The sequence below is a fragment of the Rattus rattus genome, chromosome 12, assembly GCF_011064425.1.
Source record: "Rattus rattus isolate New Zealand chromosome 12, Rrattus_CSIRO_v1, whole genome shotgun sequence".
Classification (NCBI taxonomy): Eukaryota; Metazoa; Chordata; class Mammalia; order Rodentia; family Muridae; genus Rattus; species Rattus rattus.
In genome coordinates, this window is record NC_046165.1 from 15,288,113 (window position 1) to 15,360,201 (window position 72,089).

A 72,089-nucleotide genomic window follows, 5' to 3' on the forward strand; every position below is an offset into this window, starting at 1 on the left:
GAAAGAGTCTCAAACACATTCGCACAGAGGAAATTTTTCAGCAAATATGTAGAAGAAGGCTGCCTTGTCTGTTCTCCATGGGAGAGGATGCACCTCTTCCTGTAGAGACTTGATAATTTTGGGTATTATTTATCTACTCAAACAATTACTTTTCTTTACAGCAGGAATATCTTTTTCCCTCTGTTCTGTTTTGAACGATCCTGTGATAAGTAGTCCCTGTGCAATGGATCTGCACCATGACTGATGTGTCCGTGTTAGAATAGTGCATATGTAACTATTTTTACCATCTTTTATTGAATTTAACTTTTTTTCTGGTTATTTCATATCTGTATGAATTCTGGCACAATAAAATCATGTTTCTCTACATAATTTTTACAAATTGCAGACTATTTCCTCTTAGAAAGTAAACTTAGTCACCAAAACACTTTTATTTGCATGATAAGTAGACAAACTTTATCAGAGTCCTTGATCTTTATTTTACCTCCTTCCATTGAAAGAGAATACATCTGCTCCCTCTGGTCTAAACGAAAAGTAAAGCATACAAACATCTTCTAGTTAAAACCTACAAGTGACTGCATTTCCTTTGTAAATCTTATCTATTTGACTATATACATATAGTGACTTCTTTACTGATCTTGTTTAAGTGATATCTTACCTGTTCGTTTACATGTCTAGTCTCTTTTAGAATCATGATTTTTTATTTCTAATAACCCTCAAATTCAAGAACTAAGTAACATAAGTTTTCTGTAATAAATGTTAACTTTACCCCAATAGAATAAACATATATTTTGGTAAAGAAATAAATGGATAAATTAATAAATAAATATTAGGTCCTGTCAAAAACACAACCCTAGTACATAAGACATACATTCAGAGAGGACATAGAGAATTCTTAACTACTATATCAAGAAGCTTTAATGGATAATAGAACCAAACTATATTAATCAATTACTTTTGTTGAGACAAAATTTCCTGCTGAATGAAAGACAATTTTTTATGAAAGTATAGGATAAGAAAATTGAAGAACAGAGATAAAAAATCTTAGAGTTCTGCATTTAATTAAAGTGGAATAAAAAATGTGAGATATTTTTCTATTAAAATCTTATGCTCTGTGAACAGTGTGAAAGACTGCCCAAGGCCACCTGTTTCTCTTACTTAGAGGAAAAATTGCAACTTACAATAAATATTCTTCATTCATGTGTGATATAAATTCATAGTCTATGATTTCTTTTTTCCATCACTTGACAAAGGCAAACTTTTTAATTTATTTTTGATATTCTTAAATCTAAAATAGTTGATAGAACAAGACATTATAGTAAATAAAGACTGATGGCTTCTCTCAGATTCTGAGTAAACTGGAGAATCTTACAAAAATATTTAGAGTTAAAGTTCAAATAAGAGGTAAAATGTAAACCATGATATTAGAGAGTACCTGAGTCTCAATTAATCTCACTAAGTGCAGGTTTAAATATAGACAGAAAAGGAGAGCTTAATTGCTCTGAAATTTTTGGGAAAGAATGTCTGGAATTTCTCCTCTAGTCTGCATTTTGTAAATATTGAGACTAGGATCTAAATGTCTGATAAAGACTTGAGTCCAGAATGAAGAGCCATCGTGAGTTCAGCACAGTCACTTCTACTTAGTGAGTCCCTGACTCAAACAAACAAAATCAAAAAGTGGAATGAACAGCTTGTGTTCAGGATTACCTACAAACACCAGCTTCCATTTTTTATACTGTAGAGGGCCTTTAGAATGCCAAGCACGTTAAAATAGCATTATGCATACAAAATCAGAAGTTTTCTTATGCATTACAGAGACTGTCAAGAAATTAAAGTTCTCAGTGAAAACTAATGATATCAGAGGAAAATATTAGCATGAGTTTGAGAAAATGATCAAAACAATATAAAATATTTCACCATGTAAATGCCAAGCTGACTTACCTTCCAAGGTCACCTAATATGGCTTTGAGAAATTAAAGAAGGCCAGTTGGAGAAGCCAGACCAGAACCAAGGCTGAAACAATTTTACTTAGAGCAACCAGATATTGCATAGCTTTATCAGAAACAGAATATAAAGGCAATTGCTGAGATCAATAATGTAATTTACATGATACAATGACACTTATGTCATATGAAGTACACAAGATCATTGTCTAACACCAGTTGTCCTGTCAAGTTTTCATGCTCCCTTGACTACTAAGAGATCACACAGAGGAACACAAGAGGCTGGAAGACTTCATTGCCTGAAGGAGTATAATAGTCTCAAGAGCTGTAAGACCCATTTTGTCACTGAAACCATAGCCTCTAACCTAAAAAAAAAAAAAAAGGCACATGCCTCCCAAGGCAGCTAGGAAAAGCTAACTGCATGGTTTCCTGTCCAACCTAACCTAGATGTACCTAACTGCATCAAAAATGAAAATGATATTTTAGGTACCAATGTATACTGTAAAGTTTGGAAACAATCAATAATTATTTTCAAGGGTTATTGAATGAATACTCATAGTCAACATGAATGACTTGATGCATTATACAAATAACAGAATGTGACAGTAAAAACCAAAAAATATGCCATCATACCATAGAGACACGTGCTCCACTATGTTCACAGCAGTCTCATTTGTAAAAGCCAGGAGCTGGAAAGAACCCAGATGCCCTTCAACAGAGGAATGGATACAGAAGATGTGATATATCTACACAATGGAATACTATTCAGCTATTAAAAACAAGGACATAATGAATTTTGCAGGCAAATGGATAGGACTAGAAAATATCATCCTGAATGAGGTAACCCAGAAAGAAAATGACATGCATGGTGTGTACTCACTAATAAATGGATATTAGCCAAAAAGTACAAAATAGCTAGGATAGCTACCACAGAACATAAGAAGAAAGAGGAAGGGGCAAGTGATGATGGTTTAATCCCACTTAAAAGGAGGAACAAAACAATAATTGGATGCAGAGGGAGGGAGAGACCTGGGTAGGAGAAAAGGAGGGGAAGAGGAAAATGGGAACAGAATCAACTATGGGGGTAGGGAGGAACAGGAGAGAAGTCCAGAGGTCCAGGAGAATGAATGGAAATATACAGCCTGAGGAGGTGGGATGTGGGAGGTGGGAGGTGGGGGGACCATCTTGAAAGTAACAGAGACTTGGGAGAGTAGAGACTCTCAGGGCTCAGTGGGAGTGACCTTAGTCAAAATGCCCAGCAGTGAGGAGAGGGAACTCAAAGAGTTCACCTCCATTAGATAGATATGATGTCAAGTGGAGGCAGGGTTACTAACCCACACTCAAAATTTCTGACCCAGAATTGTCCCTGTTTAAAAGAACGGCAGGGACCAAAATGGAGAAGAGATTAAAGGAAAGGCAGTCCAGTCACCAGCCTGACTGGCGATCTACCTCATGGGGGTGGGGTGGGGCACCAAGGCCTGACACTACTACTGTGCTATGATGTGCTAACAGAAGGAAGCCTGAAAGACTGTCCTCTGAGAGACCCAACAAGCAGTTGACTGAGACAGATGCAGATACTTACTCCCAACCATTGGACTGAAGTCAGGGAGCCCTATGACTGAACTAGCAGAAGGATTGAAGAAGCTGAAGGTGAGGGCAACCCCAAAAGAAGACGATCAGTCTCAAGCCACCTGGACCTATGTGAGCTCCTGGAAACTGAGTCACCAACCAGGCAGCTTACAGGGGCTGGTTGGAGGCTACACACACACACACACACACACACAGAGAGAGAGAGAGAGAGAGAGAGAGAGAGAGAGAGAGAGAGAGAGAGAGAGAGAGAGCAGAGCATTGCCTAATTTCTGTGAGACTTGATGCCCAGGGGAATTAGCATGCCTGGTAAGGGATAGAGAGCATCCTCTTAGAGGCAAGGGGAAGGAGGAATGGAATGAGGAACTGTGGAATGGGGACCAGGAGGGGGGACTGGCCAAGGGGGGGCAATCACTGGAATGTAAATAAATAAAATAATTTTTTTAAAACCTAATCTGCCCAAAAGTGTCATGAACTGTTATCAACTGGAGTGAATAAGTATATAACAGCTGCAATTGCTGCTGACTACACTTCACATAACTGGACAAGTAGAAACACCCGACACCTGAGATCAGCTGCCATAGAATGCCAATTATACTGATTCCTGTCATGTATACACATGCATGCACACACTTATATATACATAATATATAGTCAAAAATCAGTATGTAAATCGATAATTGGCTTTTAAACATATATTAGAATTCCTTCATTTTGACTGAATAAATAATTATGTTTCAGATGCAGTCTTATGACGACGTTAGAAAACAAAACTTGAAGTGTGAATAACAAAGATAAAAATCTCATTTTTGTCCTGTTCTGATGCCATGTCAGTTAGAAAGGGAGCCAACCATTTAGCCTAAGGACTGTTGGAGCCTCGGTTCACCTCTCCTTTACCTGCCTAGGTTATAAGATAATGGATGCATTGGTCCACAGTGAATGCATTCTCTGAGGCTATTGCAGGATGGTAAGCATTTTTGTCTCAGTGATTTCCTGTCATTGTGAGAGTAGGAGTCCATGACTTACAAAGTGGTGTAGGTAAAATGCTTGCTTGATGCATTATGCACTTTTGAAGGGCTGACGTTCAGGATTCTCACATGAGAATACCTACAGAAGCATTCTTTAAAAACTTATTTAATTTCATGAAGAAGAGTGGAACAGAATAATTTTTATCCTGAGTGCAGATGCCTGAGTTATACTCAGAAAAAAATATGTGGATCTTTCAGGAAGATTAAGTTTCAATTTTAATGAGAGCAACATAGAAAATTTTTAAAAATCCATGTTTCTTGAGTATAATTTCACTTTATCATTTTAGTTCTATAAATTAAGATTAAGTTATTTCTTAAATAGTTCATAAACTTATAAATTCACATTTGAGGGGTTTTGTTTTCAAAGTAGGCAATTCATACTGCTTCAGTCAACAGTATTATGGTCTTAAAATATAAATGTTAATTATAAAACATCTCTTTTCTCAATGGAACTATAAGCCTACACACAGATAATTGACCTACTAGATTTACTAAACTATGGATCCATATTGGCAGTTCTTATAGCAGTTATTCACTCCTGAAGATACTAAGACTTTAAAATTTATAATTTAATTCATTACTGTTTATGAACAGTGTTCATACTCAGGAGCCATAATAGGACAAGCAAATAACAAGCCAGTGATCTACCTGAGAAGGTAATACAATATCTGCAACAGAATCGCTCTTGTGAGGTAAGGCCATAAGAGGATTCATTTTAGGAAAGATTTCTATTATTAATATGCTTTTCCTATTATTATTAAGCTTATATAACAATCACTGGGTATTAGACCCCAATCTTTGAGCAGATCTCTCCAGATCTACAAAGATTTTATCAACAAATAGATAACTTTTTTCAATGCAGTTTTGTTTTTCTTAACCACTGTATTCCTTTACACTTCCTAGTTTCCTCTCCACAAGCCACCCATTCCATCCACCCTCTGCTTTGCCTCCATGAGGGTACTCTTCCACTAAACTATCCTGCCACAGACCACTCAGAAGGAGGACACCGAGGGAGAAGCAGGGCTCTGGTACTCAGGAAGGCACAGGTTCAGCGAAATGACAGACAGACACAACACACTCAGGGTGGTTTGAATCTGCTGCAATTTTACTGAAATCTGCTTGGTGGTTATATACAATGCTTGAACAGGAGCTAATTTTTTGGCCCCTTGCCTGGTTAGACTCAAACAAGAACCAAGAAAAAGTTTAACAGTTTACATGAAGTACAGAACAGAAAGCAAGACAGGAAATAAATTTTCCTGAGAATTGGACTGGTGCCAGACGGTGGTCATAAACCTCATTTACCTCAATCTCTAAATACCATCTCTCAGATAACAACAGGACAGCCAGCTGTAAGGAATCTTTTACTCTCTCTTAGCCAAAATTCATGTAATTGTCTTTTTAAAGATAGGATAGTTCCTTTTGAAAATAAGCAAGCATGGGGACGTGATCCGGCCAAGCGTTCTATAAAATTTATAGTAATCTCTTTCGATTAATATTAATTCATCTATCACCTTCATCACATGTCTCTGTGTAGGGCAATGGCTCTGCAGTGGTCCTGTATCCTCTCATGCTGTTTCTACCTAAAGGAAGGGCCCATCACCTTCCTCTAATTAAATAATGTTTTCTTCCATGTAACCACTTGATAGGAATTCCTAAATGTTTGGATTTTTTATAATTGTCAGGACTTTCCCTCTAATAGCTAGCGTCTTAATACTTTTCACTATATAGGAGGTCTGAATTTTCGACAGTTGATTCTTCCTCTTGTAAGTTATTGATCACATCTCTTAGAGCTTCATTCTGATTCTACTTAATTTTTGCTGGTGCTTTCAAAAGAGGCATGGTCCATAAAGGCCAAATCCGTCTCGATGTTCCTGTTAGTAGAGAAAGAAACAAAAGAGCAAATATGTAACTCCGATCGTATCTATTCGAATCAGCTAGGCAGAAAGCCGAGGAGGAAGTGGCCAAGTGTCTCCAGGAGACCAGTTTCCGAGGAGCACATATCTCTGGCCTGCTGACCACGACTGTTTCCTGTCAGACAGGCTCCACTGGAGTGGCACAGCACTACCCAATCCTGCCTCACTGCCCTACTATCCCCCAACACTGAAGCCTCCACAGGACCAAAGACCTCCTGTCCCTTTGAAGCAATGTAAGACTATCCTCTGCTACATATGAAGCTGGAGCCATAGATCCCTCCATGTATATTCTTTGGTGGGTGGATGAGTCTCTGGGAGCTCTGGGTGGTTCTGTTAGGTGACATTACTCTACCTATGGGGTTGCAACCCCTTCAGCTGTTTCACTCCTTCCCCTAGCTCTTCCATTGAGGTCTCTGGGCTCAGTCTGATGGCTGGCTGTGAGTATCTGCATCTTTGAAAAATGGACAAATTGATACTTTGGAAACCAGATGAAAGTTTAACTGAAATCCTTATCAGAGGACTACATAGATGAGAGGTTGGTTTATCTCGACTGTGGACAAGTCTGCCAAAATATGGCCATAGAAGTACAGAAAGACCAGGAAGTTGCAGAGAACATGCACAACCCTGGGGATACCTTTATAATTGGCCTTCAATTATAAATAATAGAGCCTTCGATCAGCTCTCCAGGTATAGCAGACATATATAAACCCAAATAATTTGATCCAAAATGTGCCTATCCATGATGTACTATAATAAAAAAAATGAAGAGCAAGACAATATTAAAGCCTAAAAAATGGAATTACAAGTTATATTTGAAGATTAATACAATTGTCCTAAGTAAATCTCTAAAACATAAAAGGGCATAAAATAGTGAATTTCATTTTCTTTTTTCCTTTCCTTTTTAAAATTTTATTTAATCTTTTATCACACTGCAGATTTTATTCCACTCCTCATCCAGCCTCTGACTGGTCCCCATCCCATATTTCCTCCCTGCCGCCCTGTCTGGCTTCCATCCCACCAGACCTCTAAACTGCCTGGGGCTTCCAATCTCTTGAGGGTTAGGTGCATCTTCTCTGAATGAACACAGACCCAGGAGTCCTCAGCTGTATATGTGTCTGGAGGCCCCATTATATCTGGTGTATGTTGTCTGGTTGGTGGTCCAGTATCTGAGAGACCTTGGGGGGGCAGTCCCTGTCATGCCTGATATTTGCTGTGCCTGGTTTATGTTTGATTAATCAAAATTAAATAAGTGAAATGTTTATGCATTTTAAAATTTTGCTATAAATCTATGGGACAATAATATTTCATTCAATAGAATTAGATATGAGCTTCATGATTTTTATGTTTCAAGGTCTTTTATGCTAAGCACATATAGTTTTGCAAGACTATATAAAATTCTGACTAGAAATTTCATCCTTCATACATATTCTGTGAATGTATCTCTCTAATAGGAACAGTTATAGAAGAGCTTTAGAAATATAAATTATAAAAGTAGACTTCCTATTCGTGGACCTCATAGTTTATATAAGAAATTTAAATATTTGAAAATTAACTATTATTTTGAGTAGTTTGGACTGACAAAATGTAACATAACTGGCTACATAAGTAAACACTACAGTAAACTTCTATTTTTATTTTATATTTATTATTAATTTTATTTAACCTTATTTTACTATGTAGTTTTCAAAAAGTAAAATGATGTTTTCAAATATTTTTATACTAAAATTGTCCCTTAATTTCTTGTGTTGGACCAACGTGGAAAAACCCAAAACATGAAGTTCCGTTATTGTGAACAGGTAGAATCAATATGTCAAGCTTGTATCTGTCCTTTGTATCTAATAGGATGAAGGATGGAAAGGGAAATGGGGGGTGGATGAGAGTTCAGATACGAGCACAAAAATGGACAGCACATTTATGTGGGGAAAGCATATTAGGGGTTTGCATCAAAGAGGCAGAACAGTCCTGTAAAACCTTATAGAATTCTGTCACAGCTAGGCACATTCGCAACCAACATTACAGAAGTAAGGAGTCCAGAGCTGGCAGCAATCCTCAAGCATAGGAGAGGCTATTGTTAAAGTACCACACTGTTTTGTCCTAATGCAATAATGTCTAGTTTTACAGTTTTCTGTAAATTCCAACTGTATCTTGTAAATAATCTATGACTGTGACTGTTACCTTTCTCATGGGCACTGTCATGTTGATTTTTTTCATATGTGAGGTCCAACTCACATGAGATACAAGAATCACAATCACTTTCAATTTTACAAGATACCTATTGATCCCTATAAAACAAAAATAAGAAGAATGTTTGTTCCTGTTTTTTTCTTGTTTAATGATATTCTTTAGAAGTCTGATTGCTTTCTAACAAGAGAGAGGAAAGTGTGAACATAGACGGGAGGATCTCAGAGGAATCATAAGAAGGAAATTGTAATCAGAATATATTCTATGAAATTTTTCTTTTTTCTTCTCTGTTATTCATTTTATTTGTTTACATTTTGAATGGTTTCCCCCTGTCTGGTAATCCCCCCTTAAACTTACCTCCCCTTTGCCTCTAGAAGGTGCTCCCACACCCACACACCCACTCCCACCTCACCCCTCTAGCATCATCCTTCTCTGGGACATCAAGCCTCCACAGGACCAAGTGCCTCCCCTCCCACTAATTCCAGATGAGGCAGTCCTATGCTACACATGAAGCAGGATCCAGGGACTCACCAAATAATTTGGTCTTAAGACTCAGCTATACCACTACTGGGCATACACCTAAAAGATGCTCCAACATATAAGAAGGACATGTGCTCCATTATGATCATTGCAACCTTAACTATAATAGGCAAAAGCTGGAAACAACACAGATGTCCTTCAACAAAAGAATGGATATAGAAAGTGTGGTACATTGACACAATGAAATACTACTCAGCTATTAAAACTGATGACTTCCTGAACTTTGTGGTCCAATGCACCGAACTAGTAAATGTCACGCTGAGTGAGGTAATCCAGACCCAAAAGAACGCACATGGTATGTACTCACTGATAAGTGGATATTAGCCTAATAGCTCAGAATACCCACGATACAACTCATAGACCATAAAATAAAACACAACAAAACAAAAACTATTTTTTCTTTTTGTAATAATCATTCCATTTGTTTACATCTCAAATGATATCCCACTTTCCAGTTACCCTTCCACCAACCCCACATCCCATATCTGCCCTCTCCCATTCTCTTTGCCTGTATAATGGTGCTCCCCTACCCACCCACACTCTCCCACCCCATGGCTCCAGCATCCTCCTATGCTGGAGCATCAACCCCGCCCTGGAACCAAAGGCCTCTCCTCCTACTGTTGTCAGGCAAGGTCACCCTCTGCTAAGTATGTATCTGGAACCATGGATCCCTCCCTGTACACTCCTTGGTTGGTGGTCTCTTCCCTGGGACACTGCGTGTTCTCGTTAGCAGATGTTGTTCTTCCCGTGGGGTTGCGATCCCCCTCTGCTCCTGCAGTCCTTCTGCCAGCTGCCCCACCAGGGTCCCTGAGCTCAGTCTGATGGTTGGCTCCAAGCGTCTACATCTGCATTGGTCCTCCCAAGGAACTGCCGCACTAGGTTCCTGTCAGCAAGCGCTTCTTGACCATGGCACAGTGTTGGTTTTGGTGTCTGCAGACATGATGGATTCCCCAGGTGGGGCGGTCCAAAGTTGGCCCCTCCTTCAGTCTCTGTTCCTTTTTCCCCCCTGTTCTACATTTTGACAGGAACATCTCTGGGTTAAAAAACTTTGAGATGAGATGGGTGGGAACCCCATCCCTGATCTAGGGCCGTGCTTATCTGCTGGAGGAGGTCTCCACAGGTTCTATCTCCCTGTTCTCTGCACGTTTCAATTAAAGTCATCCCTATTGGGTCCTGGTTTCTCTGTTGTCTGTGACTTCATTGGCTATCCCCAGTTCCTCATCTCCCACCGCTACATATTTTTGTTCAATGTGCTGACCTTCTGTAACTCTCTCACATCTCCTCCAGTTCCTGATACTGCCCTCCTCCACGCCATTTCGTCCCCCTCCTCTCTTTCTCTTAGACCCCCCTGGGGAGGGAGAAAGAAGGGGGAAGAAACTATTTTCAATAATGAAAAAAGATGAAACTAAAACAAAACAAAATGCCCACATCCCAAATAGTACTCATTTTCTTTAAAAAAAAAAAAATCTTGATTTTAGGCAAATTTTATGTTATTTTTAAAAATTTTCTAATTCTGGATAATTCATATGTAATTCAAATTTTAAAATGTTGAAAGACTAAAGTCTAAATGCAGTGAAGACACCATGATAATAAATGATATTAATATTGTGAATAACAGGAAATTCACAGGCAATAAGAGCATGCAGCCCAGGAGAGGGGCAAAGTGGAGTTGTTGTAATGCATCACATATGTAGCAAGAAAACACCCGAAATCCTTTGAGCTCATATCATGTACTCTATAGTCTCTTCGTTGAACTACAGGATGCCTTTGGGAATTTAGGTGTTGTTGTTGATGATGACAATGACATTGATGACAGTCACTTCCTATATTTACTCCCTTTAAAGATAGGTTGAGAGTATATATCAAGATTGCTTCAGACCTCAGAAGAATTTTCAAGTTTTGACTTTTGATCAAAGCAAAAGTTTTACATCTACACGGTCTTGGAGTAGTGAATTCCTTTTATTGGAAGATAGATGGACATGAACTTTTGGAAGTGATGGATGTGATTTTACTGTTTGAACATGAAATGTACCATGCTTCGTATGCTTGATCCCGTGTGAATAGTGATACTTGGGAGAAGAAGTACCCTTTCAGAGTTGAGTCTCCAGTACCCTGGTTATTGCTCTTCTTCTGGTCTATTAAGAGGTAAACAGCCATATCACAAATTCTAGCTACCACGGTGTTTTACTTTACCTTGAGAACAAATAAATAATCAAAAGGAACATGGACTGAATCCTATGAAAATGGAATCAAAATAAATATTTGATCTTTTAAGTGAGTCAAGCAAGATATTATGTTCACAAAACCAACAAAAGGAATTAATATTGTATATATACACTCTGTTCTCTTCAATTGTTTGATGTGTTAGTATTAGAACTGCTCTTTATATGTCTACAGGTGTAACAGTTAAGGAAAGTTTCTCAGTAGGCACATGTCTTACAAAAGCATAGCACGCCAATGCTTTTGTGAGCACTGCTTCCGTGGAGTAGCAATACTGGCTGACTGTATTCACTTATGTGTTCCATTCTTTCCCCAGTCTTGAATATATCACGTCAGCATTTTCACGTCTTCATATTTTGATGATAATTCAGTGCTGAGTCTGACTTTTCCCTGTATGACAAGTCATTCTTTCCTGTGCATCACTAAATGTGTTCTATTTCTCTTTGCCTTTGTACATATTAATGTTTAATGAGGTCAAAATGTGAGTTCTGTGACAGCTTGTGATCCATCATTCATTATATTTACAGATTTTTATTGTTTTTTTCACACTGATTACATGCAAGAGATTATCATCAATAAGTAATTTTTCTGTTTTCTGTGGTTCTCTCCTCTAGGTTCTCTTATAAGGCACCAACTGGATGCTTGATCTGGTTTATTTTTCTCATTCTTCTGCCTGTACTACTTGGATCTAATGTTGATCTGAGGGTTCACTGTCTCTTCTCATTACAATCTATTTCAACTACTATTATTCAAATACACAATTCTCACTGTTCAAAATTAAACTATTCTCTTTAATATTTAGTTTTTTTCTAAAATTTTACTGTACAAGTTCTATATGTATTCATGTCTGTGTTTATTCAGTACAGTGATTAAATTTTCAATAGTTTCTTTAAATGGTGTCTTTCAAGTATGTTCCCCAGAGTAAGCAATTTTCTAAGTACAGTAGCTTCTCTTTGCATGAACTATGTTTTTTTTTCTTTTTCTGTTGTAGAAAGCCATGGTTACGCAAACATTAGAAATTGATCTCACATTTAATTATGGTTGATTGCTTTTTCATCCTTTATTTCTTGTCTTTGACTATCCTAGATTATTTTTTGGTAATCCAATCTCTACCTTCTGATTCCTATATTTACCTGGTGTTACTTTTTGAAACATGAAGCCTAAAGTTTTGAGGGATGAGTACAGTTTTCTTAGTGGGAGTCCTTGACCCTTGAGTTGAAGGACTCAAACTTGCTTATCCACAGGCAACCTCGAAAGAACTTCAGTCTTGCTGGTATTGTTACAAGGGATAGTCTAGGGCCCCAAACCACAGACTTTTTCACTGATCTCAGGAATACATCTTATATTTGATCATAATATGTATTTCCATATTTGCTGCATATCTTTAGTAAAAGTTCCAGAGACCTTAGAAGCTAGTTCAATAGTTTATTGATTCTTTGTGATATTGGTTGATTTTATTAGAAGAGAATCTTTAGAACTTTTCATGGGCTTAATCTAAGGTAGAGAATTTCCGTGCCTGCCCTTGGGCACTTTTCCTCCTGTTGGTTTATTTTGTACAACTTCAATGGGGTAGTATTCGATTAATTTTTACTATATTTTAATCTGTTATGTTTTATCTATATCTCTTTGAAATCTGTCCTTTTCTAATGTTTCAGAAAGGGAGTGGATCCAGATGACGGGGGCGATGGGGAAGAACTTGGTGTAATAGAGGGAGGGGAAGCATAATCAGGATGCATTTAGTAAGAAATGAATCTATTTTCAATAAAAATAAAATTAAAATGAATATGTTATGCACCTTTTTCTGAGATTATTTACAACTATTTATTCAATAAAGTGAAGTTTTTCATTAATAATTGTACCTTGAGTGAGAGATCACAGAGGGTATATAGAGGGTATATAGAGTGAGAGATCACAGAGGGATGGCCTATAGCGACAAAATCAAAAGGGGAAATTTGTAATTATTTTATCATCTCAAAATAAGACAGAAATAATTTTTTTAATATATGGCAAAAAATGAAGTATAAAATGATGATTCCATGTTTCATTTATTTTTATAATGAGGCAACTAAAAATAAATCACCTTTTCAGGTAAGCATCCTACACAGCCAGGAAATAATGAAAGATAAATGTCATCAAGGGCAGAGAGGTAAAAATGTAATTCTGACCAAAGCAATTAGTTGCACATTGTGACGGATTTGCCCGACACTTTGAGACACTTTCATCTTTATGGCGTTTGAGAGTCTGCCTTTCATCTTCACTGCAGTGCGTGATCACTGCCACTTGAATCTGCAGTCATTTTCATTAAACACAATTGCTTTGAAGTAAAATCTCTTGCCATTGAAATCCAATTTCATGCTAATATAGAATACGACACTCGTTAGTTGTCAAGGAAGAAAAAACGTCGTTTGCTAGATATTATTTTGAATGTGATTCACATAATCATTGGGCAAAAAACGACTCCTGGATAAAGATTTAATTGGAATAATTTTTAAAATGGCAAAATGATGGTTGAGTTTTCTTTAGAAAAATGAAAAACTGTATATATTTACATATGCACACACACACACACACACACACACACACACCATAAATTTCTATTTATTAGGTGAATTCTCTTTTTTGCAGGCTTAGAGCTCCCCTGTGTGGTCATTTTGCTGAAACACACAAAGGCTTCAGAACTAATATATTGGTATTAGACATATAATACCTGCCTAGGTAGACCTTCTTATAAATATTCAGAAGTAACCACCTGCAAGTAATATTAAGATTTAATAAAAATATTCTCCACTGTATAAATTACACTGGCAGAGCATTTTAATACAAGTGAATTAAAGGTAGAAAATAAAATGAAATTTTAAACCGCATCAATGAAGCAAACAAATAAATGGCCGGTCAGTTATGCAGATATATCCTTACACTTGCTAAGCCATAAAATCTACTATATCTTATTCACAAATAGTGATGATAATTCAATTTTCCATTCTTGCATATTATTAGACTAGTAAAGAAGGAGAAAAGAATTTTTTCTTACTGAATACTGATGATACTAGTGATTTCATTGCAGAATCTTATATATATCGAATAGATTAGCTGAGTACATATTGTTATTTCATGTTCTAACTTTAATGAGCTTTTGAATATTTCCCTTACCCCAGTTGAGAAATTCGTTGATGTGTTCAGACCTCTCTCTCTCTCTCTCTCTCTCTCTCTCTCTCTCTCTCTCTCTCTCTCTCTCCCTCTCCCCTCCCTCTCCTCTCCCTCTCCTCTCCCTCTCCTCCCTCTCCCTCTCCCTCTCCCTCTCCTCTCCCTCCTCCCTTCCTCTTCCTCTCCCTCTCCCCTCTCTCTCCCTCTCCTTCTCCCTCTCTCTCCTTCTCTGCATATGCATGCATAAGCATGCCGGGTTGTATATATGAACAGTACAGTTCAATGTTAGATGTGTTCCTAAATTGCTGTTATTGAACAAAAGATTCAAGAAATCACTTTAGCAGATGCAAAATAAAGGAGTCACAACTATGGGAGCAGAAAAGTAAATTCAAGGTAATTTGAATTATTCCATGCCAAAACAAAAACAAAAACAAAACAAAACAGAACCTCATGCAATCCGATAATGTTGTAATATGAACAAATTTGGTTTTATGTGTTTATTGAAATGAATAATTCATTCAAATTGAGTTTTCACAAGGATTATACTAAGTTTAGTGAGTGTCTTCTGCCTTTGTTGTACATATTGGGATCAGGTTCCTTCCTTCTTCCCTTCCAAAATGTCTGATCACCATGGCTTGTCCTATGCCGGAACTCTGCTAGGTTGACAGAACCAAAGTATCTCACGTAACTATTGCTTTACTTGTAAAAGTTTCCAGTCTGTTAGCTTGCACACTGCATCTTTCGGAGGAATCTCTCGTTTCACCTGCCTGTGATGTCTGACAGCACAGCTACATCCTGCTCAGTGTTTCCTCTCCATTCTACTCCATGTCATACTCCTTTGCTTGTTGAGTGCCTTATCCTATTTGGTCTCTAATTTAAAATAAATTACTCAAAAGTTATCCATGAGTCTTGTAGGTAAGTGCATGTGTTATAGAAACATTGTTTTGGGAATAAGCTTTGAGTTATGAAATTTGCCTCAATTTTACATTCTGCAGTCTTAAAGTTTGCATAACACCCTCAGGATTAACATGAGTTCACCCATGTTCAAGCCACTCACTACCCTGAGGTATATCTTATCAGCTATAAGGAAGAATGAATATGCGTGGAATTTTTTTTAATTCCATAAGCGACCTATGGAACAGCACTGTGTTTTTTCTATTAAGAGAGAGCCATAATGTGAAATTGGTAGGTTATGCATACAAATAAAGAACATGGGGATATCTTAAAAAAATAAGTAAATGAATGCCAAGGACTTCAGTTGCTATGTTTACTCTTTGTGAGCATCTTGTCAACCTCACAGTCTTTCAGGGAACAGGAAAGGTCTTCATAGGAAAGGATGTGAATACCATTTTAAAAAAGTGAATAGCTTGCAAAAAAAAAACCCTGAATATAATAAACACAAACAATGAATGAAAAGAGAGGAGAGAGAAGAAAGGACAGGAGAGACAGAGTAGATAGAGATGGCTGGATAAAATGAGAGAGAGAAAGAGGCAGAATTAAGAGTGGACATTACTGAATCTGAAATATACACATCGACAGGTTGTTGAAGGACTGACCCTTGATTCTTGCTTATCCTTCTATAAAGTGCAAAAGGATTGAGATAGCAGAATTGGTTTGAAAATAATTTTTATAAAACAGTATCACCATGGGGATTCCACGCCTAAAAATTCTCAGGAATGGAGAAGGAAGCAAGCCCTTGCTCCTACTTTTGATTCAATGTCAAGCTGGTCTAGGGTTTAATTTGCAGCTAAGCATGGTCTTGTATCTCAGATCCTTTTGTTTCTAACTTCTTATATGTTGTGCTTAAAGCATATGTCACCCATCATTTCTGAATTATGCAGGGTAGGAGATCCACATTTATTGGTGCTAATAGAATAGTCTATCAGCATAATTGTATCAATGGCTTCCAGGAGAAGCAAGTTTTAGTTATTTTAAATTCTATGATTGCCAGGGTATTTTGTGATCTTGGTCAGGCATCCAAGGTCTAGGCCCTCTCTGAGGATCTACTAGTTTGCCAGGAGCCTTTATTCTGTGTCACTTGCTATGCCAGTGGACATGGGCATTTGCACAATCAAAATGGTTTGGAAGCCTTCTTCACCATCCACACAGGGACCATACAAAGACCACAACACCCACATCTCCCACTTTTTTTATTTTGTAAAGAGGAGCTGTCATCATAGGTACCTTTGATGTACTTTAGGGCCATATATTGTGCCATAATCCTGCCCATTGTTACATCAACTATGGTGGAAACCTGTCACTGTACAAAATGGAAAAGGCAGGAAACAAACGTAAGGATATAGCACAGGGCAAGCACCGGGGTAAACATAGGAGGTAATAAGCAGGTAAGGAGAGGGCTTTGGAACCAGGACATTGGCTCCAATTTTTGGTAGCAGGCAAGCCATTTTGTGTACAAGGTTTTTCAGGGCATTTGCATTGGATTCAACAATATTTGACTTGTTAGCATAAAAACAATCATCATCCCCCTAACACAACATAAGTCCCTGCATGTTCAGTAGTTACAAGAGCTAGGACTCTCCTATTCTGTAACACTGTTCAGGCCAGAGAGTTCATCTAGCGCTGGAGAGACTCAAGGCTTTCTGTTGTTGATGTCATTGCCTTTGTGGCATTGCCTCTGAAGTCTTCAGCCAGGTAACAGGTCTGAACAGAGGCCACTGCAGACCCCATGGCTAAGACAAGTCTGATCCTCACCAGAGAGAGAACAAAGGTCTCTCTCTCTTTGTGCAAAATGCAATCTCCTCAGGTGCAAATAGAAAGACCTGAGGAATGACAAGTGAGACATGGGGAGAGAGAAGAAGCACTCACACAGGAAACCGCGAGGTCCCCACACCAGAAGAGGAAAGGGGGGGTGTACGTGTTAATTTTAACAGGCAGCGGTTACTCCTGCCGTATCAAATTGGAGGATGTTGTGTAAATCTGAGCAAATACCATTTGCAGCTAGGTTGTAGGTTACTGAGACGTGTATGACTGCCAACAGCAGGAGATCATTGTAAGCACAAGTGAATCCCTGGGAGGCATTGTAAAAGGAAAATATCAGCCACATATTGGATATATTGGCTCCAGGATGCCATAGCCTGAATTTGTTTTCACATCTATTTTTTTTCTCAGAACTGTTTTTCGCATTTATCAGTCTGTCTGGGACCAAGGACCTGGTTGAAGTACTGGGCAGGTTCCAGCATCTGCCTGGAAGTGGCAGAAGAGTATGGGCCTCTGAAGAGTACGCAGCCTTCATGATAGCATTACAAGTCTTGGGGGTGTTCAGGGTAGTGGCAATAGACTCTAAGGTCTCTGTAGCAAAGGGAGCATGGAGACCATTTTCTAGGATGGCCTTTCTGTCCTTTGGTAAAGCTTCCATGTTATGAGGAACCCAAGACCTGTTAGGGGAGATTCCCAGGCCTACTGGTGTGAACAACACTGGAAAAAACTCTGGGATAACTGGAGAATCCCTACCATCCTTGGCAGCCCCAGGACTCAGCATTTTCTGATACAAAAGAAGCATCGATGATCACCCAGGAAGAGGGGTCAAGTCAAGTTTGGCTAAGCAGCAGCCATAAGAAGGGGAGGCCAGCCAATAGGCTTTTGGGGCTCCTTTTCCTGAGATAGACCAGGACTGTGTTGGAAGTGAATCTATTCTACTTAGAGAATACCATAAACCAAGCGGTTCTCCAGTGTAGGTTAAATCTTTGTTGCTTTTACTTTGCAAGAGGAGAATCTCAGCTCTCGGGAGGTTTTCAGAGGGGACTTGTCCTTGGGCTTAACATCTCCTCTCTCTATAGGAAGATCCACCTCAGGGGGCTGCTGAGAAGATGCTGTTGAAGTCTTCCTTGTTTTCTGGCCCTCACACTTGCTCAGGAGGACCTCAGGTAGGCCTGTAGCACTGAGGCTCTGAGCTGCTGAGTACAATAGTGGGGACTGGGGGGAGTCCCCACTAGCAGTAACGCAAAGTCAGATGTAGCTTGACAATAGCTAGATCTGAAGGAATTTGTATTATTTGATTCAATAGCATTCCCATAGCACAGTTCTAAATTTCATCTCCAGTAAAATTACTGACAGTGTGGTTTGCAAACAACCTATAAAGTAAAGATAAACTACAGTGGCAAATTTCCTTATGTATGAAATTTATCGCATCAACTTTTGATTGTTTTATAAATATATCCTGAGATTTTCACAAACTTTCAACTGTTGAAATTTATTTATGGTCTCACAATCACCCAGGCTTTCAAATAAGTGTCTATTCATTTTGGGTCTCTACTGTTATTTCTGGAAAGGGTTTCAACAAGGCAACTTTGAAAGTTCCCCACCCCTCACCTTTCATAAGTGGTCACCTTCTGCATAGCACCAAACTCCACTTGCTATTATCTTAACACTGACATCAAATGACCCAGGCAGCCTTCAGTAGATTCAAGTTGTGTTAGCACTGGTTACGCTTGACTTTTCTTTGGGTAGCTTTTATCCTACTCCTTGCCTACATAAACTTGCTTGTCTACGCTGTATTCAGGAATACACTAGATGTATTCCCCTATATTTAAATATTTTCTGGATACTAATTTGATTAAATAATTTATTTTTACTAATTCACATTGCAGATATAGTTATCTTGGAAGATGTTAGGACCATTTTCATTGTTTTTTTTTTCTAAGATGATTGAATATTTCTATTAAAATGGCTCTGTTTCTGATGTATAATAATCATCTATTTACCAAAAAACAAATGTTGGCATGATGCATTTTGATTGACACATTGAATTAAGTTGGATTAAAAATTTACCTTTAGATTTGAGGCTTACTGTCTTAGTTAGGATGTCTATTGCTATGAACAGCACCGAGAGCAGAACAACTCATATAGAGGAAAACGTTAATTGGGGCCGAGTCACAGGTTCAGAGACATCAGCCATTATCATCATGGCAGGAAACATGATAGCTCGGAGGCAGACACGGTGCTGGAGACACCTGAACGTTCTATATCTGGAATGGCAGGCAGCAGGAACTGAGAATGAGATCGGGCCTTGCTTGAGTATTTGAAACCACAATGCCTACCCACAAAGGCACACTTTCTCCAACAAGGCAATACGTCCTAATCCTGCTACTCTCTGTGAGTATGCAGGGGTCATTTTCATTCAAAGCATCACGCATATATTTGTTAATTTCTATAACTTACATCATGTTTGCATCTATGCTCTTAGAAAACTAAGGACACACAAGTACATGTAATCATTGTCTGCCTTTAGGTGAAGAAAGTGTCACTTTGTCACCATCTATAGAACAACAAATTCCACTTCTAAGCCAACACTTAAACATTACCTACATCATATTGCTCACTACTAAACAGATATTTTTACTTAACAGTTTCAGACATGCATGTGCTTTTTTAAAAATTTAACTTATTTTACTTACTTTGATTATCTGACTACCCTTATGTCTACATACCACATATGCATTTGGTGACTGTAGCAGGCAGAAAAATGGCATCTCATCCTCCAGGGACAGGAGTTACTGATGAAATGCAGGTGTTGGTAATCAAATCCCGCACCTCACAAAAAACATCGAGGCTTGTTTTAGGTATTTTCTTTTTAATTTTGAAATTAATATATAATTGCATTTTATCTGTCTTCATATTCCTCCCTTCAAACCCTCCCATGTAACTCTACATTCTATAAATTCGTAAAGTCCTTCTCTTCAATTGTCCAGAATATATAAATACAAGATTCTCGGTGTATATAACACTGTATATATTTATATGACCTCAAGGCTCGCCACTATGTATTGGATAATCAGTTAGAAGTCTCTTCTACAGGGAAGACTCAGCGATGCTTAGTTGCTTGTAATTCTTAGCCAAGGGTTGGGCAGAGTGATATTCTGAGTGAGGTTTTTCCTTTTGCCACCGAGCTGTTTCCAACCCCATGTGTGTGTTTTGTAAATTCACTGAGTTACGTTCTTCCTGCTTGTAACTGTGTGGGCATTGTGTGTAACTGGGTGGGCATTGTGTGTAACTGGGTGGGCATTGTGCGTAACTGCATGGGCATTGTGTGTAACTGCATGGGTGTTGTGTGTAACTGCAAGGGCATTGGAACCATCTACTGAAGCATATGCAGTCTCTCAGGGACTGTGTCTCTGAATGAAACTGAATTCCTCACACCAATATGATGAATTCCATTTAGTGATTAAAATATGTTTAACCATTATGATGGGTAGCATTTTATGTGAATTTAATTTGAAAGTTTTCTATTAGAAAGTTTTGTGACTGTTTATCAGATGGATTGATCTGCAATGGTTCTCTCTCTCTCTCTCTCTCTCTCTCTCTCTCTGCCCCTCCCCCCCTCCCCTCCTCTCTCCTTTAAATCTTTTGTTGAGTTTTTCTTCTTGAGGGTCCGGTTGCAATCCTTTCTGAACTTACTGAATCTAACTGGAACAGGGCTTCTTTATTTGGATTGTTAATTAATGTCTCTATCTTGTTGGTGTCATTCTACAACAGATTAAGTTATTTATTTCATATTGATTTGATTAAGTTTGGTAGGTGAATTAGTTTCCTTCTTATCACTGTGATGAAAATACCATGACCAAAAACAACTAAGGGAAGAACAGTTTTTCAGGTCTCATTTCTTCTATCAAAGCAAAACCTTGAACAGGAATCTCAAAGTAGGATGTGAAGCAGAGTGTCTGGAAGCCTGGTGGTTACTGACCTGCTCTCCATGGCTTCTTCAGAGTTGGGTTACAACTCAGGAGCACTTACAAAAGGTTGACACTGACTGCCTGTGGGTTGGTCCAAAATGCCTATGGGCTTGCTTACAAGCAATCTGAAGGAGACATTTTCTCAAGTGAGATCACTTTCCGTAGTAAAAACAAAGGTGTCAAGTTGAAAGAAATAAGGATAGTTGCTCATTTCCATGTAAAAACTCACCAACTTTTAGACTTTCCAATTTAGTGGAATAAAAATGTTCAAAATGTCATTGTGATTCTCTAAATTCCCTCAGTATCCATTGAAATATGTACCTTCCATCTCTGACTTTATTAATTAACAATCCCTTTTCTCTCTTTGGTTAATTTGATATAGGTTTGTCAAACATATTAATCATTTCAGAGAAATAATTTTTTTATTGCTTTGATTCTTTGTAGCTTTTTGCTTGTTTGCTCCAATTTTATTCACTTTAGCTTAGTTTATTATTATTACTATAATTACCATTTTACTATTATTTTTAATTTATTACATTATGAATCAAAGATTTAACTAGATTGACCTTGTACATATCTTGTGCATGGAGCCACAGGTGCCATTAATTAATGACTTCAGTATCCAGGATCTCCAGTACACCCTAGAGGACTAATTCCAGTGTGTTATTGCTGGAGTGGAGACAAATTATTCCTTTCTAAGGATAAGGACATTGGTGTGCTTCCAATGCTCCAGTGGCTGGCCCTCTAGCCATATACAAATTACTGGCAATAACTGACTTAGTGGCCTATCCACACAAACAAAAAGCCACAGGAAACTGTCAGTTTTGCATGTGATGCAGAACACAGCAGGAGTTGAAGGAAGAAATAGACATATGTGGAATGGCACTTTCTTGGTATATAGGCATGAAATTCTTAAAATGAAAGAAAAAATAAAGCCAATACAATGATTACTGTAATAGTTGAAAGCAGTAGGGCAAAAAGATTATTTAAATACAAGGTAAATCTGTAGACAGAAGCAGATTGGATGTGCATGTCTCCTCTCAGTGATCTTTACATTGGATTCCTTTCAAAGGTAAAAATACAGTAGTGTGCTTGATCAACAGCGGAAAGATATGCTCCTTGCTGTAGTCCTCTACTTACATTCCTAAGTTATTTACACAGCTTGGCATCCTCTGCAATTGCTTAGGAAATACTAGACTTCAGAGGCTTGATGCTTCTTTTGCTTTGATCATCTTTTAATCCAGTGGAAAATAAATTCTCCAAGTTCCTCCAGGAACTGCTCCTATAACTCAGTGCTCAAACCAGAATTCAAATTAAAAACTTTCCATTTTGTGCCATGTAACATCTTTCAATATAAAAGATACAAGATGATACTGAGAAACTCCTTAACTTCTGAATAATGCTTTTCAGAGGAAGGTGGGCACCACTACCAGCCCAAAACATAAATTTAAAGTGGAATCTATGGTGAGTATTTTCAGGCTGAGAAACAGCAGATATGTAATAATACCTGAGATCCAACTTCACAGAAACGTCTGTATAGCTGAACGGGACACACATCAGACATTCTAAGAAGAACCCAGTTTTGCCAGCTTTCATCACACAAGTAAGCACAGCAATTGCTTGTGAAGGCAGCACTAGTACTGTGGAGGTTCCTTATAGAGACGGATTCTTTCACAAACTAAAAGCAGAAAGTGAGTCCAGATAATCATCAAAATTTAACTGGTCCATTTAGTAACAAAATTTCTTATTGTTTGTAAAACTCTATAGTAAATAATAGTTACATTACACAACTCCTCATATGAAAATACAAATATTTTCTCTCAATTTGATTTAAAATTGATTTTCATATGCTTGTAACTTTGCAATTATTTTAATAGTGATATTTTAAATGTCATGTTTCTGCCTAGAATATGCAAAAAAGTTGCCTAGTATAATTTGTACATAAATGGGATTTACCATAATCTAAAGGGTCCCAGCATCCTTCAGATAACTTTCTGTTGTTTTGTGTGCATGTGTTTGTCTTTAAAAAGTTAATTTTATAATTTATGAATAGACATATATGCTTAATATGTAAATATATGAAATAAACATGACATCATTTTACTTCTTCCCTTTCTTCTTTGTAATCTCATATATAACATAATTGCTTCCCTTAGAAAGCATCTCATATTTTTAATTGGTTTGTTTATATATATATATATGTTTTGTTATATACATGTTTATGTATTTATATATGTTTATGTCTACATTTATATGTAATCATATATATTATTTTCCTGTTATATCCATTGCTATGTGCCATCCTTTAGTCTCCAGCACATTTATCAAAGGTGACGCTGCTGTTGAAAACTGACGATCCCTCACCCAGAATCCAGTAACTAGCAAGCAAGTCTTTAAAGAGTGCGTTCTCCGGGGATTCTCCCTCTTCCAAGATACGGTGATGATCAACACAGGCAACCAACACTGAGTGCGTTCATGATGACAGCGTTATGTCATGGTCAGAGGACACTCTTTTGCTCTGACTGTTCCCATCCTCCAGCTCTTTTCTTATATGAATCCAATTTTAGTTCTGAGCTGTGTCCTTCCCTGTGACTCATGTGAAGCATAAATCAGAAACATGCCTGAAAAGTCTTAAGGTTACAAATGGTATGTACTTGTGTGCTTTGTGTGACTGTTGTTTTTAGGTTATTTACAAACCCTTTAATGACTTGAAAATACGAATACTTGCGCATGTGAGTTTAAATCTATACATACATTAATATACATATTTAAACACATATTAATATATGTGTGTATGTACACGTATGTATAGTCATGCACATAGACCCATATGAGTTTAAACCTACATTTTACCTCAGTTGTAAAGAGATCTAGCTAACAAAAATCTGAAAGATAGATGTGTAATTAAAATGCTAAAATCCCAATCCTGATCATGCTTAAGAAGAAAAGCCCATGTGGAGAGAGTTCTTTAAGGTACTTGAAATCAGACATGAGTGATGATTCATTTTCCATACTGCTCATTAGAATGAAAGGATGCTGTGCATATGAAGTTAAAATTTACTGTTATGATTACTTCATAGATTTGGAAAGACCTCTGCCTAAAAGAATAATACACTACAGTATGATGCCTATTAATTTAGACTCATGTTCAAAATCCTAAATCAATCTGTCCTTTTTGGTCAGAACAAAAAGTAATTATCTATGACTCTGCAATCTAATCCATGATTTAAAAGCGGTATAATCTCCCAGGCTCATGGATTGGCAGGATTAATATAGTAAAAATGGCCATTTGACCAAAAGTGATCTATAAATTCAATGCAATCCCCATCAAAATCCCAACTCAATTCTTCTTAGAGTTAGAGAGAAAAATTTGCAAATTCATCTGCAATAACAAAAAACCCAGGATAGCTAAAACTATCCTCTACAATAAAAGGACTTCCAGGGGAATCACTATGCCTGAGCTCAAGCAGTATTACAGAGCAATAGTGATAAAAACTGCATGGTATTGGTACAGAGACAGACAGATAGAACAGTGGAATAGAATTGAAGACCCAGAAATAAACCCACACACCTATGGACACTTGATTTTTGAAAAAGGAGCCAAAAATATCCAAAGGAAAAAAGATAGCATTTTCAGCAAAAATGCTATCCAGAGTGCTGGTTCAACTGTAGGTCAGCATGTAGAAGAATGTAGATCGATCCATTGTTATCACCCTGTACAAAGCTTAAGTCCAAATGGATCAAGGACCTCCACATCAAACCAGATACATCCAAAGTAATAGAAGAAAAAGTGGGGAAGAATCTCAAACACATGGGCACTGGAGAAAATTTCCTGAACAAAACACCAAGGGATAATACTCTAAGATCAAGAATCAACAAATGGGATCTCATAAAACTGCAAAGCTTCTGTAAGGCAAAGGACACTGATGTTAGGATAAAATGGCAACCAACAGATTGGGAAAAGATCTTTACCAATCTTACAACTGATAGAGAGCTTATATCCAATATATACAAAGAACTCAAGAAGTTAGACCACAGGGAGACAAATAACCCTATTAAAAATGGGGTTCAGAGCTAGACAAAGAATTCACAGCTGAGGAATGCCGAATGGCTGAGAAACACCTAAAGAAATGTTCAACATCTTTAGTCATAAGGGAAATGAAAATAAAAACAACCCTGAGATTCCACTTCACACCAGTGAGAATGACTAAGATCAAAAACTCAGGTGATAGCAGATGCTGGCGAGGATGGGGAGAAAGAGGGACACTCCTCCATTGTTGGTGGGATTGCAGACTGGTACAACCATTCTAGAAATCAGTCTGAAGGTTCCTCACAAAATCAGACATTGAATTACCTGAGGACCCAGCTTTACCTCTCTTGGGCATATACCCAAAAGATGCCCCAACATATAACAAAGACACATGCTCCACTATGTTCATAGCAGCCTTATTTATAATAGCCAGAAGCTGGAAAGAACCCAGATGCCCTTCAACAGAGGAATGGATACAGAAAATGTGGTACATCTATACAATGGAATATTACTCAGCTATCAAAAACAATGCCTTTATGAAATTCATAGGCAAATGGTTGGAACTGGAAAATATCATCCTGAGTGAGGTAACCCAATCACAGAAAAACACACATGGTATGCACTCATTGATAAGTGGATATTAGCCCAAATGCTCGAATTACCCTAGATGCACAAAACACATGAAACTCAAGAAGGATGACCAAAATGCGAATGGTTCACTCCTTCTTTAAAAGGGGAACAAGAATACCCTTGGGAGGGAATAGGAAGGCAAAGTTTAGAACAGAGGCAGAAGGAACACCCATTCAGAGCCTGCCCCACATGTGGCCCATACATATACAGCCATCCAATTAGACAAGATGGATGAAGCAAAGAAGTGCAGGCTGACAGGAACCGGATGTAGATCTCTCCTGAGAGACACAGTCAGAATACAGCAAATACATAGGCAAATGCCAGCAGCAAACCACTGAACTGAGAACAGGACCCCCGTTGAAGGAATCAGAGAAAGAACTGGAAGAGCTTGAAGGGGATCGAGACCCCATATGAACAACAATGCCAACCAACCAGAGCTTCCAGGGACTAACCCACTACCCAAAGACTATACATGGACTGACCCTGGACTCTGACCTCATAGGTAGCAATGAATATCCTAGTAAGAGCACCAGTGGAAGGGGAAGCCCTTGGTTCTGCCAATCCTGAACCCCCAGTGAACGTGATTGTTCGGGGGAGGGCAGTAATGGGGGGAGGATGGGGAGGGGAACACCCTATAGAAGGGGAGTTGGAGGGGTTAGGGGGATGTTGGCCTGGAAACTGGGAAAGGGAATAACAATTGAAATGTAAATAAGAAATACCCAATTAATAAAGATGGAGAAAAAAAAACAACAAAAAAAGCGGTATCATCTGATTATAGAAAATGGATATCTAAATTGAGAGATTAATACAAGACGGCCTGATTTATGATTGGTTTATATTTTCTAGACTGGTATCTCTAGATATATATTGATTATGACTCAAAAATTTCCCTTTCAGTGGTGTGTAAAATATACCTAGGCTAAAATCAAAAACAAAAACAATAAAAAAGATGATTATGGGAAGAAAAATTATTTATTCAAACGAAAGAAAATAAAATTTTCTAACATCGAAAGCAAAGAAATCTTGAGATTTAATAAGATATTGATTTTATCTCTTATTGTCATGTGTGTATGTATGAAACTTCACATTAGTATGTATTTCTATGAATATATGAGTTTGCATATATGTCTGTTCACATGCAATTACAGGGGAACTTCATACACTCACATTTGATCTCTCCCCTATGGCTCCTGACCTAGGCTTTTGATAACAAAAGATTCTGATTATCTACTCTGGTTGGCCAGTAAGAAAAAGGGATTCATCTATCCCCGCAGTCCCTCCTCACTTCTTTGAGGGTTTGAGACATACACAAGGTACAAAACTTTCAAATGACTACCGGGGAAATGTACTCAGGACCTATAGAACAGTGGCTTCCCTGAACTCATCCCTACTGTAATTATTATTTGCATTGCATGCTCTTTGATCTCCAGCAAACTATTTCCATATGCATTAGTATAAAATGCAGCTTGGTAAATAGGCTTCCATATCCACCTAATTTTAAAGAGTTCATAATTGTCTCTATCACTATCAAAAACTAATGAGAGATAATTCATACCTAAGTGAACATGACTACAAACCAACTAAATTTGTGCCATACATGGGAGAATGTGTCTCCAGACGCTACATACTACTGAGAAACTATTGACAATTAATGGTTATCACTTCCAGGACAGGATGGAAAATTGTTCTTCTTTGGAGGATGTAGCAACCAGTAGATTTCTCGTGCTCCTGTGGATGTCCACACAGTAATCCACAGATGGACAGCATTAACTCGACTTGATAGTTTTTAAAAAATAAGGTAAAAAAAAAAGACAGGGAAGACAGGAGATGGGGAAATGCATGGTGAATATTATATTATTTATTTGCATACCCTTAGGCAGGTCTCAAGAAAGCAGAAAATGTTTGTTCTCTTTCGTTTTGTTTTACACATCAGGTTTTGGACTAAAACAAAATAATCTGGTGACCTGGACTAAAACCTTAAACCTGAATTGTTGGTTAAGGCGTCCTTCAGTTGACAGCTTTCTTGAAAAACAGAGTATGAGAACGGATAAAATATTGCAATGTACTTTCTTACACATAATGATGCAGTGAGTGAAAATATGTAAATTCATCCAATGTTCACCTACAGCTTTTTACATGACTTAAATTCTGGGAGTTTGCAGTATCCAATCAATTTTAAATATTCCACTTACTTAGAACAACATTTCTAACAAAGCAAGTACCCTGACTTCTCTCTGATTCTAATAGGAAAATATTTTAAAGACACAGCTAGCCCAACGTAAGAAATTCATACATGTAGCTATAATATTCTGTGGTTGATCTTAAATAAAATATCATGTAGATTTTTGCATTGTTTCTGAAACTGTAAATATGGCCAAATATTTGTCACATATTCTATGTTCTGACCTGTCTAAACCCACTCACTCTCGCTGTGTGTATGAGACAAATCTCGCATTTCTGCTATATTTACAGCTCACAGTCAAGTTTCATTATCATGGCAAACCAATACTTTAAGCTTATTTTCATGTTCTGAAATGTGTAGTATTCTGTGTCCCAGCACTTTTCATTTCAAATCAAGATTTATGAGACTTATTAGTACTTTTATTCTGTAGCTTACTACTCTAAAACTACATCACTGTAAATTCTGATCAAATGCTCACAAGCGAATAGATGTTTCATATCTTCTGAGGAGAAAAAGCACTCTAAATAATCCAGGGCACACGTCTGACCAGCTTTCCCTTATTCTCTTTTATTCCCTAGCACGATAACTCTTTGGTTTGAAGCGGTAAATTACTACAGCAAGGAATAGAGCCTTGTTTATATAAGGAAGGATGGAAGAAAACTTTTTTTAAAAATTATTTTATTTTTCTTGGATACTTTATGTATTTACATTTCAAATGTTATTCCCTACCCTCTCTCCCATCCCCTGATTCTATGAGGATGCTCCCATTCCTACCCACCCACTCCAACTTACACGCCCTGGCATTGCCCTACATTGGGACATTGGGCCTTCACAGGAACAAGGGCTTTTCCTCCCATTGATGCTGGACAATGCCATCCTCTGCTACATATGTGGCTGGAGTCAAGGGTCCATCCCTGTGTACTTATTGGTTGTTGGTTTAGTCCCTGGGAGCTCTGGTGGGGTTTGGTGGTTAATATCGTCATTCTTCCTGTGGTGTTTCAAACCCCTTCCACACCATCATTCTTTTATCTAACTCCTCCATTGGGTCTCCTTGTTCAGTCCAATGGTTAGCTCCAACCATCCTCATCTGTATCACTAGGACTCTGGCAGAACCTCTCAGGAGACACTCATTAATGGCTCCTGGCAGGAAGCACTTCTTGGCATCAGCAAAAAAGACTGGGTTTGGTGGCTGTATATGTGATGGATCCTTGGGTGGGGCAGTCTCTGGATGGCCTTTCCTTCAATTCCTGCTCCACTTTGTCCCTGTATTTCCTCCAGTGAGTATTTTGTTCTCATTTCTAAGAAGGAATGAAGCATCCACATTTTGGTCTTCCTTCTTGGGCCTCATGTGACCTGTGATTTTTTTCTTAAGCCTTCCAAGATTTTGGGCTAATATCCACCTATCAATGAGTGCATAGCATTTGTGTAGTTTTGTGGCTGGGTTACTTTACTCGGGATGATATTTTCTAGTTCCATCCACTTGCCAAAAAAAATTCATGTAGTCATTGATTTTAATAGCTGAGTAGTACTCCATTGTGAAAATGTACCACATTTTCTGTTTCCATTCCTCTGTTGAGGGATGTCTGTGTTCTTTCAAGCTTCTGGCTATTATAAATAAGGTAAATAAGGTTGCTATGAACATAGTGGAGTATGTGTCCTTGTTATATGTTGGAGCATCTTTTGGTTTTATGCCCTGGAGTGATGTAGCTGGGTCCTCAGGTAGTACTGTGTCCAATTTTCTGAGGAACTTCCAGACTGATTTGCAGAGTATTTGTACCAACTTGCAATCCCACCAACAGTGGTAGAGTGTTCCTATTTCTCTACATCCTCGCCAGTATCAGCTGTCACCTCAGGTTTTGATCTTAGCTATACTGGCTGATGTGAGGTGGAATCTCAGGGTTGTTTTGATTTGCATTTCCCTGATGACTAAGGATGTTGAACATTTTTTTTAGGTACTTCTCTGCCATTCGGTACTTTGCAGTTGCAAATTCGGTTTTTAGCTCTGAATCCCATTTATAATAGGGTTATTTGAAGCTCTGAGTCTAACTTCTTGAGTTCTTTGTATATATCAGATATTAGCCCTCTAACAGATGTAGGATATTTAAAGACCTTTTCCCAACCTGATGGTTGCTATTTTGTCCTATTGACAGTGTCCTTTTCCTTATGGAAGATTTGCAATTTTATGCAGTCCAATTTGTTGCTTCTTGATCTTAGAGCATAAGCCATTGGAGTTTTGTTCAGGAAAATTACCCCTGTCCCTTTGTGTTCCAGGCTCTTCCCCACTTTCTGTTCTATCAGTTTCTGTTCTATCAATTACCCCTGTCCCTTTGTGTTCCAGGCTCTTCCCCACTTTCTGTTCATCAGGTCTTTAATCCTCCACATAAAACCAGATACATTGAAATTGATACTTTGAAGTGATCTTTGTACAAGGAGATAGGGATGGGTCAATTTGCAATCTTCTATATGCTGACCTCCAGGTCAACCAGCACCATTTTTTGAAAATGCTGTCTTTTTTCCATTGGATAGTTTTAGCTCCTTTGTCAAAGATCAAGTGACCATAAGTGTGTGGGTTTATTTCAGGATCTTCTACTCTATTCCATTGATCTACCTGCCTGTCTCTGTAATAATGCCATGCAGTTTTTATCACAATTGCTCTGCAATACATCTTGAGATCAGGGATGGTGATTACCCCATAAGTTCTTTAACTGTTGAGAATAGTTTTCATTATCCTGGGTTTTTTTGCTCTTCCAAATGAATCTGCAAATTGCTCTTTCTAACTCTATGAGGAACTGAGTTGGAATTTTGATGGGGGTTGCATTGAATCTGTTGATTGCTTTTGGCAAGATGGCCATTTGTACAATATTAATACTGCCAATCTATGAACATGGGGGATCTTTCTATCTTCTGAGATCTTCAATTTATTTCTTCAGAGACTTGAAGTTCTTGTCGTATAGATTTTCACTTGCTTGATTAGAGTCGCTCCAAGGTATTTCATTTTATTCATGGTTAAGGAGAAGGGCATCATTTCCATTTTCCTAATTTCTTTCTCAGCCTGTTTATTCTTGAAATAGAGGAAGGCTACTGATTTGTTTGAGTTAATTTTATATCCAGTCACTCTGCTGAAGTTGGTTTTCAATTATCGGAGTTATCTGGTGAAATTTGGGGTTGCTTAAGTATACTATCACATCATTTGCAAATGGTGATATTTTGATTTCTTTCTTTCCAATTTATTTCCCTTTCACCTCTTTTTGTTTTATAATTGCTTTGGCTAGGACTTCAGGTACTATATGGAATAGGTAGGGAGAGAGTGGGCAGCCTTGTCAGGTTCCTGCTTCTATTAGGATTCTATTAAGATTGCTTCAAATTTCTCTACATTTAGTTTGATGTTGACTACTGGTTTGCTGTATATTGCTTTTACTATGTTTAGATATGGGTCTTGAATTCCAGTTTTTTCTAAGACTTTTATCATGAAGGGATGTTGAATTATGTCAAATGTTTTCTCAGCATCTAATAAAAGATCATGTGGGTTTTTTCCCTTGAGTTTGTTTATATAGTGAATTTCGTGGATGGATTTCTGTATTTTGAGCCATCCTTGCATCCCTGAGATGAAGCAGGCTTGATCATGGTGAATGGTTCTTTCGGTGTGTTCTAGGTTTTGGTTTGTGAAAATTTTACTGAATATTTTTTCATTGATATTCATAAGGGAAATTCATCTGAAGTTCTTTGTAGGGTCTTTGTGTGGTTTATGTAGAGGCATAAATCACTGTGGCTTCAAGAATGAATTGGCTTGTGTTCCTTCTGTTTCTAATTTGTAGAATAGTTTGAAGAGTATTAGTATTAGGTCTCTTTGACGGTATGATAGAATTCGTCACTAAACCTAGCCTTTTTTTTGGTTTGGAGACTTAAAATGACTGTTTCTTTCCTTTAGGAGTTATGGGACAGTTTAGATGGTTTATCTGATCCTGATTTAACTTTGGTACCTAATATCTCTCTAGAAAATTGTCCATTTCCTCCAGATTTTCCAATCTTGTTGAATATAAGCTTTGGTAGTAGGATCTGATAATTTCATGAATTTCCTTTTATCTATTGAGGTCTCTTTTCGGACCAATTGTATGGTCAATTTCGGAGAATGTACCATGATGTGCTGAGAGGAAATTATATTCTTTTGTTTTAGGATGAACTATTCTATAGATGTCTGATAAATCCATTGGTTCATAAATTTTGTTAGTTTCCCCGTGTCTCCATTTAGTTTCTGTTTCTGTGATCTGTCTATTGATGAAAGGCAGGGTGTTGAAGTCTCCCACTATTATTGTGTGTGTTGTAATGTATGCATTATTAAACTTTCTTTTATGAATGCTGTTGCCTTTGATTTTGAGTATAGATGTTCTGAATTGAGTTTATCATGGTAGATTTTCCTTTGATGAATATGAAGTTCCCTTCTTTATCTTTCTTGATAACATTTGGTTGATTTTTTTTTCTGATATTATACTTGGTACTCAAGCTTGTTTTTTCCAGACCATTTGCTTGGAAAATTGTTTTCCAGCCTTTTAATCTGAGGTAGTGTCTGTCTTTGTCTCTGAAGCTTGTTTCCTGTATGTAGCCAACTGCTGGGTCCCCTTTATGTATCTTTGTGTCTATGTCTTTTTATTGGGGAATTGAGCCCATTGATGTTAAGAGATATTAAGGAATAGTGATTGTTGCTTCCTGTTATTTTTGTTGTGGCTGGAATTATGTTTGTGTGTCCCTCTTCTCTAGGTTTTGTTGCAAGGAGATTAATTTCTTGCTTTTTCTAGGGTGTCGTTTCCCTGCTTGTGTGCTATTATCCTTTGTATGGCTGGATTTACAGAAAGATATTGTTTACATTTGGTTTTGTCATGGAATATCTTGGTTTCTCCATCTATGTTAATTGAGGGTTTTGCTGGATATAGTAGCCTGGGCTAGCCTTTGTGTTCTCTTAGGATCTGTATGACATCTGTCCAGGATCTTCTGGCTTTCATTGTCTCTGGTGAGAAGTCTGGTGTATTTCTGATAGGTCTGCCTTTATATGTTACTTAACCTTTTCCCCTTACTGCTTTTAATATTCTTTCTTTGTTTTGTGTATTTGGTGTTTTGAATATTATATGACAGGAGGAGTTTCTTTTCTGGTCCAATCTATTTGCAGTTCTGTAGGCTTCTTGTATTTTATAGGCATCTCTTTCTTTAGGTTAGGGAAGCTTTCTTCTATAATTTGTTGAAGATATTTACTGGCCCTTTAAGTTGGGAGTCTTCACTCTCTTTACCTATTATCCTTAAATCCTTTATCTTCTCATTGTGTCCTGGATTTCCTGGATGTTTTTGTCTAGGAACTTTTTCTGTTTTACATTATGTTTGAGGTTTGTGTCGATGCTTTCTTTGGTATCTTCTGCCCTTGAGATTCTCTCTTCTATCTCTTGTATTCTGTTGGTGATGCTTGCATCTATGACTTCTAATCTCTTCCCTAGGTTTTCTATCTCCAGGGTTATCTCCCTTTGTGCTTTCTTTATTGTTTCTATTTCCATTTTTAGATTCTGAATGGTTTTTTCATTCTTCACCTGTTTGATTCTGCTTTCTTTTAATTCTTTAATGAATTTTTGTGTTTCCCTTTAAGGGCTCCTATATTAATTTACCTGTGTTATCCTGTATTTCTTTAAGGGAGTTATTCATATCCTTCTTAAAGTCCTCTATCATCATCATAAGATGTGATTTTAAATCCAAATCCTGCTTTTCCCTTATGTTGGGATATCCAGTATTTGCTGTGGTGGAGGACTGGGTTCTGATGATGCCAAGTTGTCTTGCCTTCTGTTTCTTAGGTTCTTGTATTTGCCTCTAGCCATCTGGTTATCTCTGATGTTAGTTGGTCTCACTGTCTCTGACTGGAGCTTGTCTCTTTTTGTGGCCCTGTGGGTCTGTGAGTCTGTGATCTTTGGAGTGAGATTGCTCCTGGAAGACCAGCCCTCTGTAAGCAGGTTTTGTGCCCAATGCCTGTGGAACTATCCTGGCTCTGGGCTCATATGGAGACTGGAGGGTCTGGTGGAAGACTGCCCTGCATCTCCTAAGCCCTGTGCAGTCCCCATGGGTCTCTCCTTGGACTGTCAATTGGAAGAATGTGATGTCCCACCTGTGGGCTCAGAGCTTTAGGAGGGAGAGTGCTCCTGGCATATAAGCTCTCTGAGGGCAGGCTTTGTTTCTGAAAGCATGGGAAATCCACAGCTCATCCCAGGCTCTCCTGGGGCTCCAGAGTCCTATGCTCTCCTGCAAACCTTTAGTTAAAACCAAAGAATTTTTAAAATTTATAAATTAAGATTAGAGATAAAACCAATACCATTTTCAGAAATGTTCACTCTTAATATTTTCTTGGGAAAAAAAATCTGATCATACCTTATGCTATCGACTATAAAGAAGAGATCAATTTCAAGTTGTTTATGGAGAAGTATAAATGGATTTGTTACTAATAGTAAATGTTTTAAAGGATTGTAAATCAGAATGCTTTAACCAGAACCAGGGTGTTCTTAGTATATTCCATATTCAAAACCACCCAAACCATTGAAATATGACTTTATTTGAAAGTGACACCATAGTAATATTTCTGCTCATATAACATGACTCAGATGTTATCCAATGTCTATCTGCATGGACTTACACATACCTCAGATATCTCAGAGCTCTATTCGTGTCTGCACATCATCATTTAATATCTAGCAGAAATTAAGTTTTACCATCATCAATGTTAATACATAAAACCTGCCTACTTATATAATAACTTATTATAAGAATAAAAATGTAAGAATGTACATAAATTATTATTATTATTATTATTATTATTATTATTATTATTATTATTGTCAACTGTGGACTTCCCTTACTATTCCAAAAGTTAAGGGGAAATATTTGAAATATTATAAAATATTTTGAACTATTATAAATAGCTTGGAAATCATTGCTTATTATATCAAGTGTTCTTTGTAGAATATATCATTACTGAAAATGAACTTAAGCAGATATATTCTCACATTAAATATGTTTATGATACCATCTTATTTCACTGGTGATATCTATAAGCCAAAGAGAGAGTAACAGAAGAGTCATAGAATTAATAAATCTATCAAGTGTTGGATCCAAAGCCATCACTATTTCAGTAGGTCCTGCCCCCTAAAGGTTCCACAACCTCATTAAATGTACCACAGGTTCTGGCTCTGAGACTTTACCATAAGGTTAAGATCCAAACATAATAATTCACTCCTAGGCAGAAGTAAGATTTAATGGTATGATCTTGTGCAGTAGCACAATTGTCAATAACAGCAATGAGCCATGCGTTACATTGGAAGAACGACTTTGAAAGTTTCATAGTAAGAAAATAGTAAGGATTTGACGAGATAGATATGTCTAGCCTCATTTAGCATGATTACCCCCATGCATTTGCATATCCAAAAATTAACTGGTTAACAATATTGTGCAGTTTTAGGTTTTTATATTTTTTTCCTAAATATATAACTGATTTTCATAGATAGGAATGTAAAATTGCTTTTAAGCTACCTGCCAAAGTTTATATTTACATCTCATGGGACAGATTTTAGATGTTAGAAACAAATACTCTTTAAGTAGAACAAAATGGTAACTCACTACTTTAGTTCATTGACTCATTTAAGTGTTGCAAGCCTTTATCATAAAGAATTTTCATTAATTTCTACATTAACCAATGAAAGCAGTAAGAAATTAATTAAACATCTATCAGCTCCACACCAAAAAAGTAATGAATGCATGAACTATATGCATAATAAAGTCAGAGACTGGTTTCTTAAACGTGCTTCATGGAACTAAAGAAAGATTTGCAAAGAACAAATATACGGTGCTTTTTTAACTCAAGTATTTGAAAACTGGATAAGGTGCAAACATGTGCACAATACCAAGCATTCGCTCATTTCTCATTGCTGTGATTCTACTCAGAAAAGCCAGCATGATCCCAGTAGGATATTTAATAATTGAATAAGTCTGACCCTTTAGAGTGCTACTGCATTCTCTCGGGAAATAGTAGTCCAAAGGAAAAATGCTATGCTGATTCTGAATATACTGAGCCAGTCTTAATTGCAAGTGAGTGAATCACATTTCACTGGTTTTGTTTGTTTAAATTGGTTAATTTCCATGGTGAAATGCAGAGCTCAGCAATTTTCTGAAGCATGATTTTTTTTTTAATGTAATGAAAGTAAGCCAAGTTTTCACACTCTAGAGGAAACTCCTTGATCCATAGCGAAACACATTAGTGTTTTGAAGTTTTCACTCTGTTTTGCTCAAATGTGTTCTCCTGGGAGCACATATGCATTGCAATTGTGGCATAAGCTTAATATTACTGCCACCAAGGATTTATTTTTGCTTTGACTCTAGATGTAACAACTTTATTGCAGTTTTTTTCTGGCTTTTGCTCTTCCATGTATCAAGGAGTATGGAAGGATTATAAAATGCAGTGGCTTTGCAATGGTCTTGGCTTTATCGCAAAGAGGAATATTCCCTTCTTCATTAAATTGTGCCTATCAGGCTAACTATACTTCAGTCCTGGTCAAATTTAATAAACAGTGACGAAAATTAGTGTTGATGAAAATTTTTTATCATCCCTGTTGCTTTTTTAATAACAAAATTTCTAAAACATATTTTATGAGATTTAAAGATATCTGTGACAAGATGCAATACTGAGATATTAATGATTCTCAGACATATAAAACCCAGAACTTTGTTACTTGACCTGCAAAAGCAAAAAATAATTCAGGTCCACAAATGTGCTTGCCCCTAAGGGTATCATAAGAAGAGCTTGAAACTCTGGGAGCATAGACTTTCATATGCCAAGCAACTGTTTAATGGGGTTCATGGTTCTAAATGGATTAGGTAACCATGAACATGGATTTCTGATCATGAAAGACAACAGAAATGAATTGAGTGTAATACCAGAAGTGGTAAAATGGAGTTAAACTGAAGCTTGTCAGGGCCAATTACTGCATTCTGACTTTTATTTCTAGTTCCCGTTCTAGTTCTCATTTTTTTTTCTACTTCAAATGAACAAAGTCTGACTCTAGTTGTCCAATACCTGGACACAGAGTAATTAGAGAAGAGATGTCATTTGTTCAGATATGTAATTAACAGAAGAGATAAATGATTTGCATGCACTTAATTCACAAAGTGCAAGACAGTGCCACAAACAATATCCACGAGTTACCTGAATTGTCAAACTAAGTGTTTCTTAGTTTGATTTTACCACCCTGATAGTAATTTGACTTTGAATTCATTTCTAATTGATTTGAACATCTACACTGACTAAGCATTAATCAGTGTTTAATAAAGCCTATGTTTGAAATGGTGTTACTTCCTTTCTATAACTTTGTTTCTTAGTAGCTTTCCTACATACAATTATAGCTATCATCAGTTTACAGTCACCTTGCACTCTGTAATCCTCATTTGACATAGCATTGGCCACAACTCATTTCATTTTCTCTCGCCTTTACTCCTCAAGTCCCCTGTGTTAGTGACACCAGGATTTTAGACAACCTTTAAACTCAACTCTTAACCACATATTGCAGATTCCTGTTAGACTTACTTATTATTCTGAATCATATTCTACTTCCAAGCTTGATTGCTTTAATATTAATGTCATTCTACTGAAAATCAACATGTTCAAGAATGACATATAAAAGTACTCAAACCCTATTTCATTTATACTAAATCCCCTTCTTAATTTTATCCTTAAAATATAGATACTGATTATTTAGTTTTAAGTGCCCAAATTGTTGTTATACATTATGGTGTTTCATTGGAGTTTTTGAATGTTTTTATTTTGTTTCCACTTCCTTGTTTTAGAACATATTGGGTCAGGGGAGGGATAATGAAGATGGACAGGAATCTAGGAATGATTTCATTTTTCTTTAGACTTATTTTTTATTATCATCTTTCAAATTCATCAGCTAAAAGTAATCTAGTTTGACTTAAGGAATCTGAATTATTATCTAAATTGTTTCTCACTTTTTCACATGTAACTTTTGTCATTATTGATTATACACATTGCTATCTAGTTTCAAATCATTGACTATGTAAATACTCCACTGGCTTGGGCTTTAGAATTTGCCCTTCTCCCTAATTCGAATGCCTCTCAAAATTACAATGAGGTATACTGTTTTATATTGAAAGGTACTTGGACACAGGTTAATATCTTCAATCAGGAATGTTTTTGGTAGCAAAATGAAAGCTGTGTTTCTCCTCCTAACACCGAACACTACTTCCTTATCTGGCTTCCTTTAGTTTGTATTAGTAGTCCATTACAGCCATAACAATTTTCCACAGAGTTATTGATGCAAAGCAACAGAAATTATTACAGTGCTATTCTGTAGGAGAAAAGAGTAAGACCCAGTTCACTTGACAAAAAGATTAAATTGTTTTAGGCTGTGTTGCTTTGTAGCATTCCACAGAAACATTTTCTTTCTTGGTCATTAGGGTTCTTGGGAGATTGGAGTTTCATCTGTAGAAACAACTCAGGAACTACTATAGATTTTACTCACTTTCCTTTATCCACTTTCAAAACAAATGCATATATGGATTAAATAATTCTTCCCATGTGGATGATCTAACTCTTTTTCCATTGTAGTTTCCTTTTCTGACCACAATCTGTTTGCTTTCTCTGCTTTTCCAAAGGCATTATGCTCGTACTAAACCTATCTGCAAATAATTATAGTAACTGTTTACCATTTCTAAATTATTATACTATTTTACTTTTGTCTTGGAACACTTTATTATACTGTACTACAAAGATCTTCCTGTCTGCCACCCAATGCAGAAATTATGGGCAAAGACTGCTATACTGACCCCCAAATAACTCTACCAATGAAAAGTAAAATTGATTTGTATTAGTTCAGGAAATTATAGTACTAGGATTTTTGGAGAAAAAAATGGGTAGTTTAATGATATATTGATTAAAAATGCAAACACAGCTATACTGTTTCTTTTCACTGTTATATGCTCTTATTTTTTTTTGACCCAATTGATAAGATATAATTGCCCACTTAAACATACAAAGCCCAGTACCATCAATCCCATAGGAACATTAATAACAACCTGTAAATACACAGAGCAGAATCTTAACATCACCTGCCATGGCTTTTCACCTTCTTCCCGACTCCCCCTCTCTCCTCTAGTCTCCTCCTCTTCCTTCAAACTTCTCTCCTGCCCATCTTCCTTCTCCTTCAATGACAGGCCTCCTTCTATCCCATACCTGCCCCTAGCCTGTACTTTACAGATTCAATGGGGAGAAGGTTCTGGTGAAGTCACCTGATTACTGAGTACAGGACTAGGCGCCTGTCCTTGGGGCAGTGGAATTAGCATCAAAATACAGATAACTTCAGGGCAAATCATAACATTTCCACCTTTTTGTCCAGTTAAAAAGCCTTTTCACTTGTATATAAATTGCGTACAATTATTACCATTCTACAATTTATAAAGCATATGCTATACTCAACACCCAGTCCATCACTATATCAATTAAGCAGAACATTTAGTTATCCATTCCAGCTTAAGAAAGGCTTAAAATCTATATTATATCTTGGCTAGCTTGTATACTATCTGATAACTATCTAATAAAATATGTATTTTCAGAGTTAAACAGCCTGATAGGCTATGAGACTATAATCAGTCTTCAACCCTGTCAGAAATCTGAGAATGACCAAATGTCTATACACAAAGGAAGCCTAACACGGCTTCCTGAACTGAGAGATTGTAGAGACAAATCTCCATTAGCACAGTCCTGTTAGCAACATGTGAGGGCAAGTCTTCAGGCTTCTGGCCCAAAATCAACTGACAGACTCTAGAAATGCAGATACTGAAGGGCTGATCACCCTGTCTTGGCAGAATTTATCAGTCAACTATTCTGCATAATGTGTCCTTTTCTGGATTATTTTTAGCATTGCTATTATTTCTTAAATGTTAAATTAAGGTGAGAATTTTTTTACTATGTAGGAATGAATTGTTGAAACATCTGTAAGTCAAATGAATAAATGATTAAATCACCTCAGTTGAAGAAATGTAAAAAATTCAGAATAACCTGCTGATTTCTGACAAGTATATCTTAAATAGGTTTCAATTATTAATAATTTAAGTATATAAAAATTTCAAACTATGAGTAGTTTCATGTATTCTCTCTGAAAAGATTGTTTTCATTATTTTAAAGCAAAATAGTATTTAGCACATTTTTACTGAAAGATAAGATGGAGAAAGTGTTAAATTTTGTTTTTGTTTTTTGAACTATATAACAAATTTTTCAAACAGTTTACCTTAACAGAACAAAATAACTGTATTTTAAATCAACAAAGTACTCTCCTTCCCAGTGTTCAACACAGCTCAACTTGCAAATAGGTGGTTCCCAGCCAAAGGACAGAGCAGGCAGGACACTATTTGGCTGATCTTTGAGATTAGCATATATTATATATTATATAATATTCTTTCCCACACCATATGCATAAGTTTATGTATATATAGCATAGTTCATAATAATAAATGTATAAATATATAAATAATGTACTATATAAACATTTATTATGTAATATATTTACATTAATATAGTATGAATAATAACTATATAAATATAAAGTATAACATATAACAATTATCTGTGTGTAAATATAAACTTATACATATGATGTGAAAAGAATAGTATGTTTTTATAATTATATATATATATATATATAATACATAGTAAAATCTTGACCACCTTACTATTCTTTCTTACTATATCTTTCTATTCTAGCCATCGACTAAGAAAACTTTGTGTTTTACACATTGATCTGTCTCCCTATATTCATCCTAGAATAAAATGCAGAAACATAAACCATATGTGGATATTTGATTCATTCCTCTCAGAAGATTTGTCCCTTCCCATATGGATTAATGTATGCCAATAACATGCACATTCTTTCTCATTACGCACTCTTAAATTATTTAACAACACATGAATATACATTAAATAATTTATAGATTATTTTAAATTAATCTTCATTTTTAATAATATTGTTTTACCACTTAATTGTGTGCCTAACCACTTCATTTATTCCAACCTTTGTCTTTGAGGTTTAGAGAATCTAATAAGCTTGCTGCTAAATGTACATCAAATATTTTTCCGTGTAATTTATGTTTTTGTTGACAGCTTAAATTATCTTTTAAATTGCTTACATTTTGTTGATTATAACTCTTGGAAGCAAATCTAATTTATTTGGGAGAATCAATTTTCATATCTAGGGCCTTACTGACCTTATCATTTTCCTCATTCTCCATTGGAATAGAATCAAATTGTTTTTCACATTGACTATAAATGAAGATAATTTCCTTGTCTTTATTTCTCTCCTAATGCCTTTTTTTCCTTGTGAACAACTTACGCAGCTGGCTAAAGAATATTCCAGGCTTTGGGAAGAATGAGAGGTGACAGCAGATATCTCTGTGCTGTCACATTTTAAATGTCCCAGGTGTAATTGTCTGAGAAGTAAATTAATTTGATGAAAGTGAGCTTTCTTCACTCAACACACTTCTCTCTCTCTCTCTCTCTGGGGCTTGTTCCTTTCTTTCTTAGAAGCTTTCCTGAACAGGTGTCCCATAGCTCTGTCATCTCCAACATTCTGGAGTCTCTAAGGAAATCCAGGCTTTACCTTCACAGCTTCACAGAATGGCCTCTCTGAAGCCCCCTGATATATGCCTGGTATTGGGGATTTAATCCCCAATCATAGACGGGGATTTAATTCCCTAGTCATAGACAGAGATTCCATAAGCCCTTTCTTGTCTCCTTGACTCTAAATCCAGAACCTCCATTTGGCCAAAGCTGAAAAGCTCTGCTGCTTGCTGTGGTTAGAACACGTCCCCTTTGTAACGTAATTTTCACTACCTTTCTGGTTTTGATAGTCACCCTCCCTATGCTTGGCTGTCCTAGAAGTCAATTTGTAGACAAGGCTGACTCCAGCTCAGGATACTTCTGCCTCTGCCTCCAGAGTGCTGGGATTAGGGGTGTGTGTCGCTAGGCCCTGACCTAAACTTTTCTTTCATTTTTTTTTCAGGGGTTGGAAGCTTAGTTGGGAGAAGACTTGCTCTGACTTCTTAATTCTTTTCATTTTGCTTAAGTGTAAAGCTTTGTTTTTAAACAAAAGAAAACAAAACAAAAAGCCAAAGAAACAAAAACGAAACAACAAAACAAAACCAAAAAAAAAAAAAAAAAAAAAAAATTAACCAACCAAGCCTGCTGGTCCATTTCTCCTGAAACTGTCCATTTTTCCTTTATTTTTGCTTGCTCAGCTTCTTCCTTTTCATTAAAAATCTACACACACTTGCCACTTGTCACATAACACAGGCAATAGTAGGCTGTTGTGAAATCTCTACAAAAACAATTATTCCAAACCTCTTCAAAATAGTCTCGGGCAGAATTTGGGATAAGGGCAAAAAGCTGCGACTTTTTTTTTTTTTTTTTTTTTTTTGGTCAAAACATTCAATGAAATTCCTCTATCCTATATATTCTTCTACTCTGAACCCTCATCAGTCAGTTCCCACAGTTTGAGTCACCATCAGTAGAGCTGGTGATGGGCCAAACCCCTATTATTTTACTATGTCAATCCTACAGATCCATGAACACGGATCTTCCCATCTTATTTATATATGTGTTTATTTATTTATTTTTACACTCCAGATTTTATTCTCCTTCCGGTCCACCCTCCGATTGTTCCACATCCCAATTTCCAAACCCCAACCACACTCCACCCTTTCTCCATGAGGATGTCTCCTACCCATCCCACCAGACCTCTGAACTCCCTGGGGCATCCAGTCTTTTGAGGGTTAGGTGCATTTTCTCTGACTGAACCCAGACCCGGGAGTCCTCTGCTGTATATGTGTTGGAGCCCTCATTTCAGCTGGTGTATGCTGCCTTGTTGGTGATCCAGTGTCTGAGAGATCTTGGGGGTTCCAGATGAAATGAGACTGCTGACCCTCTTACAGGATTGCCCTCTTCCTCAGCTTCCTCAGGCTTTTCCCTAATTCAACCAGAGGAGTGAGCAGCTGCTGTTCATTGTCAGGTGCAAATGTCTGCATCTGACTCTTTTCAGCTGACTGTTGGGTCTTTCAGAGGGCAGTCATGAGAGGTTCCTTTTTGTGAGTACTCCATAGCCTCAGTAATTGTGTCAGGCCTTGGGGCCTCCCCTTGAACTAGATCCCACTTTGGATCTGTTCCTTGACCTTCTTTATCTCAGGCTCTTCTCCATTTCCATCTCTGCAGTTCTTTAAGACAGCAACATTATAGGTCAGAGTGTTGACTGTGGGATTGCAACCCCATCCCTCACTTGATCCCTGTCTTTCAGCTGGAGACTGGCTCTACAAGTTCCTTCTCTCCACTGTAGGGCATTGCATCTAGAGTTCCCCCTTCCTTTGAGTCCTGAGGGTCTCTCACTCCCCAGGTCTCTGGTATATTTTGGAGGGTTCTCCCAACCTCCTATCTCCGGAGGTCACCTGTTTCCATTTTATCTTCTGGTCCTCAGGGCTTCAGTCATTTTACCCCAACCGAATACCAGAACACATTCCCCTCTCCTGCCCCACCCCCTTTCTCCTTTCCATCCCTAGTCCCTCCCTTCCCCCTTTGTGGTTGCTTTTTTCTACCTCTCAAGTGAGACTGAGGCATCCTCACTTGGGCCCTTCAGCTTGTTGAACTTTTTGAGTTCTGTGGACTCTGTCGTGGGTATTCTATACGTTGTTTTTGTTTTTGTTTTGTTTTGTTTTGTTTTCTTACGTCTAATATCCACTTATTAGTGAGAACATACAGTGCATGTCCTTTTGGGTTTGAATTACTTCCCTCAGAATATTTTTTAGGGTCCATCCATTTGCCTGCAAAACTTAAGATGTCATCATTCTTAATAGCTGAGTAGTATTGCATTGTGTAAATGAACCACATTTTCTGTATTCATTCTTCTGTCGTGAGACATCTGGGATGTTTCCAGCTTTTGGCTATCACAAATAAGGCCACTATAAATATAGTGGAACATGTGCCCCTGTGGCATAGTGGGGCATCTTTTGGTTATATTCCCAAGAGTGGTATTGCTGGGTCTTCAGGTAGATCTATTTCCAATTTTCTGAGGAACCTCCAAACTGATTTGTAGACTGGTTGTACCAGCTTGCAATCCCACCAACAATGCAAGAATGTTCCTCTTTCTCCATAACCTGCCAGCATCTGTTGTCACCTGATATTTTGATCTTAGACATTCTGTCTGGTGTAAGGTAGAATCTCAGGGTCATTTCGATTTGCATTTCTGTGATCACTAAGGACTTTGAACATTTCTTTAGGTGCTTCTCAAACATTTGAGATCCCTTTTGTTATGAATTCTCTGTTTAGTTCTAAAAACCAATTTTTGATTTGGTTGCTTGAACTTTTTGGTGGTTAGCTATTTTAGTTCTTTATATATTTTGGATATTAGCCCTCTATTGGATGTGGGATTAGTGAAGATTTTTTCCCAATCTGTAGGTTGACACTTTGTCTTATTGACTATGTCCTTTGCCTTACAGAAGCTTTCCAGTTTCATGAGGTCCCATTTATCTATTCTTTATCATCTTACATTGTCTTCAATTTCATTCTACAAAGACTTGAAGTTATAGGTCAACAGGTCTTTAATTTGTTTGCTGTGAAATACCCTAAGTTATTTTATATTATCTCTGGCTATAATATATATATATATATATATATATATATATATATAGTGTGTTGTTTCCCTGATTTCTTACTTAGTCCAATTATTATTTGTATATAGGAGGCTACTGATTATTTTTTTTTTATTTTGCCTTGTATATAGCCACTTTGCTGAAAGTGTTTATCAGCTGTTGAAGTTCCCTGGTAGAGTTTCGTGGTTACTTATTTATACTATTAAGTCATTTTTATCTCCATGATCCTGTTTCCTTGTCTTAATGCTTTAGCAATAACTTTAAGTACTATGTTGAATAGATTCAGTTTGTGCATATTTTATTAATTATTTTTGCATCAATGTTTACGAGAGAAATTGGTCTGTAATTCTTTCTTTCTTGAGTCTTTTTGTGGCTTAGGTAATAGAGTTACTGTGGCCTCATAATATGAATTTGGCAAAAGGATTCCAAGTTACACAGTCATCTGGGCTCTTTAAGAAGACTGTTTCTCAAAATAGAATTGAATATAGTGGTGTGTGGGAGTAGGGCAGGAGAAAAAGAGGCTTTATTACAGCTCCCCAGCAGATTGCTGGCCTGGCACATGCGAAGTCTCTACAATTGTAGCTGTTAATGTACAAGGAACTGTGCATGTATGGGAGCACTTGTGTAGTAAATCTACCTGTGTTTACTTGGTTCACCTCAAGCTGTTTCAAGATGTCATGTCTGGAAGGTATTTGAGATTCAAGCAGAGATGCTTATTCACCAAAGACCCCCACTTCAGACTCTTCCCAGGAAAGAACCCTGTGTTCCAACTAGCTTAGAGGACATACAAAACATGCAAGCCTTTGCCCTAAGTTGGGTAATTTAAAGAGGATGGTGAAAATTTGGCCACTGAGGCCCATTCTTACACATACAGCAATGCCAGAATGCAGTGTGGTTAACTTTTGAAATAGCTTGTAGGTGGTTAACACTCACAATCCGGGAGAAAGTCAGTGGTAGAATCTGTTCAAACCATGGCCACACCTTTTTGTTGTAGACACTGAATGTTGAGTGTAAAATATATGACACCTTATATAAACATCATTATCCTCCTAAAATAGAAACAAAACACAGCCACATGGACACATATGGAGGAAGGAAGTATGAGTAGGAGGTAGTAAAATCTATTCCTGTTTCAATATATGGAAAAGCTAAAATTCTTTATGAAGTCACATATAAAATTCTTTCGTGACCTAAGAGCACATACAAAATAATTTTAGATAGTTTATTTCTGTGGAAAAAAATAATTTTGCAATATTCCTACTATTTCAATTTGGTGGAATAATGTGAAAAGTATTTGTATTAAATTCTGTGCTAAAACTATCCGATGGTGATCTTTTTGGAGGTGTCTTTTAATGTAATGACTGCTTCTATTTAATAGGGATATATTTTTATTTGCATTGCTTATCTGGTCTTGATTTAACATTGGTTAGTGGTAGCTATCCAAAAAAATGTCCATTTCCTTTAGACTTTTCCAATTTTGTGAGATGCTAAGAAAATATGAGTGCAGTGAGGGAGGGCTGTTGCTACTGTCTGCTGCAGTGCTCAGGATGATGCTGGGAGAGAGGGTCTGGAGGAACTATGAGAGAGGAGAAGTTCTTCATTAGCTTTCTTCTTTATGAAATCTGAAAGACATAAGTCTAATCTTTCTGTAAGTATGGGCATCCACTTTTGACAGCCCCATTTTTTTTTCAGCATGTTCTTGGCACCTTTATCAAGTATTAAATGGTTGTTGTTGTGCCTACTCATATTTGGGATTCAATTGTTTTTCACGGTTCTACATGCATATTTTTATGCCAGCATGATATTACTCTTAATATCATGTGTCTGTAATATATCATAATATCTAGAATTTTAATCCCTTCAGTAGTGTTGATTTTTTTTTTTGGTTGTTTGATATAACTGAGGGCTTTTTTTTTTCTCTCTTTCCAGTGATTTGTATTCTCCTGATCCTGGGTGTTACCAGCCCTGCAATATTAATTTATACATTTTGTTATACTTACTTATAATTTCAAATATTGCTACTAGTTAATGGTACATATACTGACTTTTAATAACCTCTCATTTTATTCATGCATCTTAATATTCTGCTATGCTTGATTTTAATTTCCACATTGCCATGATATGACTGTGTCCTTGATAAGACTAATAATTTTTCTAGGACATAACATACTTTCATTAACCTTTTTAAATCTTTTAGTGAATAGATGACTATAAGTGTTAGGTCATTAAACTTTTATTTTCTGTACCTTTATTATTCATTTAAATTTTCATTTATTTTTAAAGTCAAAAGTCCCTTGATCGAGCCATTTTCTTTATTTCCTTTCAAAATATTTATCATTTTCATTGTCAGTTTTATTTTTTTATTAACTATATAAAAGTTTTTTTGTATGTGTTCTGAGGTCATGAAAGAAATGGAGGTGTACAGTAATATAAATATAATTTTTAAACTTTATCTAACTTCCCTAAGGATCAACTAACCAGTTCTTTTGTTTCTACTAACATTATTTATTTTTTAAATTTAATATTTTTTTACTTATTCACTTTACATCCCACCTCCTGCCCCCCTCCCTCAAGTCTTTCCCCTCCCTCCTTCCCTTCTTCTCTGAGTGGGTGGGGGCCCTCTACCCTTGCTCTTCAAGTGTTTGGGAGACTAGGTTCTTCTTCTCTCTCTGAGGCCAGACAAAACAGCCCAGTTAGTAGAATACATTCCAGGTGTAGGCAACAGCTTTTGGAATAGCCCCTGTCCATTTGTTCAGAACACACATTAAGGTTAAGCTGCTCATCTGCTACATATGAACAGGAGGCCAAGGTCCAGCCCATATATGTTTCCTGGTTGATGGTTTAGACTCTGAGAGCCCCAAGGGTCCAGGTTAGTTGACTCTGTTGGTCTTCCCATGGAGTTTCATCCTTTTTAGGCCCACAGTCCTTCCTCCTATTCCTCTATAACAGTCCCCGAACTCCATGCACTGTTTGACTGTGGTTATCTCTATCTGTCTGAGTCTGCTGCTGGGTGTAAGCGCTCAGAGAACAACATGATCCTGTCTGCAAGCATAACAGCGTATCATTAATAGTGTTAGGGATTGGTGCTTGCCCATTGGATTAGTCTCAAGTTGAGCCTCTTATTTGTTGGTCCTTCCCTCAGTCTCTGTACCATTCACTCTGCCTGCATTTCTTGTATACAGGATAAATATTGGGTCGAAAATTTTGTGGGTAGCTTTGTGTCTCTGTTGCTCCACTGGGGTTCCTACTTCACTACGGGAGGCGGCCACTTTGGGTTCGATGTCCCCAAAGTAGTGAGTCACAGCTAATGTCACCCCTATTGATTCTTGGGTACCTCCCTTATCCCAGGTCTCTTTCTTGTCCTGGAGATGCCCTCTACATCATCACCCCCATCAATTTTCATTCATTATCATGGCCTTCTAGGCATCTGTTCTCTCCTCCACATCTGATCCTGAATCACCCATTCCCCTCCCCATGCCCCTTCCCTCCATGTTCCCTTCCTCCATCTCTGTCTTATAAAAATTTTGTTTGTCATTTTCATTTTTTAATAAATTAGCTTTTCTACATATTAGAACAGAAATAATATTTACTACCTCCTGCTCATACTACTCCTCTGTACTCTGACATCCTTATACCTATATTTAAGTAGATTCATTTGTGAGACAGCCAGTCTAGAACTAAGTTTCTTCTAACATGCTGTGTCATCCCAGGACACAGACAAAACTGTTTTGGAAGGTGACGGTATTACCCATGGAATTGGCCAACCTCAGGAAATGTAACTGCACTTGTATGAGTGAAAACAAGCAGGAAGTAAGAGGTGTTTTGTGTTTAATGTGAGGAATCCATCACCACCTTTTATTTTTAACAACTGCCTGTATTTGGTGGTAGCCGTTTTGGAAGGTTTATGAACTTTTAGGATTCAGAGATTATCTGGTTAAATGAGTCACAGTAAGAGAGCTTCTGAAGCTTGCTCTGATCCTAGCTGCCCCGCGCTCTCTACGTCCATTAGGCCGAGATGTGGACAAACACCTGCCTCGTGGTCAAACAACCTGTTGGGAGCTACTTCCACTGGAATTACTTCTCCATCATAATGGAACTGCTCTAGAATGCTAACAAAATACCTCTGTCCCCTTTTCCAAGACAGAGATGTTGAAATTGAGACCAATAGATTTTATAAAATGCCAGGGAACAGGAAAGCAGACATCCGTGTGAGGAGAAATCAGAGAGAGAGAGAGAGAGAGAGAGAGAGAGAGAGAGAGAGAGAGAGAGAGAGAGAGAGAGAAACAGAGAGAGAAACAGAGAGAGAAACAGAGAAACAGAGACAGAGAAACAGACAGAGAGACAGAGACAGAGACAGAGACAGAGACAGAGACAGAGACAGAGAGAGCAGGCACAAGACCTAGCTGTCACTTAAATTTTGCCAAAAAATGAGCTGTTTTCTCCACTGGCCCCATCCACAGAACTTTTGTATCCTCATTACATAGTACAGGACCACACATACAATTCAGAAGATTTTGGTCCATATTTTGTCATACAATAAAAGTGCAAACTTTGTACTTCCTAAAGTGACAGAATCTGATAGGCATGCCAGTTCTCAAAACATCTATTGGGCCTGGTGATGCAACAGCACATATCTTTAATTCCATCACTTAGAGAGCAAAGGCAGGAGCACTTCTGTATGTTTAAGGCCACCTAGTCTCCAAAGTGAGCTACAGACTAGCAAGAACTCCATAATGAGACCTTATCTCAAAACTAATGAACAGTCCTAACAAAAATATGTCCAAGGAAGTGACCACTTCCACGTGCTCTAATGTAAACAAGCAAACATAAATTAAAGACAAAGAACTTGTTTGGCTGAGTCTGTTTTGGGTTTTGGTTCCTGTGGTATACTCCATGTTATTGGTCCTTGTTGAATGTTAAATTGCCATGGTGATACATCCCAAATATTCTTTGAATCATCAAGCCAGGAAATGTTTTCATTTATACATGGAGTTAAAATAGATTAAAAACCTGCGATGCCTTTGAATTTCCTTAGGTTATTTTAAAAATGACAAACAATTGGCATACATGACAGGCACCCATCTATCTGTGTATTTAATAAAGCCGAATGAGATGAAGACTAATGTACCATACTGATGTTTGCGGAATTTCATTAATGTGTTTCCAGACTATCATAACTCACTCACCTCTGCTGAGTTTATGAGCCATTGGTTTTGCTCCAGCACATAAAATCAGCTTCCCTATCACAATATGGAGACTAATAATCTCAGAGATGACACTTCTTCACATTTGGAAACAAGGTGACTCATTTATTTTCCCCTCCCCTAGGCAAGAGGATGAAGAGTCTTTCAAATTGGATCCAACATTAGATTTGATGCAAAGTATCTGACAAAATCCTAATTTCTCTTTAAAATACAAAAATATCAAAATGCTATGACAATTTTACATCTGCACAGAAGTACAAGTAATGTATCTAGTAAACTGCATGCTATATAAATTAGTTTTTATTTCTACTGAAATTGGAATACCTTTAAAATCATCTAACAGCATTAAAGTCCATTGACACAAATGATAAGTCATTAAATATCTGTACTCTGTGAGGGTAAGAGAGATTTACTAATATTTTTGCCATAAAATTGTCTCAGTCTTGGTGACACTCCTCCAAGAGGAAATGAAAGATCATCTTTACAAAGTATATAATATTAAAATTAGATTTATTAGAATATAATTATTGATGTCCACATTATCTATATGTTTCACTCTACTTTAACTGCTTTTAAGATTGTATTAGGATTATATAATTAATCTCTCATTAAAATACACCACAAGAATGTAACTATAAATAACAAAAATAAAGAAGGCGGTCAACAATCAATGTGTATAAGATCTGCCTTCTCCCTGCTTATTCGTTAGAGCATCCCTGTTGCCCTGGTCCCTGTTTGTGCACACACTCCATTTGGTCCTCTCCTGCTTCACTGCCCTTCATAGTTTTCTTTATTACAGAAAATGCATTCTCTTTCAAATCTAATATATTTTCCCATTCTGTTTGGAAAGCTTGAGTGGAGTTTTTTGGTTGACAGCATCCCTGGGATCATGTACGTCTCAGTTTGATTGCCAGGCAGGTGAAAGAGACTGCATTCTGCAACTACATTTACAAAACAGGAATGGATGAATCTGCGCTTTTACAGATGTTTTCACAAATAATAGAGGATTTACGCGTTAGGAACAATGAGACACAATTTCAGGTCCTGCTTTGTCACTGAACATATATTGTAGTATCTAATGATTAATGAAAAACTTGAAAGATTTTCACGCCACAGGCATAAATGTAATACTCAGACAATTGAACACAATTTGTTTAAAAAGTAGATTGTCACTAAATGTGCTGCTGTGATATATGGATATAGTTGTGTCAACTTGTGTGTTTCAGTGGAAGGTGGTAAACTGTAGAGTTGTTTCCATCCTGCTGGCTGTAATGTAGGATCCGAGGGATGAATTGAAGTCATCAGACTTGGCTGCAAATAATTTTACTTATTTATCAATTTTATCCAGCTTAAATACAAGTTCTTCATTTATTACGTTAAATATGGCAGAAGATTTAATAATGAATAGTCCTGGTTTAACTTTTTTAAAATTTTTTATTAGATATATTTCTTTACTTAAATTTCAAAGGTTATTCCCCTTCCTGGTTTCCAGTCCATAAGCCCCCATTCCCTCCCCTTCCCCTCCCCATATGGGTATTCCCCCTAAACATCCCATCCCCCTTATTGCCCTCCCCCATATTCCCCTGCACTGGGGGTTCAACCTTGGAAAGACCAAGGGCTTTCCCTTCCACTGGTGCCCCAACAAGGCTATTCTCTGCTACATATGCAGTTGGAGCCTTGGGTCAGTCCATGTATAGGCTTTCGGTAGTGGTTTAGTCCCTGGAAGCTCTGGTTGGTTGGCGTTGCTGATTTTATGGGATTTCAAGCTCCTTCGACTCCTTCAATACTTCCTCTGACTCCCCCCAAGGGGATCCTATTCTCAGTTTGGTGGTTTGCTGCTAACACTGACCTTTGTATTGGACATGATCTGGATGCATGTGTCAGGAGAGACCTATATCCAGTCCCTTTCTGCATGCATTTTTTAGCTTCATCAATCTTATCTAGTTTTGGTGGTTGTATATATATATATGGGCCACATGTGGGTCAGGCTCTGAATGGTCATTACTTGAGTTGCTCCTCTAAACTTTGCTTCGATATCCCTTCCTATGGATATTATTTCCCCATTTTAAGGAGTGGGAGCATCTGCATTTTGGTCATCCTTCTTGAGCTTCCTGTGGTCTGGATTGCATCTTGGGTAATTTGAGCTTTTTGGCTAATATCCACTTATCAATGACTTCATACCAAGTGTGTTTTCTGTGATTGAGTGACCTCACTCATTGGTATTTTCTAGTTCATTCCATTTGCCTATGAATTTCATGAAATCATTGTTTTTGATAGCTGGGTAGTTCTCCATTGTGTACATGTACCATATTTTTTTAATCCATTCCTCTGTTGAATGGCATCTGGGTTCTTTCCAGCTTCTGGCTATTATAAATAAGGCTGCTATGAACATAATGGAGCACGTGTCTTTGTTGTATGTTGGAGCATCTTTTGGGTATATGCCCAAGAGAGTTATAGCTGGGTCCTCAGGTAGTGGAATGTCCAATTTTCTGAGGAACCTCCAGACTGATTTCCAGAGTGGTTGTACCAGTCTGCAACCCCACCAACAATGGAGGAGTGTTCCTCTTTCTCCACATCCTCGCCAGCATTTGCTGTCACCTGAGTTTTTGATCTTAGCCATTCTCACTGGTGTGAGGTGGACTCTCAGGGTTGTTTTGATTTGCATTTCCCTGATGACTAAGGATGTTGAACATTTCTTTAGGTGCTTTATAGCCATTCGATAATCCTCAGCTGAAAATGTTTTGTTTAGCTCTGTGTCCCATTTTTAATAGGGTTATTTGGGTCTCTGGAGTCTGTGACAGATGATAAGATAAAAGGTATAATTCTATTTGTCAAATACAAAAAGTAATGTAAAAACTTTCAAGGTGTAAAATCAAAAGAGCTACTGACTTCAAACTATATTTTAATTCTATTAATATATGAAATTGATTTCAAAAAGTAACAACTTTTTCAATAATTTATTTATATATTCATTTTACTTCCTGATGCAGCTCTTCACTTTCCTTCCAGCTCTCTCCCCTAAGTCCCTGCTGTCATCTTCTCTCCCCTTCTTCTCTGAGGAGAAGTTCCCCTGCAGCCCCTAACCCCCAGTTACCAACATACCCCTACATACCAAGTCACTAGAGAAATAGACAACTCTCTCCCCCTGAAGCCAGAAAAGGCAACCCAGTTAGAGGAACAGGATCTATAGGCAGGCAACAGAGTTAGGAACAACCCCAGATCCTGTTGTTGGGGGACCCATATGAAGACAAAGGTAGGCATTTGCTAATGTGTACAGGGAGGTTGGTCCAACCTATATATGTTCTTTGGTTGGTGGTTCAGTCCCTGGAAGCCTATTAGTTTCTAAGTTAGTCTGTTGGTCATCTTGTAGAGTCCTTCTTCCTGCTAGCTTATCAATCCTTCCCCCAACTCCTTTACAAGACTCCCCAAGCTTTTTCTATGTTTGACTGTTTTAGTCAGTTACTGGGTGGATCCTTTCAAAGGACAGTTATGTTAGGATACTGTCTGCAAGCTTAACAGAGTACTGTTTATAGTGTTAGGGATTAGTTCTTTCCCACAAGATAGATCTCAAGATAGGTCAGGTATTAGTTGGCCATTTCCCCAATCTCTGCTCCATCCTTGATCCTGGACTTCTCATATGCAGGACAAATTTGGGGTCGAAGATTTTGTAGGTACGTTTGTGTCCATATTTATTTCCTTCCTTCTTTCCTTTCTTTCTTTCTTTCTTTTTTCCTTTCTTTCTTTCTTTCTTTTAGAGGTTTCATATCATTTATTGTGAAGCACAAAACAGGCATTTTGAAAGTGAAAGTATACATTGAAAAAGTACATTTATTGACTTTCCTTTTGATGAGAATAAAAAAAATAAGTTGGAAAAAATGGCCTCAATTACAGAAATTGAGTAAATAGTTCTGGCAAATCCTCCAAATTAATGAGTAAACTGTGTGAAGCAATTTTCACACATCAGTGTGGTGATTTATTTATTTATTTTTGCAAGAGGGTTTAATGAGAACATGGTTTTTGTCACCTGTGAAATCTATGTTACTCCATGTTATATACAATTTTCTGATTTATTGATCCTGGGGAAGATAAGATTTTAAATATTTCTGCTGCTAAGGTAAATCAATCTAACACCAGAGATAATAGAATCGTAGACATCTCTGGTTATAACCTTATAAAATCGGGATTAATAAGGAAAATCTAAATAATCCTACAAGGACTTGGTTTCTTAGAAACTAGAAAGTAAATATGTTAATTCTAAATGTGTTAAAATGGCAGATACACAAACCGTGGGCCAACATGGTAGCATGGATTCATGTTGCATGCAGATGTTCACAGGTCATTCTACAAATTGGTTCTAGAAGAGTGGGTGCAGAAGAGTGTGGTTTGTAGCTCAATCAAACTTTAATGAAAATAAATACTAAGAAAATCCTTAAAAAAAGAAAAAGTACATTTATATCACAAAGTATCAACTACATAATAATTGCAAATACATTTGCTGGAATGTGTATATCTATACTAAAGACTGAAATTAACCTATTTTCATTTCTACACAGAAATATTAACCACTTATCAGTAGTGATAGATATTTTGTACATTTTTAAACTAAACAAAGAGGGGGTAAAAACAATAAACCAAAACCCAAATTAAGATTTTCATTAACCAGTTACATCCATATATTTAACAAAGTTTTATCCTAATTTCTTTACTGAGAAACCTACCTGGCTATAGGACACTACTACTTCATGATCCATATCCCTCACTGCTAGGGATCTAAGCTACTGTCACCCTCACAGACTCCCTGGAGCATTACTTATCCCAGGTTTGTGACATGTCCTAAAGATGCACACCCCCTCTCCCACGAACAATTGTCTCTGGCTTCAGTTCCCTCTGCTGGACCTCTTTCCTCTGTTAGCTCTCCTTACACCTGGCGCTCTGCAGTCCTCACCCCCATCCCCTCTCAGATCCAGTTCCCTCCTTCCATCCAGCTCTGATGAATAGTTTATTTCCTCCTCTGAGTGAGATCCAAGCATCCTGCCTTGGACCCTCCTGCTTAATTAGCTTCTTGTGTCTGTGGACAGTAGCATGGGTATTCTTTACTGTATGGCTAATATCTACTTTGGCCTGAGTACATACCATGTATGTCCTTTTGGGTCTGGGCCATCAAACTCAGGATGAATGTTTTTTTCTACATTTACACATTTGCCTGCAAATACCATGATATCCTTGTTTAATAGCTGAGTAATATTACATAATGAGAATGAACCATATTTTCTTTCTTTTTAAAATTTTTTTACACTCTAGTTTATATTCCCCTCCCAGTACACCCTCCAAATGTTCCCTATCCCATACCGCCTCCCCCCTCCCACATTTTCATCTTAACAGGGAAAAGTTGATGTCCCAACCCACTCACACCTCCAGACCTCCAAAGTCCCTGGGGACTTCAGTCTGTTGAGGGTTAGGTGCATCTTCTCTGACTGAACCCAGACCTGGGAGTCCTCTGCTACATGTGTTGGGGACTGCTTATGTGTATGGTGCCTGGTTGGTGATCCAGTGTCTAAGATATCTCAGGGGTCCAGGTTAACTGAGACTTCTGGTCCTCCTACAGGGTTGCCTTTCTCTTCAGCTTCTTCCAGCTTTTCCCTAATTCAACCAGAAGTGTCAGCAGCTTCTGTTCGTTGGTTGACTGCACATATCTGCGTCTGACTCTTTCAGCTGCTTGTTGGTTTTTGTTTTTGGAAGGCAGTCATGATAATTCTCTTTTTCTGAGCGTGCGGTAGTTTGGGGCCTCCCCTTGAGCTGGATCCCACTTTGAGCCTGTCGCTGAATCCTCTTTTCCTCAGGCTCTTCTCCATTTCTATCCCCGCAGTTATTTCAGACAGGAAGAATTATGGGTCAGAGTTTTGACTGTGGGATAGGAACCCCATCCGTCACTTGATGCCCCGTTTTTCTGCTAGAGGTAGGGTCTACAAGTTTCCTCTCCCCACTGTAGGATATTTAATCTAGGGTCTGAGAGTCTCTCACTTTCTAGGTCTCCGGTACACTCTGGAGTGTCCTCCCAACCACCTTCCTCCTGAGATCACTCGTTTCCATTCTTTCTGCTGGTCCTCATGGCTTCAGTCCTTTTATACCACCCAATACCAGAACATGTCCCCCTCTCCCACCTTACCTCCCTTCCCCTTTCCCTCCTAGACCCCTCCCCTTTCCCCCTTTGTGGTTGCTTTCTTCTCGCTCTCAATTGAGACTGAGGCATCCTCACTTGGGACCTTCAGCATTTTTTTTTTTTTTTTTGTCTATAATCCATTTACTAGTGAGAACATACAGTGCATGTCATTTTGGGTCTCAGTTACCTCACTCAGAATGATATATTCTTCTTCCATTCATTTGTCAGCAAAACTTTGGATGTCCTTGTTCTTAATAGCTGTGTAGTATTCCATTGCGTAAATGAACCACATTTTCTGTATCCATTCTTCTGTCGTGGGACATCTGGGTTGTTTCCAGCTTCACAAATAAGGCCATTATGACCATACTGAAACTTATGCCCCTGTGGCATGGTGGGGCATCTTTGGGGTGTATTTCCAAGAGTGATATTACTTTACCCACTTTTCCTTTGAGAGTTATGGGGTTGGTTACATTTCTAGTTATTTCTTCTAAATAAAGCTGTTATGAGCACAATGTCCTTGTGGTATGGTGTAGCATCTTTAGGCTATATACTGAAAGTAATATAGCACTTTGTTAAGGTAGAACTATTCCCAGATTTCTGAGAAACTACCACATTGGCTTCAAGAGTGGAAGTTGCTACTCTGTCCAGCCATGGACTAGTGTTCTCCTTGCTCCTCTCCAGTATGTGCTGTCCCTTGAATTTTTGATCTTAGACAGTCTGATGGATGTAGGATGGAATTGCACAGTCATTTTGATTTTCATTTCTCTGGTTACTAAGTACCTTGTACATTTCTTTACGTGTTTTTCATCCATTAGAGATCCTTCTCTGTTTAGATCTCTATCCCATCTTTTAATGTGGTAATTAGGTTATGTAGTATCTAACTTCTTGAGTTTTTAATGTATTTAATGTACTAGTCCTGTGTTGGATGTAAGGTCGGTTGCAATCTTTTTCCCATTGTGTAGGCTGCTGTTTTCTTGCAATGATAGTGTCCTTACAGAAGCTATCCAGTTACACAAGGTCCCACTTAAAAGTTGCTGGTCTTAGTGCCTAAGCTATTGATGTTCAGGAAGTTGTCTCCTGTACCAATGAATTCAAGGTTATTCCTACAATATCTTCTATTGGATGAAATGTATCAAGTTTTATATTGATGTCTTCAATCTACTTAGCATGAATTTGTGCAGAGTGGTCAATATGTCTGTTTCTATACCAATACCATACAGATTTTATTACTGTTGCTCTGTTAGAGCTTGAAGCCAGGGGCGGTTATACCTCCAGAGGTTAGTTTCCTCTACAGTGTTGTTTTAGCTACCCTGAGATTTTTGATTTTCCATAGGGAGTTGTGAATTGTTTTTACAAAATGTATAAGGAACTGTGCTTGAAAATTGATAGGGATTGCGTTGAATGTGTAGATTGCTTTTGATAAGATGGTATTTTCATTATTTTAATCCTATCAATGCACAAGCGTGGGAGATCTTTCCGTCTTCTGATATCTTCTTATTCATTTCATCATAGACCTGAAGTTCTTCCTATACTTGTCTTTCATTTGTTTGGTGATAGTTACCACAAGTTCTTGTACATGATTTGTGGACATTAAAAAGGGTGTTGCTTCTCTGATTTCTTTTGCAGGCCATTTATAAATTGTATACAGGAGGCTGCTAATTTTTTTTCAGATAATTTTGTATCCAGCCATTTTGCTAAGGTTTTTATCAGCTGTAGGAGTTTTCTGGTAGAGCTTGAGAGGTCAGTTATGTATACTAACATATTATCCAAGAATAGGAGAGTATTAATGACTGTTTCTGCTTCCTTAGGGGATATAAGATTATTTACTTCTTTACCTGCTATTGATTAACTTTCTTAAGTGGTATCTATACAGAAAATCACCCATTTCATTTAGACCTTCTGATTTTATATAGGAAATAATGAAGTAAAACCTAATGATTCTTTGGGGTTCCTCGGTATCTGTGGTTATGTGCCCCTTTCCATTTATCACGTTGTAAATTTGGGTATTGTCTCTATGCCTTTTAGTTAGTTTGGCTAAGAGTTTGTCTACCATGTCAATTTTCTCAAAGAACCAACTTTCTGTTTTCACTGATTCTTCATATTTTTCTCTTTGGTTTTCATTGACTGATTTTAGCCCTGAGTATGATTATTTACTTTTATCTCTTGGGCGTGTTCGACCCTGCCTTCTAGAGGTATTTCAGGTATTTTGCTTAGTTACTAGGAAGAGATCACTCTGATTTCTTTGTGGAGGTACTGAATGTTATGAACTTTAGTTTGGGCACTGCTTTGATCGTTTCCTATATTTTTTGAGATGTTGTGCCTTCATTGTCTTTGAATTCTAGAAAGTTGTTAAAATCTTTATTTCTTCCCTCACCCAATGGTTATAAAGTTGGGATTGGTTCAGTTTCTCTGATTTTGTAGGCTTTCTTTTGTTTCTGGTGTTGTAGATCCATGTAGATCTAGCTTTAATCCATGATGATCTGGTAAGATGCACAGGGTTATTTCAATTTCCTTGTATCTGGTGAGGTTTGCTTTGTGACCTATTTTATGCATATTTTATATTTATTATATGCAGAAGACCTATTTTATTATATTGCAGAAAATTCTGTAAGGTACTGAGAAGAAAGTATATCATTTTGCATTTGAGTGAAATGTTTTGTAGATATGTTTTAGATCCATTTGTTTCATAACTTCAGTTAGCTTCATTATTTCTATGTTTAATTCCTGTCGATGACCTGTACATTGGTGAAAGTACAGTGTTGAAGTCTCAGGCTATTAGTGTGTGGGGTTTGATGTGTAATTTTAGTTTTAATGATGTTTAATTTATGAATGTGTGTACCCTTGGATTTGGAGCATAAATGTTCAGAAGTGAAATTCATTTTGGTGGATTTTTCCTTTGATAAATATAAAGTATCCTTTTTATCTCTTTGGTTACTTTACATTGAAAGTCTCTTTTCTTAAATATTAGAATGGTTACTCAGCTTGTTTCTTGAATCTGTTTGCTTGGAAAAACTTTTCTCAGCCCTTTGTTCTGAGGTAATGTCTATCTTTGTTGCTGATGTATTTTCTTGTGTCCATCAGGATGGATCCTGTTTAAGTATTCACTCTCTTAGTACATGTATTTTATTAGGGAATTGAGTCTTTTAATGTTGAGAGATATTAATAACCAATGATTATTAATTCTTGTTTCTTTGATGTTGGTGATGGTAGTGTGTGTGTGTGTGTGTGTGTGTGTGTGTTTGTATTTCATGAAAATGTAGTTTTCAATAAAAATAAACCTCTTTGGTTAAGAATGAGAGCTATACTTACATGAGAGTATTAATATATAGAATTCCATTAAAAAATTAGTAGTGAGATTAAAGTCATGTTACGGTCCATCCATACTCAACGTGAGCAATATATTCTAGAAATAAGTATAAATATGAGAATACAGAATCATTCTGAATTACACATAACAAAAGAACAGACATGAAGTCAGATTTATGTTTTTTTTTAAATGTATATCATGATTGCAACCTAAACCACTCCAGAATGTATGTTTTCGAAAAGTTGCTTTCTTTTTGGTTGGGAGTTTCTTTTGCTGAAGAGAAATGGAGGAGGAATGGATGGAGGGGATGGTATGGAGGGACTGGAGAAGAGGAGGGAGGGGAAACTGCTGTCAGACGTAAAGTAAATGAAAAAAATTAAAACCTGAAAAAACTTTAGTAGTTTAGGAGAAGTAGCTCTAGTAGGATCTCATAAAGGTTATGTGGCCTTATAATACACAATTAGTGGGCTAATTTATACTATTGGGCAGAAATTTCTTCAAATCAAGCTGGTCTTGAGTCCAAATAAAACAGCTGTTCATTACCCATGGAATATATTGCTGTTCTTTTCAGTTGGCAGGCACTATATCTTGGTCGGAATATTGACTACACTACTCTCTTGGCACTTTGTATAGCTCCTCACATTACAATGAGAGCTAGTCCTCAGGGTGGAAACATCAATGTCAGATCCCATTTCTTCCTACAGTATGTGTTCAATGTGTGGATTGCCTTCTGCAAGATGATCTTAACTTTAGTTTCAGAAAGACAACCGAGGGCAATGGCAGTATGGTAGCTTGTTTTGGGAGTCTGTTGGATCTCCTGACCAGTTAATTCAAGGGCGGCTTCCCTTGGCTGGCCTATTTTTGTTAGTCTATGAATGTTAGCGTGATCATCATAACCCAATTGACATAACATTACTTCTATATCTTAATTTGTATACTTCTTCCCTAAAATCTCTTTGTGATTTCTTTCACATTAAATGATCTTTCCACATCACTGCTGGAAAATATTTACAACTTTGAATAAAAAGTGTTCATTAATGTAGCCTGTGCCCTGGACAGCTCTCCACCCAAACCTACCTGCCCTTGGGGGTAGGGGAGAATTTGGCACAGTCACTGACACAGACTCTAGGAGCTGGTAAAAAAACGCTGCAACAAACTCGTCTGAGCACTGCTGCAAGGTCCTTTAATACCCTCCACACATGCTCCAATCAGTCCCAATAAGGTATCTTAACAGCAGTTTCTGATTGACTAGCCCTGTTTGCACTTGCAATCCTTGTCCTCTCAGGCTGTCCTCAATTAGGTCCTCCTGCATGAATGCTGATATCACAAGCAGTCCTCAATTAGGTCCTCTTGCAGATGCTTCTGCAGCTTCCTGGACCCCCAGCATTTACATAGAGGCAGCCCTGCTGTTCCTGTTACATATTAAACAGCTTCTCCATCATTAAAATGATGTACATGGACTGTATTACTCTGCTATTAACCTTGAGTGTATATTATTATACATATGTATGTAAAAATTATTACCTATGCTAAGGGTCAGAAGTTGTATATGTTCATATATCACATTATTATGTTTTAGGCATTAAGTAGACTGAATTTTTCAGTGACACCAAAGACCCTACAATGTATACTTCAACAGTGCTATGGAGTTCCCAATATATTATAATCTTAAACTTAAAGATACCAGCATGAAAGATATTTTACACAGACTGAAAAGTACTTGTTAGCTTAAAACTGAAGATACTATATAATATTTAATTTTTCTAATGTCTAAAAGTAGAAAGAAGTCCCCAAGTCACAGACCATAAGGAAACACAGGTCACCATTATGCATTACACTAGTACTTGCATTATGCCAACATTATGAATAACACGAAAAGATAATTTTTATCAAAGCTTCCAGATATGAAATCACAATTTTGGCATATTTATTACAATTCTGGGACTAGTGGACTAAATTGAGAATTCAACAAAGTTATACCTATAATTTTAACCTGGGATTATGTGTTCATATTTTTAAGGATGTGTGTTTGTAAGTCTTTTTTACACACCATTAAGAAAGTATGCAAGCAGGAACCCATGGCTTCAGTTGCATATGTAGCAGAGGATGACCTTACCTGGCATCAGCGGGAGGAGAGGCCCTTTGTCCTAGGAAGACTCAATGCCCCAGTTTAGGAGAATGCCAGGGAGGTAGGTAGGAGTGGGTGGGTGGATGGGTGGGAGAGCATCCTCATAGAAGCAGGGGCAGAGGAACGGGGAACCAGGAAACAGATAACATTTGAAATGCAAATTTATAAAATATCCACTACAAAAATTTAAAAAGAGCTAGAATACCCATTTTTCTTTCTTTTTAGTCTTCGTTGAGTCTACCTTTTCCTCTTGATTCCTTAGATTAGTATCACATGCTCACACTTCTCTGATGTGAATATCAGATGTGTATTCTGATGGAATTGCTTCCCAAAATTGGATCTTATTTGAAATCAGTCATAAGCCTGATTCTTTGTCATCAGGATCCAGGTATAATCAATACCTGATAATGCTTAGCATTGTAAGACTTCACATTTTTCTGAGCACATTTAGAGCTATCAAGCACTAGAAATAGCACATAAGATGTTTGCATGATTCTAGAAGCACTGTGGGAAGAAGCTTTTAGAAACTCACAATGATAGTCAGGGTTTGTGATTCCTTCAGAAAACAAATCTCTGTCCAAATGTCTGTGAGGAGAAGCGTGTGTTGTAGAAGCATTAAGACCAGTGACACAGTTAGCAGATTGTGGAGCTGGTGTCTATTGTAAACAGTTGCCTAAAGACAAGCATTGAATTGGAATTTCTATCTGAATTTACTGAATTTACATGATGATCTCAATAGTACCTTTGTTCAGAGTATTAAATAAGGAAGAAAAATATCTGACTATCAACAGGAAAATATAAGTATGTCTGAGATGGCAATATTTAAGAAATGTCCTTGATAATAAATTCTTACTTGAGATTGGTGTTGTTCTTTGTTCATTAGGGGAAAAAAAGAATGCATATTACAGAAGTAGGCAGCTTATGTTCATTTCCTAAGGCCACTTGCAGAGCTCTGCTGTAATAAAATGCATCTCATGAGTGTGAACTGAATGTAAATGTTTTCGTTTGAAACATTAATGATTGTTAAAATGACAACATTATAGATGCAATTTTGAGATAACATAAAATACCCTCAACTCATTTTTTTTTCATTAATGGGCTGAAGGAATTGTCACTGAAGCATCCTCATCATCAATCAGTGGAAGACAAGAAAAGTTCCTGTGACTTCTGAGTTTGAATTAGGAAATAAATCGAATCATTTCTCCTACCATTAACCTTACAAATGAACCTACAGAGCTTTAGTCGGTCCGTGATTGGTAGCAATTAAAATAAAATATAATTAGCACCATCTCAATTATCTCCAACTCACTTTAAGAAATAATTTTCTCATTCTTTTGATCCTATGAGAGCAAAAAAATGGTGTATGTCATTTTCAATACAGAAACACAAAAATAATGGGAAAATGCTTTCATGTGGATTAATTAAATGATAAAAATATTTCTATTACATAGTTCCTTAAGTCATTCTTATATTGCTAATACATTTACGTTATGATCAATAATGTAGAAATGTAATATAACCTATAATTTTATGTAATGTATGCTTATGTATGCATATTATATATAGACATATTGGATTATTTTACGGTTGTTATGCATAAATTGATTGCAAAAATTTATTTTACCTTTAAAAATCTATAATTATTGAGAAATACAATGTAAAATTTGTGTAAGAGCAAGTACTTTGTGTAAGAGCAAATATATTATAATACCTAAATATTTTAAAGCATGATGTAGTTTATATATCCTATACAATTACTTGTTAGGTCAAGGCAGCAGGTTTTCCATTAGTTTGCACGGGTCTTTGCAATATGTAGTATGTTCTAGGACAGTCAGGGCTGTACCTTGACACTATCAAAACAGAAAAAGTTCAAATAAACGTGGAAGAATATTACAAACTAATTTATAAAATATTTTAAGTGCAGCAAACTGTTTTACCATTATTGTAGAATTATAAATATTATGTGTTTATGTAATAAAATATTTATTAATATATGCCTTAGTTTTATAAGCAACTGAAATGCATTGTTTTACAAAGATTTCTTTTCTCAATTTAAAAGTTTTTGCAGGCAGCTCTCTGCTCCCAGAACCCGTGGGAGAGAGACCTCACCGCCTGGTCAGGTGGGCACTCCTGAGGCTGCAGAGCAGAAGAGACCACCAACACTGCCTACCCCTGCCCACATCCCTGGCCCAAGAGGAAACTGTACAAGGCCTCTGGGCTCCCGTGGGAGAGGGCCCAGGAGCGGCAGGACCCCTGCCTGAGACACCGCCAGAACCTGAAGGAAACAGACTGGATAAACAGTTCTCTGCACCCAAATCCCGTGGGAGGGAGAGCTAAACCTTCAGAGAGGCAGACACACCTGCGAAACCAGAAGAGACTGCTCTCTGCACACATTACTGATTCCAGAGGAAAACACCAAAATCCATCTGGAACCCTGGTGCACAGAGGCTCCCGGAAGGGGCGGCGCAGATCTTCCTGGTTGCTGCCACCGCGGAGAGCCCGTGGGCAGCACCCCGCGAGCGAACTTGAGCCTCGGGGCCACAGGTAAGACCAACTTTTCTGCTGCAAGTGACCTGCCTGGTGAACTCAAGACACAGGCCCACAGGAACAGCTGAAGACCTGTAGAGGAGAAAAACTACACGCACGAAAGCAGAACACTCTGTCCCCATAACTGGCTGAAAGAAAACAGTAAAACAGGTCTACAGCACTCCTGACACACAGGCTTATAGGACAGTCTAGCCACTGTCAGAAATAGCAGAACAAAGTAACACTAGAGATAATCTGATGGCAAGCGCAGGAACCCAAGTAACAGAAACCAAGACTACATGACATCATCGGAGCCCAATTCTCCCACCAAAACAAACATGGAATATCCAAACACACCAGAAAAGCAAGATCTAGTTTCAAAATCATATTTGATCATGATGCTGGAGGACTTCAAGAAAGACGTGAAGAACTCCCTTAGAGAAACACAGGAAAACATTAATAAACAAGTAGAAGCCTACAGAGAGGAATCGAAAAAATCCCTGAAAGAATTCCAGGAAAACACAATCAAACAGTTGAAGGAATTAAAAATGGAAATAGAAGCAATCAAGAAAGAACACATGGAAATAATCCTGGATATAGAAAACCAAAAGAAGAGACAAGGAGCTGTAGATACAAGCTTCACCAACAGAATACAAGAGATGGAAGAGAGAATCTCAGGAGCAGAAGATTCCATAGAAATCATTGACTCAACTGTCAAAGATAATGTAAAGCGGAAAAAGCTACTGGTCCAAAACATACAGGAAATCCAGGACTCAATGAGAAGATCAAACCTAAGGATAATAGGTATAGAAGAGAGTGAAGACTCCCAGCTCAAAGGACCAGTAAATATCTTCAACAAAATCATAGAAGAAAACTTCCCTAACCTACAAAAAAGAGATACCCATAGGCATACAAGAAGCCTACAGAACTCCAAATAGATTGGACCAGAAAAGAAACACCTCCCGTCACATAATAGTCAAAACACCAAACGACAAAAAATAAAAGAAAGAATATTAAAAGCAGTAAGGGAAAAAGGTCAAGTAACATATAAAGGCAGACCTATCAGAATCACACCAGACTTTTCGCCAGAAACTATGAAGGCCAGAAGATCCTGGACTGATGTCATACAGACCCTAAGAGAACACAAATGCCAGCCCAGGTTACTGTATCCTGCAAAACTCTCAATTAATATAGATGGAGAAACCAAGATATTCCATGACAAAACCAAATTTACACAATATCTTTCTACAAATCCAGCACTACAAAGGATAATAAATGGTAAAGCCCAACATAAGGAGGCAAGCTATACCCTAGAAGAGGCAAGAAACTAATCGTCTTGGCAACAAAACAAAGAGAAGAAAAGCACACAAACATAACCTCGCATCCAAATATGAATATAACAGGAAGCAATAATCACTATTCCTTAATATCTCTCAACATCAATGGCCTCAACTCCCCAATAAAAAGACATAGATTAACAAAGTGGATACGCAACGAGGACCCTGCATTCTGCTGCCTACAGGAAACACACCTCAGAGACAAAGACAGACACTACCTCAGAGTGAAAGGCTGGGAAACAACTTTCCAAGCAAATGGTCGGAAGAAGCAAGCTGGAGTAGCCATTCTAATATCAAATAAAATCAATTTTCAACTAAAAGTCATCAAAAAAGATAAGGAAGGACACTGTATATTCATCAAAGGAAAAATCCACCAAGATGAACTCTCAATCCTAAATATCTATGCCCCAAATACAAGGGCACCTACATACATAAAAAGAAACCTTACTAAAGCTCAAAACACACATTGCACCTCACACAATAATAGTAGGAGATTTCAACACCCCACCTCATCAATGGACAGATCATGGAAACAGAAATTAAACAGAGACGAGACAGACTAAGAGAAGTCATGAGCCAAATGGACTTAACGGATATTTATAGAACGTTCTACCCTAAAGCAAAAGGATATACCTTCTTCTCAGCTCCTCATGGTACTTTCTCCAAAATTGACCATATAATTGGTCAAAAAACGGGCCTCAACAGGTACAGAAAGATAGAAATAATCCCATGCGTGCTATCGGACCACCACGGCCTAAAGCTGGTCTTCAATAACAATAAGGGAAGAATGCTCACATATACGTGGAAATTGAACAATGCTCTACTCAATGATAACCTGGTCAAGGAAGAAATAAAGAAAGAAATTAAAAACTTTTTAGAATTTAATGAAAATGAAGGTACAACATACCCAAACTTATGGGACACAATGAAAGCTGTGCTAAGAGGAAAACTCATAGCGCTGAGTGACTGCAGAAAGAAACAGGAAATAGCATATGTCAGCAGCTTGAGAGCACACCTAAAAGCTCTAGAAAAAAAAGAAGCAAATACACCCAGGAGGAGTAGAAGGCAGGAAATAATCAAACTCAGAGCTGAAATCAACCAAGTAGAAACAAAAAGGACCATAGAAAGAATCAACAGAACCAAAAGTTGGTTCTTTGAGAAAATCAACAAGATAGATAAACCCTAGCCAGACTAACGAGAGGACACAGAGAGTGTGTCCAAATTAACAAAAATCAGAAATGAAAAGGGAGACATAACTACAGATTCAGAGGAAATTCAAAAAATCATCAGATCTTACTATAAAAGCCTATATTCAACAAAACTTGAAAATCTACAGGAAATGGACAATTTCCTAGACAGATACCAGGTACCGAAAGTTAAATCAGGAACAGATAAACCAGTTAAACAACCCCATAACTCCTAAGGAAATAGAAGCAGTCATTAAAGGTCTCCCAACCAAAAAGAGCCCAGGTCCAGACGGGTTTAGTGCAGAATTCTATCAGACCTTCATAGAAGACCTCATACCAATATTATCCAAACTATTCCACAAAATTGAAACAGATGGAGCACTACCGAATTTCTTCTATGAAGCCACAATTACTCTTATACCTAAACCACACAAAGACCCAAGAAAGAAAGAGAACTTCAGACCAATTTCCCTTATGAACATCGACGCAAAAATACTCAACAAAATTCTGGCAAACCGAATCCAAGAGCACATCAAAACAATCATCCACCATGATCAAGTAGGCTTCATCCCAGGCATGCAGGGATGCTTTAATATACGGAAAACCATCAACGTGATCCATTATATAAACAAACTGAAAGAACAAAACCACATGATCATTTCATTAGATGCTGAGAAAGCATTTGACAAAATTCAACACCCCTTCATGATAAAAGTCCTGGAAAGAATAGGAATTCAAGGCCCATACCTAAACATAGTAAAAGCCATATACAGCAAACCAGTGGCTAACATTAAACAAAATGGAGAGAAACTTGAAGCAATCCCACTAAAATCAGGGACTAGACAAGGCTGCCCACTCTCTCCCTACTTATTCAATATAGTTCTTGAAGTTCTAGCCAGAGCAATCAGACAACAAAAAGGAGGTCAAGGGATACAGATCGGAAAAGAAGAAGTCAAAATATCACTATTTGCAGATGATATGATAGTATATTTAAGTGATCCCAAAAGTTCCACCAGAGAACTACTAAAGCTGATAAACAACTTCAGCAAAGTGGCTGGTATAAAATTAACTCAAATAAATCAGTAGCCTTCCTCTACACAAAAGAGAAACAAGCCGAGAAAGAAATTAGGAAACGACACCCTTCATAATAGACCCAAATAATATAAAGTACCTCGGTGTGACTTTAACCAAGGAAGTAAAAGATCTGTACAATAAGAACTTCAAGACACTGAAGAAAGAAATTGAAGAAGACCTCAGAAGGTGGAAAGATCTCCCATGCTCATGGATTGGCAGGATTAATATAGTAAAAATGGCCATTTTACCAAAAGCGATCTACAGACTCAATGCAATCCCCATCAAAATACCAATCCAATTCTTCAAAGAGTTAGACAGAACAATTTGCAAATTCATCTGGAATAACAAAAAACCCAGGATAGCTAAAACTATCCTCAACAAAAAAAGGACTTCAGGGGAATCACTATCCCTGAACTCAAGCAGTATTACAGAGCAATAGTGATAAAAACTGCATGGTATTGGTACAGAGACAGACAGATAGACCAATGGAACAGAATTGAAGACCCAGAAATGAACCCACACACCTATGGGCACTTGATTTTTGACAAAGGACCCAAAACCATCCAATGGAAAAAAGATAGCATTTTCAGCAAATGGTGCTGGTTCAACTGGAGGTCAACATGTAGAAGAATGCAGATCGATCCATGCTTATCACCCTGTACAAAGCTTAAGTCCAAGTGGATAAAGGACCTTCACATCAAACCAGATACACTCAAACTAATAGAAGAAAAACTAGGGAGACATTTGGAACACATAGGCACTGAAAAAAATTTCCTGAACAAAACACCAATGGCTTATGCTCTAAGATCAAGAATCGACAAATGGGATCTCATAAAACTACAAAGCTTCTGTAAGGCAAAGGACACTGTGGTTAGGACAAAACGGCAACCAACAGATTGGGAAAAGATCTTTACCAATCCTACAACAGATAGAGGCCTTATATCCAAAATATACAAAGAACTCAAAAGTTAGGGGCTGGGGATTTAGCTCAGTGGTAGAGCGCTTACCTAGGAAGGGGAAGGCCCTGGGTTCGGTCCCCAGCTCCAAAAAAAAGAAAAAAAAAAAAAAAAAAAGTTAGACCGCAGGGAGACAAATAACCCTATTAAAAAATGGGGTTCAGAGCTAAACAAAGAATTCACAGCTGAGGAATGCCGAATGGCTGTGAAACACCTAAAGAAATCTTCAACATCTTTAGTCATCAGGGAAATGCAAATCAAAACAACCCTGAGATTTCACCTCACACCAGTGAGAATGGCTAAGATCAAAAACTCAGGTGACAGCAAATGCTGGCGAGGATGCTGAGAAAGAGGAACACTCCTCCATTGTTGGTGGGGTTGCAGACTGGTACAACCATTCTGGAAATCAGTCTGGAGGTTCCTTAGAAAATTGGACATTGAACTGCCTGAGGATCCAGCTATACCTCTCTTGGGCATATACCCAAAAGATGCCCCAACATATAAAAAAGACACGTGCTCCACTTTGTTCATCGCAGCTTTATTTATAATAGCCAGAAGCTAGAAAGAACCCAGATGCCCTTCAACCGAGGAATGGATACAGAAAATGTGGTACATCTACACAATGGAATATTACTCAGCTATCAAAAAACAACGATTTTATGAAATTCAGAGGCAAATGGTTGAACTGGAAAATATCATCCTGAGTGAGCTAACCCAATCACAGAAAGACATACATGGTATGCACTCATTGATAAGTGGCTATTAGCCCAAATGCTTGAATTACCCTAGATGCCTAGAACAAATGAAACTCAAGACGGATGATCAAAATGTGAATGCTTCACTCCTTCTTTAAAGGGGGAACAAGAATACCCTTGGTAGGGAAGAGAGAGGCAAAGATTAAAACAGAGACTGAAGGGACACCCATTCAGAGCCTCCCCCACATGTGGCCCATATATATACAGCCACCCAATTAGACAAGATGGATGAAGCAAAGAAGTACAGAAGTAGATGGATCCTGAGAGACACAGCCAGAATACAGCAAATACAGAGCTAATGCCAGCAGCAAACCACTGAACTGAGAATGGGGACCCTGTTGAAGGAATCAGAGAAAGAACTGAAGAGCTTGAAGGGGCTCGAGACCCCATATGTACAACAATGCCAAGCAACCAGAGCTTCCAGGGACTAAGCCACTACCTAAAGACTATACATGGACTGACCCTGGATTCTGACCTCATAGGTAGCAATGAATATTCTAGTAAGAGCACCAGTGGAAGGGGAAGCCCTGGGTCCTGCTAAGACTGAACCCCCAGTGAACTAGACTGTTGGGGGGAGGGCGGCAATGGGGGGAGGGTGGGGAGGGGAACACCCATACGGAAGGGGAGGGGGGAGGGGGATGTTTGCCCGGAAACCGGGAAAGGGAATAACACTCGAAATGTATATAAGAAATATTCAAGTTAATTAAAAAAAAATTAAAAAAAAAAGTTTTTGCAGGTGCTCCTAAATAATGAGTAAGTAGAACTATTAAAACTATTAAATTATATATATATATATATATATATGTGATAACATTAAATAACTATACAATTTTTGTAATGGAGACCTTATTGTTGTATATCATCTACAAACATTTATGATATGGTGAATTTCAGCAAGATATTATTGAAGTATATAAAATATGAAGCCATAAATAAGGTCTTGAACTGATTTTAAAAAGTTGGCACTGCAAAATTTGGGAGTATGGTAGTTTATTTGTTTAGTAGCAAAAGGAATTAGTGAGCACAACATATCATGAGACATAACTAGTGAATGTGGTTAGACTAGTTGACTGTGTCAAGTACTCGAGATCTTTTTAATTCTTGTTATTGATTGAATAAGACATGCAAATTGGATAGTTTCATTTTTTATAATGATTGTTAAATGAAAAAGTTGAGAAACAAACAAAATGATGATGGCCCTAAAGAGAATTTTTTTTCACAGTAGATCCCAGAGAAATGCAATTGACCTACTTTCTTTCTTAGACCTCAGACGACATTCACGTGAAGAGATGACTTGAAGTGGGAAAATCAGAAAGTTGTCATGTGTGGGTTGATTTCTATGTCTTCAATTCTATTCCACTGATCTATCTGCCTATCTCTGTATGAATACCATACAGTTTTTATCACTATTACTCTGTAATTCCCCCAGAAGTTCTTTTATTGTTGAGTGTAGTTTTTGCTATTCTGGGTTTTTGTTATTCCAAATGAATTTGTAATTTGCTCTTTCTATGTCTATGAAGAATTGAGTTGGAATTTTGATGGGGATTGCATTGAATCTATAGATTGATGTTGGCAAAATGGCCATTTTTACTATATTTACTATATTAATCCTGCCAATCCATGAGCATGGGCGGTCTTTCCATATTCTGAGATCTTCTTGAATTTCTTTCTTCAGAGACTTGAAGTTCTTGTCATACAGATCTTTCACTTGTTTTGTTAAAGTCTCATCCACATCGAGATATTTTATATTATTTGGGACTATTGTGAAGGTTGTCATTTCTGTAATTTCTTTTTCAGCCTGTTTATCCTTTGAATAGAGGAAGGCTACTGATTTGTTTGAGTTAGGTTTATACCCAGCCACTTTGCTGAAGTTGTTTTTCAGACTTAGTAGTTCTCCGGTGAAACTTTTGAGGTCACTTAAGTATACTACCATATCATCTGCAAATAGTGATATTTTGACTTCTTCCTTTCCAATTTGTATCCCTTTGACCTTCTTTCATTGTCTGATTGCTCTGGCTAGGACTTCAAGAACTATATTGAATAAGTAGCAAGAAAGTGGGCAGTCTTAAAACAATCCAATGGAAAAAGATAACATTTTCAACAAATGGTGCTGGTTAAACTGGAGGTCACATTGTAGAAGAATGCAAGTTGATCCATTCTTATAGCCCTGTGCAAAGCTTAAGTCCAAGTGGATCAAGGACCTCCACATAAAACCAGATACATTCAAACTAATAGAAGGAAAAGTGGGGAAGAGTCTTAAACACATGGGCACTGGGGGGAATTTCCTGTACAAAACACCAATGACTTATGCTCTAAGATTAAGAATCAACAAATGGGACCTAATAAAACTGCAAAGCTTATGTAAGGCAAAGGACACTGTCATTGAGGACAAAAGAGCAACCAACAAGATGGGGAAAAGATCTTTACCAATCCTTCATCTGATAGAGAGCTAATATGCAAAATATACAAATGACTCAAGAAGTTAGACTCCAGAGAGCCAAATAACACTTAAAAATGGAGTACAGAGCTGAACATAACATTCTCAGCTGAGGAATATCGAATGGCTGAAAAGCACCTAAGGAAATAAATGTTCAACATCCTTAGTCATCAGGGAAATGATGAAAACAACCCTGAGATTCCACCTCACACCAG